The 60948-nt window shown below is 34.1% G+C and overlaps 3 protein-coding genes and 1 pseudogene across 7 annotated transcripts in view; 3 read left to right on the forward strand and 1 right to left on the reverse strand.

The window, feature by feature from the left end:
- LOC114166832 (uncharacterized) overlaps nt 1-6959 on the forward strand; it is a 10404-nt gene extending 3445 nt beyond the window's left edge. Inside the window, exons 4-10 of the mRNA XM_085667567.1 lie at nt 140-958; nt 1192-1878; nt 1991-2845; nt 3010-3720; nt 3830-4675; nt 4775-5479; nt 5574-6959. Of these exons, the coding sequence (XP_085523693.1) occupies nt 140-958; nt 1192-1878; nt 1991-2845; nt 3010-3720; nt 3830-4675; nt 4775-5479; nt 5574-6434 (5484 nt within the window). The 3' untranslated portion in view covers nt 6435-6959. The remainder of the gene's footprint in view (nt 1-139; nt 959-1191; nt 1879-1990; nt 2846-3009; nt 3721-3829; nt 4676-4774; nt 5480-5573) is intronic.
- Nucleotides 6960-17810: 10851 nt separating this feature from the next.
- On the forward strand, nt 17811-38783 carry LOC114166830 (uncharacterized). 5 transcript variants are annotated; one of them, XM_028051689.2, is made up of 14 exons: nt 17811-17971; nt 18747-18837; nt 20569-20712; nt 26873-29922; nt 30047-30301; nt 30472-31152; nt 31312-32130; nt 32293-32979; nt 33094-33993; nt 34158-34862; nt 34975-35823; nt 35935-36639; nt 36746-37650; nt 38312-38783. In XM_028051689.2, exons 4-14 carry the CDS (start codon nt 26896-26898, stop codon nt 38343-38345), a joined length of 9567 nt encoding a protein of 3188 aa, XP_027907490.2. In that variant the 5' UTR covers nt 17811-17971; nt 18747-18837; nt 20569-20712; nt 26873-26895; the 3' UTR covers nt 38346-38783. The 5 variants fall into 5 exon arrangements, with proteins under 5 accessions (XP_027907490.2, XP_027907491.2, XP_027907492.2 ...); XM_028051690.2 differs by having other exon boundaries at nt 18747-18830; XM_085668082.1 differs by lacking the exon at nt 17811-17971 and adding an exon at nt 18006-18127.
- Nucleotides 38784-40930: 2147 nt separating this feature from the next.
- LOC114166382 (uncharacterized) lies at nt 40931-45739 on the forward strand (annotated as a pseudogene).
- Nucleotides 45740-47195: 1456 nt separating this feature from the next.
- LOC146883357 (uncharacterized) lies at nt 47196-48077 on the reverse strand. Its single transcript, XM_085667522.1, has 3 exons — nt 47742-48077; nt 47509-47640; nt 47196-47318 (listed from the first exon to the last, which is right to left on the reverse strand). The coding sequence occupies exons 1-3, from the start codon at nt 48075-48077 to the stop codon at nt 47196-47198; spliced, it is 591 nt and encodes a 196-aa protein (XP_085523648.1).
- Between the last annotated feature and the right edge of the window lie 12871 nt (nt 48078-60948).

Here is a 60948-nt window from a genome sequence, read left to right on the forward strand (position 1 = left end):
CCTCAACTCTTCAACAACACTGTCTAATTCATGCAAAATTAAATAGAAAATAATCAAAATGGAAACATATTCTTCCACTTTTACTTAAATATATATTTATATAAATATATTCATCCTTTTCTTTGTTTGTCAATTATAGGTAATCAATAACTTGAAGTCCATGCAAATTGAGTCTTGGCATGCAAAGTCACCACACAGTTATATGGGTAAAAGGAACCATCGAAGGGATAACTTAGAAGAGCTTTCCTTATTTAGATTAATGGATACTGAGATTTTATATTCTTTCCTACATAGAAATCCTAATTTAAAAAGCCTATCACTGAATAATTGTTTCTTTGAAAAGATAGTGCCTCCAAAGGAAGATACTGAAATTGAAAACTTGGGAGTAGTTCCAAATTTGAAAAGCTTGATGTTGATAGACTTTCCGAATCTCAAAGAGATAGGCTTTGAACCAGACATCATTCTTGAAAGGTTAGAGTTCTTGATTTTGAAGAACTGTCCTCGTATGATTACTTTGGCACCTTCCTCTGTATCTTTTACTCGATTGACAAATCTTGAAGTGATCAATTGTGATGGATTGAAAAGTCTAATGTCAGCATCTACTGCAAAAAGTTTGGTTCAACTCAGGACCATGAAGGTAGTGAAATGTGAATCCCTGGTGGAAATAGTAAGAAAAGATGGAGAAAGTTCTGAGAGGGTTGTTTTTCAACAATTGAAAGCCCTGGAGCTTGTTTCACTGAAGAAACTCAAGAGTTTCTGTGTCTCTGGTTGTGCCTTTGAATTCCCATCATTGGAGAAATTGGTAGTGAGTGCATGTTATAATATGGCTAAATTTTCTGAAACAGTCACCAGATCACCACTTTTACAAAATATACATGTTGTCCACGGAAAAGAGAGCAAACGATTATGCTGGGAAGGAGATATAAATGCTACAATACAAAAGATATTCGAGGAAATGGTATGTAATTATGTATGATTTTCTTCACTAAATTTTTATTTTCTATTTTGTTATTTTAAAAGTTAACTTAAAATAATGAAATTACTTAAAAAATTTGTGGGTAATAGAAAACGAGAGAAATTATTATATTTTTTGCTTCAGTTATCTTTTTAAACAATCAAAATTCTTTTAAACGCTGCCCAATTCTCATATAACCAAAAAATACAATGAACTTACACAATTTATGTTCACAGAAATTTTTGGAAGGCATGGAGGAGATGAGCCTCTCCCAACATCAAGAGCTACAGAAAAGATGGAAACGTGGAGTTAGTCTGCAAAAGAAAAATAGTTGGTTTTATAGTTTGAAGATTTTGAAGCTTGAGAACTGTGTAATTCAACCATGTGCAATTCCATCAAATATTCTTCCTTATTTGAGGAGCTTAACAGAACTGCAAGTACAGGCCTGCAACAATGTAGAGGTAATTTTTGAGATGAATGCTGAAGAGGGAACTGGATCAACATTCCACCTGGAGAAATTGAGTTTAGAAAAGCTACCAAAGCTTAAGGATGTGTGGGAAAGAAAGGGTAAAGGAACCGAGAGCTTTCAAAATCTGAGGCTGGTCCATGTTAATGAATGTAAAAACCTGCAAAATGTGTTTCCTTTGACCTTGGCAAAAAATCTTAAGAAACTTGAAAAACTTGAAATAACAAGTTGTCATCTATTGCATGAAATTGTTAGAAAGGAAGACGACACAGAAGCGGTGTTCTTGTTTCCTTGCATAACTACACTTTGTCTTCATGATCTGCCAGAGCTCATTTACTTTTACCCACAATCATTTACTTTGGATTGCTCTGCGTTAAATTTATTAATCGTGATGAGTTGCCCAGAGTTAGAGCTATTTGGAAGTGCTAACAGACAATCCATTTTCTTTGATCTAAAGGTAATTAAGTAACATTAAATGCACATTTTCTGTCTAGCTCTCTATGTATATATTTTACATTTCACCTTTTAATACCCAGTCCATGTTTTTCTATTTGATTTTCTTTCACTAGGATATTTGCAACCTTGAGATACTGGTACTTGACTGGGAACAAACATTGGTGTTAAGGACAAAGTTGGGGGAACCTATGGACAACCTCAAATATTTAAATGATATTAAGTTGTTACTTAATGATGATAAGAGTGAAAGAACAGATTTGCCCATTCAAATACTCCAGAAGATGCCCAATTTAACAAAAATGACTATATGCTATTGCAAATGCCTCGAGGTATTCCAAACTCAAATCCCAGAAATTGTCGAGAAAAGGGTGCTTACACAGTTGAAAACATTGAAACTGTATGGTGTCCCAAAACTACAGTCCATTGGGTCGGAGGACTCACCATGGTTAAACGTGATTTGTGACAGTGAGAACCTCCAACAATTACATGTTGTCGATTGTCCTGATTTGAAAGCATTGGTGCATTCTACTCCTTCTGTGTCTTTCAAGTATGTGAGAGAAATGTACATAAACGGGTGTAAAAAATTGAAGTATTTATTCACATTATCATCAGTGAACAAGTTAGAGAGCCTTGAGTATATAGAAGTCTGTAACTGTGATTCAATGCAAGCAATAGTCTGGAAAGAAGAGGATGACATTTCAGAAGTGATCAAACTACAACAGCTAAAGCGCACAGATCTATATCAATTATTAAGCTTGAAATGCTTTTATTCAGGCAATGACACTTTGCGGTTACCCTCCTTGATGATAATGGACATATGGAGATGCCCCAAGATGGAGTTTTTCTCTAGAGGAGAGATACACCTGAATTCTTCTTTCAGAGGAATTCGAGTTTCAAACGTCTTAAGTGATGACTTGGTCTTCTACCGTGATCTTAACTCTTCTGTAGAGAAGGTGTTCCTGCAACAGGTAACCACTTTCAATTCTGAATCAATCAATTTTGACTCTTGTTCGAGTGAATTTAAAGAATTTAAAACAAGAACCATTGTAGATTTATAGCGTTCTTTTATAGGTAAACTAAGTCGAGCAGGGAATGGATATATCTGATGATAAACCTATTGTAATATTCACAGGAGTTTTTTGAAGCCGTGGACAACGAGTGCTTTTCTGATAATCTTGAACTACAAGAAGACCCAAATTGTAAAACTGGTTTGCAAAACAAATGGTTGGCCAATTTGGAAACATTGAAGTTGCATAACTGCAAGCTATCATATGCAATTCCATCTTTTATTCTTTCTCTTTTAAAGAATTTAAAAGAATTAGAAGTACGAGATAGCAACCGGGTAGAGGCAATTTTTTATATGAATGACGACACTGAGATTAAGGAAACAGAATCACAATTGAAGATATTGACTTTAAATGGACTATCAAAGCTGAAACATGTGTGGGAAAAGGACACTCACACAATTCTAATCTTTTGCAATCTGCAAGAGGTTGTTGTTAGTGATTGTGCAAAGCTGCAAACTTTATTTCCTGCTTCCCTGGCCAAAAGTCTTAAGGATCTAAAGAAGCTTAAAATAGATTCCTGTGAAAATTTGCAAGACTTTGTTGAACAGGAAGAAACAACATTTGTAACTGAAAAGTTTGTGTTCCCTTGTGTGGAGGATTTGGAACTCAATGACTTGCCCCAGGTCACTTGTCCTAAAACATTCACTCTAGAATTCCCCTCTGTAAAATTCTTATCTGTGAGGAATTGTGATGAGTTAGGGTTATTTCAAAGTGTATATGATCCCATGGGTGAGGGTACTTCAAGCAGCAAACTTCCTCTTATCTCAGATCCAGAGGTAAATAAAGTATCGTAGAATCTGCATTTCCAAATTTGTTCTCCTTTCAACTTTTATCTAATTCACACACTTTTTTTTTATCTGATTTGTTTTTGTCCCTAATTTTTAGGTCATTTCCAACCTGGAGAAACTGACTCTTGATTGGAAACAAGTTCTGGCATTAAGCTTATGGTTTAAGTCACAGAAACCTACGAAAGGCCTCAAAAATTTAAACAGCATTTCCTTGTCTTTCTTTCGTGCCGAGGAGAATGAAATGCTCGTGTTACCCGTTGAAATACTCAAGGCACCAAATTTAATAGAATTGGGTATAAACAATTGTGATGGTATCAAGAATTTCCTTGCCCAAAATCCCAATATTGGCGAGAAGGAGATGCTAAGACAGTTAACAATATTGAGGCTATGCAATGTGTCCACTACACAGTTCTTTGAGTTAAACTACTGCTCAAGCTTGAACATGATCTGTGAGAGGCTCCACAAATTAATTGTTTCCCAATGTCCTCATTTGACAATAATATTAGGAGTACGTTCTGCGGTGTCTTTCTCTTGTCTGAAAGAAGTGAATATATACAAATGTTCAAACTTGAAGTATTTATTTACAACTTCAGCTGCCAAAAAATTAATGAACCTTGAGGAGATTCGTGTCATTGAATGTGAATCACTGACAAAAATAGTGGCTAAAGAGGGAGATACAACTTCTGAAGCCATTAAATTTGAACGACTCCACACCATTCATCTACAATCTTTAACAAGTTTAGTATGCTTTTATTCTGGGAGTGACACTCTACAATTATCATCTTTGAAAACTATGGTAGTATGGAGTTGTCCCAACATGGAGTTTTTCTCCCATCGAGTTCAATCCCTTATGGAAGTTACATTATCCATGGATCAGGAAGCGGACGATTTACCCCCTTCAAGAGATCTTAACACCATAATAAAAAGGATCTCAGAACGAAAGGTAAAAATTTCAAGGAGTTTTTGAATGCTTGTTTGGCCTTATATTATTGAATGCTTATTAACAAGTAACTTAGAAGATAACCTTTTGCTATATTTACAGGAGTTTTTTGAAGCAGTGGACAAGGAGTGTTTTTTTGATAATCTTGAGTTACAGGGAGATCCGCATTGTAAGTTTGGCCTGCAAAATCAATGGTTGCGCGATTTGGTTAGCTTGAAGCTACAGAATTGTACTCTGCCATGCGCAATTCCATCTATTATTCTTGCTCTTCTGAAGAGCTTAAAAGAGTTGGAAGTACGGGATAGTACAACCATAGAGGTGCTTTTTTATATGAATGACACTGAAATGACGAAAATAGAATCCCAGTTGAGGATTTTGACCTTAAAAGGGCTATCGAAGCTAACACATGTTTGGGAAAAGAAGAAAAATGGAGTTCTCATCTTTCCAAATCTGGAACAGGTCGTTGTTAGCGATTGTAAAAAGTTGGAAACACTATTTCCCGCTTCCTTGGCAAAAAATCTTAAAAGTCTCAAAGGAATTGAAATAGAAGATTGTTCTAAGTTCCAAGAAATTGTTGAAAAAGAAGAATCCACAGAAGCAAAGTTTGTGCTCCCTTGTTTAGAGAGGTTGATTCTTTCTTCCTTGCCACAACTCAGTTGCTTTTACCCTCAAACATTCACTTTGGAATGCCCAACCTTAAATATATTATCTGTGTTGAGGTGTGAAGGATTAGAGTTGTTTCAAAGTAAACATTCCATGGGTGGGGGTATTTCAGTTAAGAGACAACCTCTTATTTCACGTTTAGAGGTAAGTGCACATCAAAGAGTCTACACTCTCAAATTTTTTTCCTCTTTTGGTTTTGCTTAATTTCTATTGAATTTGATTTTGCTTTAATTGTTAGGACATTTCAAACGTGAGAGAATTGGAACTTGATTGGAAACATATTCTGGCATTAAGATCAAGGCTTAGGTCTGAAAAATTTACGGGAGTCTTCAAATGTATAAATAAAATGCACCTGCTCTCGAACGGTGATAAGAGTGAAATGCCTATAGTGCTCAATGAAATACTCCATAAAGCACCCAACTTAACCGAAATGGTTATACAAGTACTAAATTGTAAAAATCCGGAGATTTTCCATGCTCAAAACCCCAAAATTGGTGAGGATGGGATGCTTTTACAGTTACGAATATTGACACTATTCCAAGTAGCTGCTATCAGGTCCATCCAGTCAGAGAACTCATCATGGTTAAACACAATCTGCGAGAACCTTCACGAATTAAATATCTTCAATTGTCGTCATGTTGAAACAATTGGAGTGCATTCTACTTCTAAAATGTGCTTCTCTTTTCTGAAAAAAGTGAATGTATCTCACTGTTCCCAATTGCAGTATTTATTTACATCTTCAGTGGCAAAAAAGTTAGTGAACCTCCAAGAGATCATAGCATTAGGATGTGAATCACTAAAAGAAATAGTGGCCAAAGAGGAAGATGAAGATGAACCCAAAGGTGAAGGTGAATATAAATATGAAAATGAAATAATATTCACCAAGCTTGAGATGTTGACTCTTGTCTCATTAGACAAATTTGAAAGCTTTTACACGGGGAGTTCCACTTTGAATTTCCCATCCTTGAGAAAAGTGGGGGTAAACAAATGCCTCAACGCCAAAATTTTCCGTCATCATGATAAAGTGCCTCTAAAATTAAGGGTGACAATAGATGGAATCCGATGTAAAGGTGATACAAAAGCTCTGATCATGCAATAGTTTGAGGAGGAGGCTTCTTGAGTTAGTTTGGTGACAAATTCCCTTCACTTGTAAGTATCATATTATCTATCAATAAATAGTGTTTTTTCTGTGTTGAAGTGCAGCGTTCATGAATACAGTTTCCCTATATACCTACAGGAAACATGAATGGTTCTCAAGTTATATAAGGTTTGTTTGTGAATAAGTGTTGTTCTTGTATTCATACTGATGCAGATGCGTGTTGCTTTTAAGTTATAGGAAAGATAGTGTGTTGCTTAAGGAGATTTGAATTGTTTTAAATTACAAGTTCTTGAATGTTTTTCTGTTAATAAATTTGACATGAGTTTAGTTGTTGAGAAAAAGATGCTCTGTGGATAAGTTGGAAACTGAGCATTGCATCTCTAGACATGTCGTCTGTTGTTTCTCTGCTATACGGTGTTTCATGAACGATACAAAAATGTATTTGTGTATATGTACTATGGTACTTATGTTGTAAAATGAGTGTTTCTTTTTTAATGAAGTTGTACCTGAGAGAATTGGAGTTTATATGCACATATGTTCCTCCATAAATATTTGAAAAAGTTGTAAGATTATATGTAATTGTTGTGTGAAAATGGTAAGAATTATTTTGAAACTAATTGTAAATAAAGATGACATTTAGTCCAGTTGTTGGAGCACGATCACCTCCCTGCCAGTCCTCGGCTATGATATAAATGCCTTGTGAGTTTACCTTTTTATGCATATCTTAGAATTTCTTACATGTTTTTTACTTTGAACTTTCATCACTTTCATGTTAATCGTCTTACTAGTAGTTAGATTTAGGATTAGTGTTTTTATCGCTAGGAATATTGTTGACCTTTTATGTCGGGCTTGAAGATTTAGAAATAAAATATTTTGGAGAAGTAGAAACTTTATTTCATCTTTTCCATTAAGTTTAGAGATTTAAATGAATCCTATGGTTAGAGTTAATAATAAAGCTATTCGGACTTTAAGTATCAATCGAAAGATCCACAAATATTTAGCATTAAGATTTAAGGTCGAAAGTGATTTCATGGTTTCTTATATGATTGAATTATGTCTTGTTGGTATCAAATATATGGTTTCTCCCTTATGACGAATTCTTAGAAAGAGGTTCTTTATGGGACTTTCTTTGCAGTAGCAACATAGGTCAAATCTATTTAGTAATAATAATTAAATTCATCTCGGTAGATATTGTCCAACCCCATCTACATTTTCACATGAAATTTCTGTCTTAATTGGACATGAGTATCCAAATTTTTGAATTGAATATCAAGATTTCGATGACTATGTACATATTTTCCTTGTCTCCATACTTGTCTTTAATACATATCCTCGTTTCCGTTTAAATTTATAAAAATTAATAGTTTATTATATAATCTTATATATATATATATATATATATATATATATATATATATATATTAGTCTTTGTCTGTAGGTTTCGAGTATAGGGATCTAGCACCTATTTAAAAATACTCAATCTGCCTTTACTCTTTCTTCGTTACAGTTTCTCCCATTCGATCCCCTTTCTTTCTCTCCTGTTCGATCTCCTTTCGTTCTTTCCCGCTTGGTTGTCCAGACAATAATCGGGGTACCTGTCTATAAAGCTATGATGCTTAAGTCAGTTCAAGTCCGTTCGAATGAATGCAATTTGTTAGAAGTGGGCTTTAAGTCTCTAGTCGATGTAGGACTTCCAACACAATTAATGTTGTAATAAATGCGAAGTAAAAGTCCTTACCAACTTACCTTGGGTTCCTATTTATAGTGTTTGACATGGGCCTCTAATTAGGATTTTCTTAATCACGGCCCAATTGCTTTTTAAACTTGCTTACTGACTTGCATTACTTTAATTTATAGATTTAGTTTTGATGCAGCCGCCCGACCGAAAGGTCATGCGTGCTATCGAAGCCCCCATAATTATGTTATGGCGACAAAGTTCCACTAGAATGAACGGCTAGGGCCGCTCGGGTCGTGAGCTCCATAAAATCACTCCAGAAAAATTGCCACATCAACAACCCACGGGATTATCCGCCTATAGCGGGCGGTTGTCGACCGCTTTTCCTTGGGCTGCCTGATCGAGGGTCTGGCTAAGGATATCGATAGGTCATATGGTACACAAGCCCCCCAAGCCTTGATCAATGTCGCAAGCAAAGCGAAAAGGGTTAATATAGAAACGCTCGAGAGATAGTATGGATATGACGTTTGACAGGGTTATGACGCTCCGTGGTTCGTGCCTGTTAGGAGGGAGGCAAAGCGTCACGTTTCCTGGGTCGTTGATCAACATAGTGATCGTGTGGATATAGTTCTGTCACGTGGCCATAGATTTTTCTATAAATAGTAACATGTGGTCCACGTTATTTTCACACTTTCCTTACTTCTCTCTACTCTGTGCGTCGTTCGGTTTGATTCATTACAGGTAATAATGGTTGTTGTTAGTCTGTCGAGCTCGGATGAGTCCTCTGGTCGGGATGGTGGGAGTCCTAAGGACGGCGGGTCGGCTTCTAGCTTCTCGTTGACGCTATCGAAGACGGAGGGGTCGCTCGGTCGGGAAACGCCTTTAGGTGAAAGCTTAACCAATGTAAATAACAATAAAGGGGAAGATGTTGGGGTTTGGATAGACAAAGTGGGGGCAATGTAGAAGAGCTAATCAGGAATATCGATTTTGATTCTAAGAGTGACGATGGGGGCACGTCAAGATTGACTTCTCTGATGAAGGAGATTGGCTAGAGCTTCCTCTGGTTCTAGGCTACGAATGGTTGCCTCACAAACACCAAGACGTATATTACTAGGTTCCGATGGGGGAACGATCTAGTTGTCTTGGTCAGCAAGGCGGACTTCTTCAAGGAGGATGTGGAGGACGAGTCTCTTCGGTTGAAGATCTGCGTTGGCAACGAAAGAGTATGCCACGGTCAGGAAAGGGCAAAGTTTGACTTCTTCTACGTTTATGCCTACTTCTTCCAAGATTTGTTCTTAACTCTGTCGTTTGTCGATTGGCAAATGGCAATTTTGAGGAAGATAAATTGTCCCTACTCGAACGCTTGGGCCTCTATGCAAACGTTCGATGTACTTTGTCAGGCGACCGGGTTGACACCCATTATGCCTCTATTCCTCCACATCTACAAGATTCGACCCACTTTGACCAAGGGGTGGGTGTCCTTCATCGGGGCCTCCAAGAGCTTGATCGGTCTCTACCTTGCTTCCTACAAGGGGTTTAAGACTAGTTTTTTCAAAGTCTTGATCACCCGTCGTAGGAGGAAGTGGTTTTTTGATGAGGAAGACCATCCCAAGTTCCCCTTGTATTGGACTCACATGCCACCGCCCGTGGACCCCTGGCCTGAAGACCGAATGACCCTGGCCGAGCGGGCTAACTTAGCTGTCCTTAAGGGTCTGCCCTACAAAATCCCACTGAGGCCTTGGATCCAATGCCTCCACTCGAAGTACTTATCTGGGACGTTTATAGTTAGTGGTTCTGATCCGAATGGTTTTCTTTAAGATAAATTCACTTATCTAAATCTTTTGTTTGCTTGCAAATACGATGTCTCGTCTTGCCACCGTCGATTCTGAGTTTGTGGCGCGGGCCAAGTCACGTCGGAAGCCCGCTGGTTATTTAGGTGTCGTTCCACCCCTAAGCGTAATGCCTTGACCGATGCGTCGAGAGTAGGTGATAGGATCGCTCCCCAAGTCCTTGACGTCCCTCCTATCACTACTATTCTTGCCACTTGGTGAAATAGTCTATTGCAACTTGGATAAACTTCTTCTATGCTCGACCGATATGGAAGGGTCCGACGATGTGCATTCCCCAATGTGCAAATGACCATGGAGTTATCATGCTATGGAGTTCAGCCGATGCTCTTTTTACATCGTTCCTGTGGGCTTGGCAATTGTCGCACTTGCGGATTGTTTCTTCGCAATCTTGCTCGATCGCCGGTCAGTAGTACCCTGCTCTCAAAATTTGAGCCTTCATTGTCTGTCGACCGGTATGCATACCACAAACTCCGTTGTGGATCTCATTCATCACATAGGAGGCCTCTTCTTCAGATAGGAACTTTAAAAGAGGTGTGTTGAATCCCCTCTTGTTCAAATCCTCTCTTATCAACACAAACCTAGATCCACGTCTGACTTCATTCGGCTTGATGTCCTCCCCACCATTGTGCTTTGCCAAGAGTTCCCTAATCTCACTCATCCAGTCGATAGGCCGATCGATCGCCAAACATTCCCCAAATGACGGTTATACAAGAGTCTATTGGATGATCGTCTTGAGTTGACCTTTCTCTTTTCTGTCTGCTAGTTTTGACAATCGGTCGACTTTGGTGTTCTCTGCTTGAGGTATATGGTGGAGCGTCACTTCTTTGAACCCCTTCATCGCGTTGGTCACCTGATGGTAATATTGAAGCAACAAATCATCGTTCACTTGGAACTCTCCTCAGACTTATCCCACCACCAACTGCGAGTTTGTGTTGCATTTCAGCTTCCTTACTCCCAGATCTTTGGCTAACCTCAATCCAGTGATCAAAGCTTCATACTCCGCTTGGTTTTTTTAGGCTTTGAACTTTAAGACCAACAAGTGTTCTACCGAGAAGTCGTTCAGTACTTCTATGACTATTTTGGCTCCAACACCCCTCTTGTCTGACGATCCATCTACAAACAAGGTCCTTCCTGATTCTGACGGTTCAATTTTATCTTGCAGTTCCACCGTAAAATCGGCCAAGTGTTGGCCCTTTATAGATCCTCGAGGCTCGTATTTCAAACCGAATTCTAACAGTTCTACCGATCAGACGATCATTCTTCCTGCCAAATCGGGTTTCCTAAGAGTTTTTGCAATTGGATGATTTGTTTGAACGATAATTTGATGGTGTCAACACCCAATTTCGTCCGGATAAATGTATGTGTTTGGTTAATAATAATAATAATAAAAATAATATATAATATAATAATAACAATAAATAATAAAATAAAATAAAAATGTTTTGATTGATGGTAGGTTTTTAAACTTTAATTCTACCATGGGAAAAAAGAAAAAAAAAAGAGAAGAAAAAAAAGCAAGAGAAGGAGAATGTAATTTATTGTTAATTATCGCACTCTTTTCATGAGCCCAAATGTTTTACATATTTTTACCCCCACTATTTGCTATATACACTCTTCGCATGACATGTCAGAAAAGGACGTTTCATAATTTCTATTTTTAGATAATCGTATAATATTAGGAACAATATTTTTTATAATAATTTGAATAAATATATTGCATTTACACTTATGTGTCTCTTTGCGTTGTCAGACTGGGAAGGTATTATTTTAATTAAAAGCAAATATTCCCGATATAATACTTTTAGAGAAGGGTACGATTTTAATATTTAGAAGGAAATATTCCTGGTAATAATTAGAATCAATTATACAAATAATATGTTATGATTTGATCACGATCTTTATGTGATAGTGAATATGATTTTAGTAATTACAAACAATATTTCGTTAATAATTATAATCAATACCGTGGACACTATGCAGTGATTTGATAAGACCAATTCCTTTCCCATATATTTTATTATAATTAAAGACTAGGATCTCAATGGTACCCAAAGGGGCCTATATAAGCACAAAATTTCTCTAATGCGAGACACAAAGACAAAAAATCGAAAAAACCATCTCCTTTTTATCACAGAGCACACACAAAATGGGTCATCTCAAGAGGTAAATTTTCTTTGTTCTTAATGCTTTTCATGATTCTCTTATAACATCAAATATATGACTGTTTGAATATTGTTGTATGATTAAATGTGTTCGGGGTTCTCATGTTAAATGATTTTGGGTTTGTCTTTGATGTGCTCAACCTTTCTCTTTTCTTTTATTTTTATCTTGATAAATAAAAAGTGTTTCTTTCGTAGGCTTTAATTCTCTCTAAATAAAAAAATAATAAAAAAATTATATTATTTCTTTGATATAAGTATTACATACCATGTCAAGTCTCGGACTTGCTTGGTAATCAAAACACTTCTTCGTAGGCTTTTTTTTGTTCTTAAAAGGAAATTAATAACAATAAAAATATAAAAATATAAAATTATTTTTAATATCATGTCAAATCTCGGATTTGCTTGGTAACTAAATCTTTTATCATGTAGAATCTCGGGTTCTCTTGATATTAATAAAATATACATACACATACAAATCTAGAAAATAAAAAAAATAAAATAATAATATCAAACAACAAATATTTGTACAAAGAACTACGTTATCCCTGATTTTCTAAATGGAAATACGTAGGAGCGAGGTACAATCCTCGTCAGGCCAAAAAAATAAAAATAAAATGTTTTAATCTTTAATATTTTTGTATGAGTTTTTTATTTTGTTTGATTTTTTTGGGAAATAAAAAATATTCTAAACATCAAATTCTACTTTTTCACACTTAATTAAAGAGGGAACCGTCTTAAGACGGGCGTTGTGGGGTGCTAATACCTTCCCCACACATAATCGACTCCCGAACCCAAATTTAGTTTCGAAGACCATTCTTTTAAGGTTTTTTTCTATAGTTTTCCATAATAAACTATGGTGGCGACTCCTCTATACTTTTTTTAAATTATTTTCGGCGTCCTATCGTGATATTGATTGTGACAGATGGCTTTGGAAGTACTGACAGAGCCGTCGAGTAGTAGTGAGCAAGGATAATGCAATTTTCTCGACGAGCTGTACCTTGTCTCTGAATCTGGTAGTACCCTAATGATGAAGTACACTGGTCGCTGGTTCGGATTCTCTTGTACTAAGGTTGTGCTGGTTCAGATTCTCTTGTATTAAGGTTGTGCTGATGGTGTCGTCTGACACGACAAATATAGTTTGAGCGGGACAAAAAGCAAATGAAAATAACACAAAATCCATATATATCAGCTTCAATTACATTATAAATCATAAATAATATAAAAATGCTTAAATTCACGGACAAACCTAGATAATCATCGAGACAAATATGAAAAAAAAAATAAAAGAAAATAAGATGATGGCAGACACGGTGACTTCTAAGACTTGAAGTGCAGAACAATATAACTTGTCGTGTCTTGTTATGAAGATAGTGTATTGTCCATACAGTTGTGTTGTTTTTCTGTTAAAATCACAAACCATAGAGTTGTGTTGTTTTTATGTTAAAATCACAAACCACTTCCTAATCAAGTGAGTTTCGAGGATTTTGTTTCTAAGGATAATGAAAAATAAATTTTACTTTTTTTTTTCATTATTCAATTACTTGTTTTTATCAGATAATGAAAAATAAATTTTACTTTTTTTTCCATTATTCAATTACTTGTTTTTATCAAATTTTATAAGTAGTTTGAAGAATAAATAATTTAATCTATAATTATATATAAAGAGATATCATCTTTTGTATCCACATTTTGTTATTTCAATTTTATCTTTAGTTATTATTTTAAAAATTAATTATTTTATAAATAATTTATCTTTAATATTATCCTAAAAATGTCTTTTGTATTTAACAATTATTTTAAAAACTTCTTTTTGTGTATATATTTTATTTTTTTTAATATTATATTTAACAACTAATTTAAAAATTAATTATATATTTCTTATTAATTTTAACTCAAAATTTTATAAAAATTAAAAGGTGTGAAACATATGTGTTTTTGCTAATAATATTATAAAAAAGATAATAATATGTTTTTTAGAAAAATATTAATCTTTAATGTTTAGTAACATTTTATTAAAATATAATATAATAAATTATTTTTATTAATAATGACATTTGTTTGAAAAATATTACCATATAATTATTAATATAATTTACAATAACATTTATTTAAGAAACGTTAATATAAAATCATTAAAAATGTTAAAGATAGAAAATGATGCAGTGTAGTGTAGAGATGACAAATAAACCCGTCCCCATAGGTATTGTACGAACCTGTCCCCGTTTTGACGGGGAATCCCCGCATTGATTGGGTATGGATACGGGGAATCCCCGATTTTTTCAATTGGGTATGGGGATGGGGATGAATATATTCCCGCCATAATACCCGTCCTCGCCATATCTCCATCCTCATTTAAATCATTAAAATATTCATAATTGATTAAGTAACCCTATATATATATATATATATATATATATATATATATATATATATTCTTTCTATTTTTTATTTCTTCTAAATATTTGGTTTGTCATGAAACTCATTCGCATCTCCAATATATTTTTTATCTTATCATAACTTTTATGTAATTATGTTAAAATGATGTATGTCAATTAAAAATTTTTTATGTCTAACATTTGAATATTTCTATTATTTTTTAATATTTTTATTTATTGTATATTTTCCTTTCACATGAGAATGTTTAATACTCTTAATTTAAGTGTTTAATAGCATAAACATTTCATTTATAATATATAAAAAAATCTTTACTTATTATTATTAATTTTTGTTTCATTTGAAGAACTATTTTATTTCGCTAAAATTTTTTTTGTTATTTCTCAACCATTGAGTATATATGTTGATATTTGAAAAGTTTTCTTAGATCTCTAAGATATTTTTCGTCTTATCATACCCTTAATTATACATTTGTTTTTCTTTGTGCAATTCCTTCCAATAGTCTTCAAATTGTTTATAAGACACACATTTGTTAATTTTTTAATATTTTTAATTTTTGTTTATTTTCATCATGTAGAATATATCTAATTATTTTTTATTTTCTATCTCATTACAATCATACTTTAATTTTTTCACTATAATTGTATAAATAATTTTTATTTACTACAATATAAAAATTTAATGTAATTGCCATGAATATTTTTTTACCACCATCCAACATATATTGTGGTCCAAAAGATACAAGATCTATGTTAAAATTTTATTATTATGTTTATTATTTGTTCTTTGCGTCATTTTGATCAAGTGATGTATTATAACTTTTATTAGTGTATAAAAAATAGATTCATTATAATTTAAAAAATTGAAGTAAACAAACATTTAAAATATATTTTAGGTTTAATTACTCGGATGGTACCCACTTTGGTAGGAGGGTGTCAATTTGGTACCCGCCGAAAAAAAAAAGTGTCAATTGCGTCCCCACTTTTGAAGAAGTGCGTCAAGGTCCTTTCAGAAAAAAAAAATAATTAACGTCGTTAACGGCAGGCCACATGTCACTCTCACATTTTTTTAATTTTTTTTAATTTTTTTTTAATTTTTTAATTTTTTTTGCAAATTTTTTGTGTTGCCACGTGTCAAGTCCCTGTTTTGACATGTGGCAATATCAGTGTCACGTGACAGTGACATGATAATGCCATGTGTGACAACTGTCATTGTACTGATTTCAATTTAGTACCTATATATACCTGATTGTTTCAATTTAGTCCTCATTTTTTGTGCCTTTGGTTCAATTTTATCCCAATTTTTTTTAATAATTGAAGAAGATTTTTTAAGTCATTTTTTTATAAGATTAAAAGTAATTAAGTATAAATATTTTTACAACATTAAGTACTCTGATATTTATATTAAAATTTAGTTGTACAAAAAATGTTATACTAATAGAACAATACAATCATCTACTTTTTTTTTTCAAAGTAAAACAATATTGTTTATGTCAAATTCAAGACCAAATATATTATTTGTATAAATGTTATTTTAATTAAACCTATATTTTAATTTAAATATTTTTTCCTTTGATATTTTTTTTAAAAATAGTTTTTTCCTTTTATATTTTTTTAAAAATATTTTTAAAATTTATCAACTAGATTTCATTAATGTTTGCAAATTTAATAAATGTTTTGGTTCTCATTAAATTTTATTTGGTATTCTAATATAAAAATGTAAACAATTATAATTTATTTCAAAGTATTTGATATCGAAGAAACAACCATACTCCTAGTATTGAATATTTGATAATATTATGTTTCTTTTACCGTAATTTTTTATTATTTTATAAAAATTAATTAAAATTAATATTAAAGTAGTAAAAAATGGGTATGGGTACGAGATTATACCCGTTACCCGGTGGGGATGGGGATGAGACAAAAGTTTGATACTCGTTGGGTTTGGGTATAGGGATGGGGATGGGTATGGGATAGTAAAACCCGTCCCCGCCCCGCCCCGTTGCCATCCCTAGTGTAGTGTTTGTGGAGATCAAAATTCAGAGAATCCAAGGAGAAATATTAATACTTGAAATTCTAAAGTATTGTAAGATCTCAATTCTGATTAGAGTTGTCAAGATGGGTTGGAACCTGTGAGTCAACTTGATTTACCATAGGTTCAGATTTGATTGGATTGAAATTCTTTTAAAAATTTCAATACGAATTGATTTTTGACCCGATTCAACTGGATTGAACCCGTGGTGAGCCGAGTTGGCTCACCAACCCGCGGATAAAAGGATCACACAAGTATTTTTTATTAAGTCGTACTTTACGTTTGGATCATGTTAGGTTATTTTTTTAGCCAACGCATAAATAATTTGTATTTTTTATATTTTGGTTTGTATTTGGATTGTATTAAAGTTTATTTAGATTTTAATTAGAATTATAATTTAGTTTTGACTGAAAAAAAATTATATATATATATTTTTAATTAAGTGAACTCATGAACCAACCCGTTTAACTCCTATTAACCTGTGATGGACCAGGTTCGAATTTTTCTATCTCGCTAAAAAATGAGTCAGGTTGGGTTGACTTACTAAATCATCAACTATGATGGGTCGAGTCGGGTCAAGCTGGATTACCTGATTTGACAACTCCGTGATTTTTTTTCTTACTCTGATTTGTTAGAATGAAATTAGTGATATTTCTTATTTTATAGTAAAATATTGGTTATGTGGTTAATAGTAGGGTAAAAAAGAGGATCGGGTCCTTTGTTTTGTAAAAGTGTATATCTCTCACTTATGTATTAAATAAAGGAAGATTATCGGATGATTCCCCTTCTTTATTTTTTAAATTGTTCGGTGGTTGAGTGTGAATTATTAATTAAAGTATTTTTTACTTATACACTACCTACTTGCGTCGAGTAACTATTCACAAAAAAAAACTCTATTATTCGTTTCGTTGATTTTATAATTCATTTTACTGATTTATGGTTTTATAATTATGATGACAGTTGTGACTGTCGTCTAAAGCTATTTTTAATGATCATTTTGTCCGAATGCGTATAAAGTCATCGTTAAAGCCATATTTTTCAGTAGTATGCAATACTCAAAGACGACCAAAGTCATATTTTGAAGTAGACAAAAAATAAATAATCGAAAAGATAATGTTTAGTAAGTCCAACATGTTTTATTATACGACAAACATCCATTTTACAGCTACATCACGGTCAGTATTTTAGTATTCCAATACATAAGCAAATGTATAAAAACAAAACAATGAGTTTAAAAGTAAAATTCTACGCATTTGGTGGGTGGTGCCAGCCTGTATTTTGTATACGTTGAAAGCATATTTCCTTTCAGAATCTCACAACTTCATTTTCAACGTGATCTCAATGCTTTTGAAGAAAACTAGGGTTCTTTGTCTGTGTTTTTCATAAAGAGTTTCTGGTTGTTGTAGTTGTCTTCATTGTTTTCAGGTAATCACTATAATCACTACTTGCTCCTTCTTATTCAAAGTTTACTTCTTCCATCGATGCAACAATGCATGTTTCATTTACACATAATCTAAATCCTTAGTATTTTAAACTCCGTTCCTCTCTGGTAGAACTTTGCTGCTACCAAAAATTTCACAGGTAACTATTCATCAAATCTTGAAAGTTCAAGAAAAAAAATCAGTTATTCTAATTTCATTACTGATGCTATTATATATGAACGAAACCAATTATATTATATATACTCGACTGTATTTCTAAATCGATCACTTTTATTTTAATAATGAGTGAAAATATGTGACTGGATTTTTGAAGAAGGATAAGTCAGTGTTTATTAAATTTTGCCACAGGTTCAGTGAAACATCTCCCATCTTTTAAAAACTGGGAATTTTAGTTTTTCATTTTTTTTTTCATAATATTTTGATTATTTTAGAAAGTACCGTTACATCTATAGTTGAGAGAAAAAAACATATTTCAATGAAATAACTTAGATCTTTATAAAGTACTCATAACAGAATTAATATTAATTATATAGTGAAAGTAGTTTAGAAAATTGTTTCTAGAGGTATAAATGAATGATTTGTTGGAAATAGTATAAGAAATTATAAATTAATAAATGAGTGTAATTTAATCTAATTTGTATAGATTAAGTACTTTTAAATGAGTAAGAAAAAAAAATCTTAAATCTCTAAAATTTTGTAATGAAAAGAATTAATGATTAAATGAAATAATTTTGATTGAATCATATTTTATATTGCAGGTTGGTCTTGTCTAGTGAAGTAATATCACCTTAATTGCAGTTATTTTTAAGAATGTGACGGTTGTGGATCCTTCTCCAATTAATGTAAATGGTAACACATTTTTCTTCGTCTATATCATGACATTCATTTAAGTACTTGTTGATCATTCGTAGGTAGTAAAATGACGTTATATTAAATTATTAATTTTGGTTCTTCATGATTTGAAACTTTAATCCTTGAATTATTTTTCTTTTGTGCAATCTTAGAGCATGAATATCGCATATTTGCTTATGCATTATTTTTTATTTTAATTTTGACAGATGTTTGCATGAATCCTACCATTAATCTAATATTAATTTAAAATATTTTCTCCATGAGCTTACGTAGTACCTACGTGAATTATTTCAAGAAATATTTCTTTTTATACAAAACAGTGATATTGAATAAAGAATTTCACGCCATGTGCTCTTGCGCTAAATTTTATTAATTAATAAACTTTGTTTTTCTTTAGTCAACTTTCATAAGCAACACAACGTGACCTAAATAAGTTGTTTATATTCAATATTTTATCTTTTAAATTCTGTCAATCATAACTATTTTAAGTAATATGGTTAAATGTCACTTTATGTTTAGTGACGAGATCTATTGAACAGTGTTTAGATCTATAGCTCATAAGAGGATCTACATAAATAGTTCAACCATTCAAATAAATTTTAATGTAAACGTAACGTGTTCATAAGAATGTGTTAGGTCTAAAGAGGGAGTTTCACTGACATAAGACATTGACACCACTCTTAATTCAAAATCTTAAGACAATGGATTTATGAGTCTTTATCCTTATATAGTGCTTCACTTTCTCATTTCTAACTAATGTGGGACTTAGACTCACTTGAAATCCTATTAGGATACTTATTGGAAAAAAAATATAAAATAGATCTTTAAATGTACTTTTTGGATTTTTACATCATACTAAGGTAGCATACACATAACTGGTGTTTTTTTTTTCTTTCGAGGAGGTTCGTTTGGGAGAGTATATATATCTGTGTGTGTGTGTGTGTGTGTGTGTGTGTGTGTGTGTGTGTGTGTGTGTGGGTGGGTGGGTGTGTGTGTGTGGGTGTGTGTGTGTGGGTGTGTGTGTGGGTGTGCGTGTGTGTGCGTGTGTGTGTGCGTGTGTGTGCGTGTGTGTGTGTGTGTGTGTGCGTGTGTGTGTGCGTGTGCGTGTGTGTGTGTGACTTGAATTTAACTTACATAAAGGATTGACACCACGTTTAACCAAAAACTTTGAGACATAGAGTTTATGAACCTTTTTTCTTAGCTGATGTTTAACTTTGTCATTTCTACTTAACTTTGACATTGAGACACTTTGATTATTCACAATAATCTCTCTCTTAAGTTTGAGTCCCTTTTATATGGTATATTTCCCCTCAAGTGTACCATGAACTTTATATAAACTAGAATTGTTGTGCTTGTGGTGTTGTTATGATGTGTTGTTATTGTTGTCACAACGGTTTAAGCAGTCACAAAGATGAACCATCAACTTTGATATCATTGATGATTTTTTTCTAAGGCGATTCATTAGGGACAAACTACATAAATTTGACTTGAGCCAAAGAGATACAAAACATTTATTATTTCATTAGAAAACGCAAAAGACCAGTCAACAATTACTTTGATAGAGGTGATACATATCTTATAATTACAAGAGCAACGAAGATTAATGAGAGAAGATCATGCGATTGACGCTACTTTACTTTATACTAGTGAGAATGCTCTCATGAGCAAGAGCAACAATAGTAACAAATATAACAACAATAGGTTTTTTCATCTTGTCCCTATTGCCAGGAAAATAATCATCAACGTAACAAGTGTTAGTGGAGGCCAAGTGCAAAATGTCACAAATGTGATCAATCAGGACATGGGGAAAATGTATGGAAATCCCAAGATTCTCAAGAAGATGTCAAGATCGTAGAGCATGAATAAGACAAGGTACTACTTCTTACAACATCATGTGTTACAACAAATAATTCTACAAAAGATTGGATTATACATATATAGTGGTTGTACAAACCACATGATTCATAATCGAACACTTTTCAAAGAGCTCAACAAATCAAAAATTTCAACTTGTTGGAAAGGTATAAGAACAATTTCAAGTAAAACTCACTCAAGTATCAAATTAATTTTTTATGTCTTATATGTTTCCTAGATTACTCAAAATTTTTTAAGTGTTTCTCAAATGTTAGAGAAAGGTTATAAGGTCTCCTTTGAAAACAAATTTTGTGTGATAAAAGATGTTAACAACCCTATAAGCATTCAAAGTTCACATGAAAGAAAAAATATTTGCTTTGGATTTGATGAAAGAGGAATTGGCTACAAATGAAGAAAATAAAATAATGTTCAAAATCAAAAGGAGATAAATATCTCTTGAAGAAGTTTGATGTCCTAGTGAAGAAAGTAGATTCAGGCTCACATTCTAACATTCATCAAAGGTCCAATGTCATTACTGTGGAATCGGTAATTGACAAAGGAGATGATGCAGATAGAAGAAGAAATACAATGAAGAATGTCAAATTGAATGAAGATGTGATCCCACATTTTAAATATGGAATACAATGAAAAATCGTACATGCACCATAGTTGTATGATTGAAATATTTAACATCCTGTGTCCCGAAATGATCTCTAGTGCATCATTTATATTAATGTAAAATGAGACATGAGAGGTTGGAGGCCAAATACTCTTACCTTTAACTCTAGCGTTATCAATCCTTTCTTTAATCTGTTTAATTTTCTCAGCAACTTTCCTAGAGGATCATCTTCTGCTTTTGCCATGTCATCATATTCACAGATAACAGGTTGACATATAACCTACTTTTTAGGATGAGAGTACTGCAATATAGATTTTGAAAGGTATGAATCATTTATTTATAAACTGTAAGATTACAATACTAAGAATTTGATGCCATAATACCTTTGGTGGGCCAAAGTATGGCATGATCAATGCTTTAGGCCAAACTATAAATGTGCCTAAGGCTCCCCCACGAATTGGATTTCTGAAGTTGGCACAAGCACTTGACCATGGGGATCTTGAACTTCATCAATCGTCACATGTGCGTATTGGGGCAGTAGAGGAACACCATGGATAGTCTCCCCACCTTCAAGTTGTCGTCCTATGGCCACTACGTGCAGGGGATATCTATCAACCATTAACTCATACCGACTTGTGTTGTTAGTATGATCTGCAACAGAGCATGGTCCTTTTGTGCTCACACGACGTTTTGTTGGAGCTTTAGTGGGTAACTCCATATTTTACTGCTGCTTGGACTGAAGCTTTTCTTCAAGTGCTCTTTGTATTTGTTATTGTTGTTGAAGTTATTCCATGAAGTGTTGGTCCATAACTACCATGCGTTGGTTGATTATTTCCTCCATTTGAAGTTTCATCTTCCTAAGGACCTCTTGACTCAATGAAAGTGGCACCAGTGCAGAAAGGGCCTTTGGCAGCGGTTGTTTTCAATATTCTGCACCGGTTCGGGAACCGAAGCATATTGGGGCGAGGCCAAAAGGTCATAGCTTTTTGCCTCGGTTAAGAACCGAAGCCATAGAGTCCCCTTCTGCCTCAGTTTTACGTTCCACCCGAGGCCATATGGGCTTTTTTCGATACCCTTTTGGCCTCGGTTTTGGATGCACCCGAGGCCATATGGGTTTCTTTTTTTTTAAAAAAAAAAACTCAGAGCCTCTTCCGCCTGTAGCCCCAGCGGCGCAGCCCCGGACATAACCAACCGTATCGAACTCAAATCGTACTTCTCCACCGCCGTGTTCGTCGTAAGCGCCACCACCAGCGGCGACACCAATATCGCCACCGTCACCCTGTGTTTCTGAATCGCCTCCAGCAGCGCCCTCATCTCAAACTTCTGGATCAGCAACGTCCTCTTCTTCCAGGTACATGTGCGGGTTCTCTCCCTCTATCTGTTGCGCCACGCTGGTTACCAAACTCTTGTGCGTCAGAATCACCCCCTTCGCCAGCCCCGTCGTCCCCGACGAAAACGGCAGCGCCACCGTGTCCTCCACTGATATCTCAACCTCCGGAACCTCGCTCTCGTCGCCCTCCGGGAAAGCCCAGCAATTCTCCGGTGGGTCGTCGACGGTTGCCACCTTGAAGAAGTGGTGTTGCGCTTGCTGGTTGTTAAGCTTGTGGACGTGGGTGGAGAGCGTGACGACGAGCTTGGCGTTGGAGACGTCCAGTTGCTTGGCGAGTTCGGCGACGGTGTAGGAGGGGTTGGCGGTGGTGGCGACGGCGCCGAGCATGGAGACCGCCATGAAGGTGAAGACGAACTCCGGGGAGTTGGGGAGGAGAGAGAGAGAGAGAGTTGCAGAGGCTGGCGCGGGGAGGAAGAAGAGGGTTCGCGATTTTCGAACCCTAAATAAACCCTATGGCTTCGGTTGTTAGAAGAACTGAAGCCATTGACCCCTTTTGGCACCGGTTCTCCTTGGACCGAGGCCTATACCCTGACTTCCAGCCACTTTTTGGCTTCGGGTCCTGATGGACCGAGGCCTAAACACCTCTTTGGCACCGGTTTTGAGCGAACCGCGGCCTATACCCCTCTTTGGCTTCGGGTATTTGGAGAACCGAGGCCTAAAACTTGGTTGTAATTGCAAAAATGCCACCGCGCCATTATATGCTTCGGTTCTTGGCCAACCAAGGCATATAAGGCGAGGTAAAATGGGAATTCTGCACTAGTGTGGTCACTCATTATCACAATCAAGTATGCATGCAAAGAACAACACAAAATTGTCTCAATCAAAATTTTAATAAATTTATGTATAAACATCAATGTACATGTTATAGTCAATTTTGAAAAATAATTTTTTCAAACTATCCGATCGGACAATTCGAGATTTAATACAAACGATTAAAAGTTTAATTATTTGTACTAAATCTCAAACGGGAACTAAGGTTCGCTTAGTGTTAAATTAAAATTATAATAAATCTTAATAAAATAAAATTATTTAAATATACACATCTAATAAATCTAAAATTAATCAAATATCTAATATAAACTAAAAATACAATTCAATAAATCACCTAATAAATCTTAAAATAAAATAACAATTAATCTAATAATTACTCAAACATAATCAATAATTAATCAATATTTCTTATCTAAATATTTATTTTAAGACTCACAAAAAAACAAATTTGATACTAAAAATATTCTACAAATTTAAATGAAACAAACATGTCAATAAAACCAAGAACAAAAAGTGGTAAGAAATACTTACCACAAAGTTCTTAAAATCCCTACAAAAATTTAGCCAAGATAAATAAATTTAGCCATACCAAACTTCAACAAAGATAAACCAAAAACTATTTAAAATTTGGTGCATATCCAAACCTTGAACGAAGTTGGAAGGTGAACTAAGCACTTTAAGCCTTGTCACCGCCACTGGAGGAGTCGTTGTTGTTGCGGAGGACTCGTCGCTCACAATGGAGAATAGAGGACTCACACACTGTTTGAAGGGGGTTCACAACACACTCCTTGCACGAAAAAAATAATGCCCAAGGCAACCAAGCAACATGCATTTATGTTAAATGAACCTAAACACCTGGAAGAGAAAGTGTGAAGAAACAATGTAGTGAAACTACCTTCGTGCTATAAGTGGGTAATTGATGTCCTTCGACAATGGCTGTTGGGAGCTCGACGTCCTTCGATAGCGGATGATGGGGGTGCTGACATCAAACCACAATTAGACGTCTATCTCGTGAAGGGCATACATCAAACTTGTTATTTTATTTACAAAAATGTCACCGATCATTTTTTACGTTAGCTTTTTCTTGTACCGACGTTGATTTGGAGACATTATAACCCTTTTTTGTGTTAGTGCCATGAAAGAAAGAGAAAAGTAAAAAGTACAACCAAAAGAATGAGAACTAAATTTGAAGATTTGAAATTCAAATAAATAGATTTTAAGGAAGGAAGAATAATGAAAATATTTACTTAATATCTTAATATCAGTTTTAGTTAAACTAGTTTTTAGGAAATCATTCAATTTTAGAAATATATTTCATATAAAAATAAAAATATATTTAGTTATTATTTAGAAAACTTTATAATTACCAAATTCACAAACCAAATAATACAAATGTCCTATCAATACACACATATCAAGAATAAAAACCATAAATGAGTCTGTATACAAAATGGTATTCAACAAATATAATATCCACTACTATAATGTTTACTGGTATAATGTTTTCTGAAAGACTCGTATTAAGCATGTCTCACTAGGGACTTCCATTTGATCCAAAAAAGTATTTAGATTTACAAGTAAATCTAAGAATAATAGATCAAGATAAGTTCGTTACAACTCAAACCACACATCTACATATATCATGTTTTGTAAGACTCTCTTTCAACTTCTTACACTACAAGAAAATCCCTCATTAAAAACCAATTTTAGTGCCAAAAATTTGTTAGTCACTATAGTGATCAATTTAGATACCAATTTACAAAATAAAAAATTATTGATAGCCAAAATTTTGATAGCTAAATTCTAGAAACCAATTATAATTTTTTATTCATAATGGTGACTATTTTAGTAATCAATAACTTTTTATTTTGTAAATTGATATATAAATTGATCACCAGTGACTAACAATCTTTTGTCATTAAAATTGATTATTATTTAATAGGTTTTTTAGTATTACCACTTGATATCTTATATGAGTTATCCGTAAAGTCAAGACATATTTGTTATAACATACCTGGCTTTACTTAAAACATAAACTTGAACTATAGTTCACATATCATCATCTTTTTGTAACTTCATGTTCAAATAATTCTTATAATTTTTTTCATATATTATAAATCATTTAAGTAAAACACAATTCAATCAAATATCAAAATTCAATATTTTGTTTACATTTACATTTAACATACACGTTCAATAAATTTTCGCTTATATCCATAAATAAATTGTATAATCTTATCGGTTAAAAACTTATTAAAATTTGCTACTATACTTTAATAATTAGAAATATATAAAATTTTTAAATAAAGAAGCATGTGTGACTTCTTTTTATAATTATTATAATCTATGACAATATATAAAAATGATTTAATTTTTTGTGTCCACATTTCGTAATTTCAATTTTTCTCTTATACATGTATTTTATAAAGTTGTCTATCTTCTCTCCTTTTCTTTTTTTCTATTCATCAACGGTCTCTATAAAACTGTCTATCTTCTTTCCTTTTTTCTCTATTTATCAACCGTTATTTTCTCATTTTTTTCTCCATTAATTTGAGTTTCTTTTTAATAAATATAAATTTATTTTGTCTATTAACTTAATAACATTACAATTCATATTAATATAATATTATACATATTTAAAAAAATGCTTACACACAAACACGATATGTTTATCACGTATGTATTTACGTTAGTTTTTATAATTTCAATTACCTCTTACGTTTGCGAATAAATCATATAATTTTATGGTTAAAAAATATTATACAAATTAGTTCAATTTTATTCTGTTCTTAATTTTCAATTCCCTTTTGTATTAATTCAGTTTTGAATACCACTACACAATATATTTTGGTTTAATTTATTAGATACACAATCTAAAACACAATTATTGAGTACTTAAACATAAAAGCATATATAAGCTTAAACTTATTTAAGCCTTACCTAATCATAAATCATGGAATATTTAGTGGTTTTGTTAAAAATAAGTGTTTTAAAATGTCTGATTAGGACAAAAATAAGTTATTGAGAAATAATGAGAGAACTTTCTTTATGTGTAAATAGGTAAGAACTTCATTTAACTTGTTAATTATTCATTAGTACTATCATTTTTATTTATCATTGGTTACTCAGATGGTTAAATCAATATTCTAAGATAAACATAATAGAAGAGTTGTAGAATTTATCCAGAGAAATACAAAGAGAATTCAATCTTTGTAGAGATGAGAATTTTAGAAAAGTTATTTCAATCTTTTTTCTTACACGATATTAGTTTTTGTATTATAAAACATGAAATTCCAGGCTCAAAGAACAACATAGCTCGTCACTCTTATCTACTTCAACTATATTAATTCTCTCTTAATTAATATTACTATATATGTGATCTACACGTATGCATGCAGAAAAGATGTAGTTTAGATGCAGCATGGCTTCTCCAGTCGGGTGTTGTCAATTCCTGACATCGTCAACTCGTGCAAAGGTGTGGCTGAAGAAGCAATTCATTCAACTGTACTTGTACGAGACAAGAGTTGCTGAACTAAAAGATGTTGTGGAGAAGCTCGAGAAGAAGAAAGATTCTATTCAACATACAGTTGACGAGGAAGAACGTCGACATGGAAGAAGAATTCACGTTGAAGTTAAAGAATGGATGGACAGAGTGAATAAACTCATTCTCGCATATAAGGATTTCGATAATGACGAAATATACCATAAATGTGCAGTGTTTGACTTTTTCGACAGTGGTTACCTTCCGAAGCCAGGAATAAGGTATCGTCGAAGTAGAAAAGCATATGATATCACAGAGCAGGCAAATGAGTTATTGCAAAATGCAAAGTTTGACATTTTCTTTAATTGGTCTGGCCCACCCTCTACGGCTGCCTTTTTTTCCAACCTTGGTTATGAAAGCTATTCATCAAGAAATGACACTGTGAAAAACGTTATTGAGGAATTCCAAAAGCCGGGTGTTAGAATGATTGGTCTTTATGGTTTAAGTGGCGTTGGCAAGACCTCTTTAGTCAAAGAAGTTGTAAAGAAAGCCTTAAAAGATAAGATGTTCGAAGTGGTGACCATGGCAAGTGTGACAAAAAACCCTGACATAAGAAAAATCCAAGGACAAATTGCTGATATGCTGGGGGTTGTATTGGAGGAGGAAAGTGACATTGCAAGAGCTGCTAGGATACACCAGATATTGAATGATGAGAATAAGAGCACGCTCATAATCCTAGATGATCTTTGGGAAGAAGTTAACTTTAACTTGCTGGGGATTCCACATGAATTAGAGAAAGATGATGATGTAACCATTGACAGAAGAAAATCACTAGATGTTGATATCTTGAAGAATGTCAATGATAGAAAATCCTCTGACCTTGATGGTTCGGCAAGTTTCCGTAAAGGAATGCTACACGGTGTTGGTGGTTTGAAGAATATCAATGAAGGAAAATCACATGTTGATGCTTTTGATGTGGTGAAAACAAAAAAAAATGTTACTCAGTACAAGGGGTGCAAAATTTTGATGATTTCTGAAATCAAACCAGTGTTATTAAGTCAAATGGAAGGGAAAGAAGAGAGTATTTTCCCCGTGGAAGCCCTAAAAGAGAACGAAGCAGAGATGTTGTTCAAGAAAAAGGCTGGAATATGTGGCAATAATTATGAATATGACAAATTAGCAGCTCAAATTGCCAGCAAGTGTAAAGGGTTGCCAATGACAATAGTTACCACTGCAAGGGCATTGAAAAATAAAAGCCTTTCCGTATGGGAAGAAACTAATCGAAAACTTGAATCACAAAATTTAGCTAGAGCACCTGAATTTTCTACCAAGTTGAGTTATGAGCTTTTAGAAGATGAGGAACTCAAGTACACTTTTTTGCTTTGTGCTCGCATGGGTCATGATGGATTGGTTATGGACTTGGTGAAATATTGTATTGGTTTTGGTTTTCTTCAAGGAATCAACACTGCAAGGCAAACCAGAGACAAAGTATACATGTTGGTTGCAAAGCTAAAAGAGTCAGGTTTGTTGTCTGACAGTTATTCAAGTGATCATTTCACCATGCCAGATACTATTCGCACTGCAGCTTTGTCAATAGCATATAAAGAAAATCATTTATTTACAATGACAAAGAGAAAATTAGATGAATGGCCCAATAATCTTGAAATGTATGTTGCTATTTCCTTACATCATTGTGACTTCATTGAAGAGTTTCCTGGGAGAATAAACTATCCAAGACTTAGAGTCCTTCAAATTGTCAATAATATTCCACGCCCGAAAATACCTGAAAAATTCTTCGAAACAATGAAAGAACTCAGAGTCTTGATATTGACTGGTATTCATCTCCCCCTCGTTGGTTCTTCAATTTCATCCTTGCATAAACTTAGAATGCTTTGTTTGGAGCAATGTTGCATGCTAGATAAGGAATTATACATCATAGGAGAGCTGAAAAGGTTAAGAATTCTAAGTTTTTCAGGATCTGATATTGAAAGTTTGCCAGCTGAGTTGAATGAGTTAAAAATGCTACAAATTTTTGACATAAGTAATTGCTCTAAACTTAAAAAAATTCCAAATGGTGTCATATCAAGCTTGGTAAGTCTGGAGGAGTTGTATATGAGAAATACCTTGATTCAATGGGAGGATGAAGAGCAAACACGCCAAAGTAAAATAACTCTACTTTCTGATTTGAAACATTTGAATCAATTAACAACTCTAGACATACAAATCCCAAATGTTTCCTATTTGCCAAAGAATTTGTTTTTTGACAAGTTATTTAGTTACAAGATTGTTATTGGAAATTTGAGTTCAGTTTTAGAGACTGATTTCAAGATGCCAGAGAAATATGAAACATTGAAATTTTTGGCAATACAATTGAAAAATGGATCTGACATTCATTCTCTAAAAGGGATCAAAATGTTGTTTGAAGAAGTTGAAAATCTGTTCCTAGAACTTAATAGTGTCCATGAAGCCCAAAATATTGTCCACGACCTTTTTTATAGATTGAATTTAAATGGATTTCCATATCTTAAGCATTTATGGATGGTAAATAATTCTACCATTCAATCTCTTATCTATCCAAAGGACAGGCAGCTCTCTGAGATAGCTTTCCCAAAATTGAAGTCATTATATCTCTATAATCTCAAGATAGATAAAATATGCTCTTGTGAACTTTCAAAACCCTCATTTGGTAAATTGAAAGTCATCAAGATCAATCTTTGTGGAGAATTGAAGAATGTATTCTCAATTTCCGTGGTTGGACTTCTAAAAGTTCTTGAAACAATTGAAGTTTCTGAATGTAACTCTTTGAAGGAAATCATCGATGTGGAACCACAAAGCGACCCTGAAAAAACCGAGCTTCATATGCTTCCTGAATTACGCTATTTGAAGCTACAATCTTTGTCTGAGTTTATTGGGTTTGATGCCATTCCTCACATAGAAGGAAACGAAAGAAAACTCTTCCACGAAAAGGTTCGCTTAAAGTTATCCTCTAAATTTCTTTATATTTTAGAACTAAAACTTATTTTTTCACGTGTTTAGAAAATCATGATCAACTCAGTCTCTTTAGACACTAATCACGTGTGTCTCTTTGCAGGTTGCAGTTTCAAAATTAGAGAGACTGGAGTTGTCCTCAATCCAGATTGACACAATATGGAGTGTCGACCCATCTTCAAAAAGATTATCTTTTGAAAGTTTAACACATTTGGATGTGAATGGTTGTTGGAAATTAAAATATTTGATGTCATTTACAATGGCCAAGAGTCTGGTGAATCTTCAAAGCCTTTATGTAAGTGACTGTGTGAAGATGGGAAGCATCTTCCTTGAACAAGTGATAGAGAAGGATATTACGGTAAGAAGCTTGGTCTAATTAGAATTCGTGTTAAGATTTAAAAGTACAAATAGTACGATAACTAATGTTATTTGTTTGTAGACACATAAATGTTATATTTTTATCTGTTTATTGATTTGGTTTCTCTATTTTAACATATAACTCGATTTGGCGATTGTGTACCAAAACAGGGTAGCATCTTTCCAAAATTGAAGAATATGAAACTTCGCAACATGAAGAGTTTGAGTAAGATATGGTATCCGAAACTCCCTTCAGGCTCCTTTAACAAACTAGACACTCTAATCATTGAGGAATGTCACAGACTTGAAAATGCATTGGATGGAATATTTGGGAGTCTATGCAACTTGAGAATTACAAATTGCAGGTCCATGCAAGCAATATTTAATATACTTGACCAAGTTGGGGATGTAGTTAATAACTTGCAAGATGTTCATTTAGAAACACTCCCTAAATTGAAGTTTGTATGGAAAATGAATTATAAAGATGGAGTTGGGATTCCTAAGTTTAACAATCTGAAAAAGATATGGGCTCAAGATTGTGACAACTTGAAATATATATTTCCATTTTTTGTAGCCAAAAGTCTTCATAATCTTGAATTTCTTGTGGTTTGTGATTGTTATGGGTTGAGTGAAATTGTTGCCGAAAGGGAAGTTACCAACACGGATGAAGTCAACTTTAACTTTCCCAAACTAAGCATCGTCAAATTTTCAGAACTGCCAAAACTTACGAGTTTTTGTCCAACGGCTTATACATTATCATGTCCATTGAAAGAGCTGTCTATTGAACTTTGTTACAATCTAGAACCATTCAACAACAAAACCGATCATGTACATGAATGCTTTCCTCAAAAGGTACTAGTACTAAGCCCCTCAACTCTTCAACAACACTTTCTAATTCATGCAAAATTAAATAGAAATCAAAATGAAAACATTTTCTTCCACTTTTATTTAAATCTATGTACATTTATATAAATATACTCATCCTTTTCTTTACATGTTTGTCAATTATAGGTAATCAATAACTTGAAGTCCATGCAAATTGAGTTTTGGCATGCAAAGTCACCAAGCAGTTATATAGGTAAAGTGAACCATCGAAGGGATAACTTAGAAGAGCTTTCCTTATCAAGAATAATGGATACTGAGATTTTATATTCTTTCCTACATAGAATTCCTAATTTGAAAAGCCTTTCACTGAATAATTGTTTCTTTGAAAAGATAGTGCCTCCAAAGGAAGATACTGAATTTGAGAACTTGGGAGTAGTTCCAAATCTGAAAAGATTGATGTTGATAGACTTGCCGAATCTCATAGAGATAGGCTTTGAACCAGACATCATTCTTGAAAGATTAGAGTTCTTAATTTTGAATAATTGTCCTCGTATGATTACTGTAGCACCTTCCTATGTATCTTTTACTCGTTTGACCAATCTTGAAGTGGTCAGTTGTGATGGATTGCAAAGTCTAATGTCAGCATCTACTGCAAAAGGTTTGGTTCAGCTCAACACCATGAAGATAGAGAAATGTGAATCCCTGGTGGAAATAGTAAGAAAAGATGGAGAAAAATCTGACAGAGTTGTTTTTCAACAATTGAAAGCCCTAGAGCTTGTTTCACTGAAGAAACTCAAGAGTTTTTGTGTCTCTGATTGTGGCTTTGAATTCCCATCATTGGAAAAATTGGTAGTGAGTGCATGTTATAATATGGACAAATTTTCTGAAACAGTCCCCAGCTCACCGATTTTACAGAATGTAGATGTTGTACATGGAAAAGAGAACAAACGATTATGCTGGGAAGGAGATATAAATGCTACAATAAAAGAAATATTTCGGGAAATGGTATGTAATTATGTATGATTTTCTTGGTTAAATTTTTCTTTTCTGATTTGTTATTTGTAAAAGTTAACTTAAAACAATGAAATTGCTTTACGTAAATAGAAAAGTAATTGTCTGAGTGGATTATGTCATTATACGATGAACTTACACAATATATATTCACAGAAATTTTTTGAGGGCTTAGAGGAGATGAGCCTCTCCCAACACCAAGAGCTACAAGGAAGCTGGCAACATGGAGTTGGTCTGCAAGAGCAAAATAGCTGGTTTTATAGTTTGAAAATTTTGAAGATTGAGAACTGTGAAATTCAACCATGTGCAATTCCATCCAATATTCTTCCCTGTTTGAGGAGCTTAAAAGAACTACATGTACAGGCCTGTAACAATGTAGAGGTAATTTTTGAGATGAATGTTGAAGAGGGAACTGGAACAACATTCAACTTAGAGATATTGACTTTACAAAAGCTACCAAAGCTTAAGGATGTGTGGGAAAGAAATGGTAAAGGAACCGAGAGTTTTCAAAATCTAAAGCTAGTCAATGTCAGTGAATGTAAAAACCTGCAAAGTGTGTTTCCTTTGACCTTGGCAAAAAATCTTAAAAAACTTGCCGAACTTCAAATAACACGTTGTCATGTATTGCAAGACATTGTTAGAAAGGAAGAGGACACAACAACGGTGTTTGCGTTCCCCTGCTTAACTACATTGCATCTAGGTGATCTGCCAGAGCTCATTTACTTTTACCCACAATCTTTTACTTTGGAATGCTCCACGTTAAATAGCTTATTCGTGTGGAATTGCCAAGAGTTGGAGCTATTTGGAAGTGCTTATAGACAATTAATTTTCCTTGATCTAAAGGTAATTAAGTAACATGAAATGTGCATTTTTCGTTTGTCTCTTTCTATGTATATATTTTATGTTTCACCTTTTAATACCAAGTCCTTGCTTTTCTGTTTGATATTCTTTCACTAGAATATTTTCAACCTTGAGGAACTATTACTTGACTGGGAACACACAATGGTGTTAACTAAGTTGGGAAAATCTATGGACAACCTCAACTATTTAAATCATATTCAGTTGTTCTTTGATGCTGATGAGAATGAAAGACCTTATTTTCCCATTCAAATACTCCAGAAGATGCCCAATTTAACAGATATGGGTATATACTATTGCAGTTGCCTCGAGGTATTCCAAACTAAAATCTCGGAAATTGCTGAAAAAAAGGTGCTTACAAACTTAGAAACATTGACACTGGATAATGTGTCAAAACTCCAATCTATTGGGTCGAAGGACTCACCATGGTTAAACGTGATTTGTGACAGTAAAAAGCTCCAGCACTTATATATTATCAATTGTCCTGATTTGAAAACTTTGGTGCATTCTACTCCTTCAGTGTCTTTCACGTATGTGAAAGAAATGTACATACACAGATGTCAGGAATTGAAATATTTGTTCACATTATCATCGTTGAAAAAGTTAGAGAACCTTGAGCATATAGAAGTCAGTGACTGTGAATCAATGGAAGTAATAGTCTTTAAAGAACGGGATGACATTTCAGAAGAGATCAAATTACAGCAGCTAAAGAGAAAGAGGGATGACAAATCAGAAGAGATCAAATTACAGCAGCTAAAGAGCATAAATCTCATTCGTTTATCAAGCTTGAAATGCTTTTATTCAGACAATGACACTTTGCGGTTACCCTCCTTGATGCTAGTGGACATATGGATATGCCCCAAGATGAAGTTTTTCTCTGGAGGAGTGATACACCTGAATTCTTCTTTCAAAGGAACCCTAGCTTCAAACGTCTCAAGTGATGACTTGGTCTTCTGTCGTGATCTTAACTCTTCGGTAGAGAAGGATTTCCTACAACTGGTAACCACTTTCAATTCTGAATCAATTAATTATGACTCTAAATTTGAGTGAATTTGAAGAATCTAAATCAAGAACCATTATAGATTTATACCGTTTTTTATAGGCAAACTAAGCCGAACAGGCAATGGATATATCTAATGATAAGTGTATTATAATATTTACAGGAGTTTTTTGAAGCCGTGGACAAGGAGTGCTTTTCTGATAATTTTGAGCTACAAGCAGACCCGCTTTGTAAAAATGGTTTGCGAAACAAATGGTTGGTCAATTTGGAAACTTTGAAGTTGCAGAACTGTATGCTATCATATGCAATTCCATCTTCTATTCTTTCTGCTTTAAAGAATTTGAAAGAGTTAGAAGTACGAGATAGCAAGCAAGTAAAGGCAATTTTTTATATAAATGACGACACTGACATTAAAGAAACAGAACTCCAATTGAAGATATTGACTTTAGATGGGCTATCAGAGTTGACGCATGTGTGGAAAAATGACACAAACAAAATTCTCATCTTTCGAAATCTACAAGAGGTTGTTGTTAGTGATTGTGCAAAGCTGCAAACTTTATTTCCTGCTTCCTTGTCAAAAAGTCTCAAAGATCTTAAGAAGCTTAAAATAGATTCCTGTAAAAATTTGCAAGACTTGGTTGAACAGGAAGAAACAACATTAGTAACTGAAAAGTTTGTGTTCCCTTGTCTAGAGGATTTGGAACTCAAAGACTTGCCCCAGGTTACTTGTCCTAAAACATTCACTCTAGAATTCCCATCCGTAAAATTCTTATCTGTGAGGAATTGTGATGAGCTAAGGTTATTTCAAAGTGTATATGATCCCATGGGTGAGGGTACTTCAAGCTCTCCTCTTATCTCAGATCCAAAGGTATGTGAAGCATTATGGAGTCTGCACTGCACTTCCAACTTTTTTCTCCTTTCACCTTTTATCTAATTTCACACACCTTTTTATCTGATTTGTTTTTGTCTCTAATTGTTAGGTCATGTCCAACCTGAAGAAACTGACTCTTGATTGGAAACAAATTTTGGCATTAAGCTTATGGTTTAAGTCACAACAAACTACAGAAGGCCTCACAAATTTAGACAGAATTTCCTTGTGTTTCTTTCGAACCAAGGAGAATGAAATGCCCATGTTGCCCGTTGAAATACTCAAGGCTCCAAATTTAACAGAAATGGATATAATCAATTGTGAAAGTCTCGAGAATTTTCTTGCTCAAAAGCCTATGATTGGAGACGAGGAGATGCTGGGACAATTAAGAATATTAAGGCTATACAATGTGGCTACTACACAATTATTCGAGTTAGAGTACTCCTCAACCTTAAACATAATGTGTGGGAGGCTGCACGAATTAACTGTTGTCCAATGTCTTCATTTGACAACATTAGGAGTACTTTCTACTTCTATGGTGTCTTTCTCTTGTTTGAAAGAAGTGAGTATACACAAATGTCCAAACTTGAAGTATTTATTTACAACTTCAGCTGCCAAAAAGTTAGCAAACCTTGAGCAGATTTGGGTGATCAAATGTGAATCACTAACAGAAATAGTGGCTAAAGAGGGAGATGCAACTTCTGAAGCCATTAAATTTGAGAGACTCCACACCATTCATCTACAGTCTTTAACAAGTTTAGAATGCTTTTATTCTGGGAGTGACACTCTACAATTACCATCTTTGAAAATTGTGGCAATATGGAACTGCCCCAACATGGAGATTTTCTCCCACGGAATTGAATCTCTTATGGAAATTACGTTATCAATGGACCAGGAAGCGGGCTATTTACCCCCTCCACAAGATCTTAACACCAGAATAAAAGGGATCTCACAACGAAAGGTAAAAATTTCAAGGATGTGTTTAGAAATATATTTATAATTAATTTGGCCTTATCATACTGAATGTTTATTTACAAGTAATTTAGAAGATAACCTATTGGTATATTTATAGGAGTTTTTTGAAGCAGTTGACAAGGAGTGTTTTTCTGATAATCTTGAGCTACAAGAAAATCCGCATTGTAATTTTGGCCTGCAAAACCAATGGTTGGGAGATTTGGTTACTTTGAAGCTAAAGAACTGTACTCTGTCATGTGCAATTCCATCTGCTATTCTTGCTCTTCTAAAGAACTTAAAAGAGTTGGAAGTACGCGATAGCCCGACAGTAGAGGTACTTTTTTGTATGAATGACACTGAGATTTTGGAAACAGCATCCCAGTTGAGGTTTTTGACCTTAAAAAGGCTATCGAAGCTTACACATGTTTGGGAAAAGAAGAAAAATGGAGTTCTCATCTTTCCAAATCTGCAACAGGTCGTTGTTAGAAAATGTGAAAAATTGGAAACACTATTTCCTGCTTCCTTGGCAAAAAATCTTAATAGGCTCAAAGCAATTAAAATAGAAGATTGTGCTAAGTTACAAGAAATTGTTGAAAAAGAAGAAGCCACAGAAGCAAAGTTCGTGCTCCCTTGTTTACAGAAGTTGGATCTTTTCTGCTTACCACAACTCACTTGCTTTTACCCTCAAACATTCACTTTGGAATGCTCAGCCTTAAATGAATTATCTATATTGAAGTGTGACAAATTGGAGTTATTTCAAAGTGCACCTTCCATGGGTGAGGTTACTTCAGTCAACAGACAACCTCTTATCTCAAGTCTAGAGGTAAGTGTGCATAAAAGAATATGCACTCTTAACTTTTCCCCCCTTGTTTTTTATCTATTATTATAGTTCTTAATTTCTGTTGGATTTGTTTTTGTTTAATGGTTAGGTAATTTCCAACCTGAAAATTTTGAAACTTGATTGGAAACAAATTATGGCATTAAGATCAAGGCTCAAGTCTGAAAAGTTTACTGGCATCTTCAAATGTGTAAATAAAATGAAGCTAGTCTTGGACGGTGGTGAGAGTGAGATGCATGTAGTGCTCAATGAAATACTCCATACAACACCTAACCTAATAGAAATGATTATGGGTATATACAATTGCAATAGCCCGGAGATTTTCCTTGCTCAAAACCCTAAAATTGCTGAGGATGGGATGCTCTTACATTTAAGAATATTGGCACTATCCTATGTATCTACCATCAGGTCCATCCAGTCACAGAACTCATCATGGTTAAACACAATCTGCGAGAAGGTTCACGATCTAAATGTCTTCCAATGTCGTCATCTTGAAACAATTGGAGTGCATTCTACTTCTACATTGTCTTTCTCTCTTTTGAAAAAGGTTGATGTACTCCGATGTCGCCGATTGCAGTATTTATTTACATCTTCAGTCGCCAAAAAGTTGGTGAACCTCAAAGAGATCATTGTCCAAGAATGCAAATCACTTAAAGAAATAATAGCCAAAGAAGGAGATGAAGAAGGAAAAGGTGAAGATAATTCTGAAAATGAGATCATATTCGTGAAGCTTGAGAAGTTGAGTCTCGGATCATTAGGCAAATTAGAAAGCTTTTACACGGGGAGTTGCACTTTGAATTTCCCATCCTTGAGAAAAGTGGAGGTCAACAAATGCTTCAACTCCAAAATTTTTCGTCATCGTGATAAAGTGCCTCCAAAATTTACGGTGATAATAGATAGAATCGGTTGTAGAAGTGATAAAAAACCTCTGATCATGCAACAAGTTGAGGAGGAGGTATCCCGAGTTAGCTTGGTGACAACAAATTCCCTTGACTTGTAAGTACATTGAATCACTATTTATTCCTCTTTGAAATGGAATTGGCATATGCTGCTCAACTGCTATTGACTTAGTATGAAGACATTCATCATATCTAATTAACTTTTCTTTGTTTCTGCATTTTACATAAATGGAGAAATATGAAATGTTAAATCAAAATATATTTTTCTCCCATCTGTGTTGGTCATCTCTAATCAACTCATTTGTGAATAATTTGCTTCAAGAAATTGTGTCAACCGAAAGAAATTTATTATCATTGCGTTTGCTTCTGGTACCCTTCAAAACTCGTTTTCTTCTTTTTATTAAGCAGACCATCAGAGAATACATGAAATTTCAGTGAGTATATTTTGCTTTTTGTATTTGTAATTTTCCATATTTATAATACAAATTTATTCTAAAAGATTGAAAGGAAAGGAAAGTTCAGACATAAAAAGTTGATAAAGCATGGACACTGGTCAGAACTAGAATTTAAACACTATTTTAAACTGTGAAAATTTTGATAGTCAATTTTTCTCATGCCTTGCAAAATCCAGTTTAAAAGGTTGTAAATCTATTCTCAAATCTGGGATTTTAGTTGTTCACTCATGAACAAATTCGACTTATTTTCCTACGAGTTTTAAACTGTTCCACTCTTTAATCGTAGTTCTTTCAAAAAAAAAGTTGCAGGGAATCAGGGACTCAAAGAAGGAAATGACAGCGACATGACTACAACTATCAACAAATAGAGGGCTTTTTCTTTGTGTTGATGTGCAGTGTTCATGAATAAAGTTTCCCCATATACCTACAGGAAACATGAATGGTTCTCAAGATATTGTCAATAAGTGTTCCTATATTCATAAGGAGCAAATGTGTGTTGCTTTTAAATTATAGGAAAGATAGTGTGTTGCTTAAGGAGATTTGAATTGTTTTAAATTATAAGTTGTTGAATGTTTTTCTGTTGATAAATTTGACATGAGTTTAGTTTTTGAGAAAGATGCTCCGTGGATAAGTTGAAAACTGAGCATTGCATCTCTGGACATGTCGTGTGTTGTTTCTCTGCTATAAGGTGTTTCATGAACAATACTGAAATGTACTTGTTTGCATGTCCTATGGTTCTTAAGTTGTAAAATCAGTGTTTTTTTTTTTCAATAAAGTTGTCCCGTTGTACAGGAAGGTGTATGGTTTTAAATTATAGAAATATTTCTTCATGTATAAAGTTTATTACCCATAGACATAATAGAAATATTGCTTGATGAGAATGTGTGGCAAGGGCAGGGAGGTTTTAGTAATTAGCAAGGGTGGCATAGAGAAAGTGGTGGTGATGATGAAGTTGAAGATTGTTCATATAAGAAAATGAAGATGAAGGTGAAGGTGAAAATGGAGATGAGTTTAAATAGAATGTTTTATATAGGAAGGAATGTCATTTAGCCAAAGCCACAATTATAATTTTCCATCTTCATGACAAAGTATGAAAATAATTGGAGTTTCAAAGAAGAGGAAAAAAACAGCAAAAGAGAACTCAGGATGTGCATTTGTTTCAACTACATATTTGAGATGAACAGGTGATTGACCCATTAATCAAATGCTTATGACGTCACAGTTCTCAAAGTAACTTATTTTGTCAGAACCGAAGTGGGTACAATTCTACCATTAGGTCGCTGGTACACTTTGTTCTCACTACCAATATTAGTTAATTTACTACTTATTAATCGTTGCGTACGAGATATTAATTTGTCTCACAATCTATTTTTTGTTAAAAAAGATAATTAATAAAACCTTTTTATTTGTATTAAATTTATTTTATTTCAATCCTATTGATAAGATTTTATTTGACCAAAAGGATACTCAATCAAGTTCTATTTTTCTATGATGATGGAGACATTTTACATTTGAGTTTAAGTACATACGTTACAGGAAAAGAAAAAATCTTTTTATTTTTGTCTTTTAGATAAAGAATGAACTTTTACATTTATCACAAACAAGTTCTTCAACTAAAATGTCTATGTTAAATTCGATTATCACAATTTAGATACTGTACAATTTAATTCTTTTCATAATTAATAAAATGATTAATTCAAGAAAAAAAACTAACAAAATGAAGTTATATCCTCTCCACTTTTGTAATATAAAAATAAAAAAAAAAATTATATATATATTTCAATACATAATAAGTAAATGTATGACAACCAAAACAGTGATTATAAAAGTCAAATTCAACGCATCTGGAGGATGCTACCAGGCTTTAACGTAAAATCAACACAGGTTGTATTTGGTATACAATAATTAAAAGCAGATATTTCCTTTGAGTGAGTTCTCACAACTTAATTTTCATTGTCATCTCAATGCTTTGAAGTGATTGGAGGAAGCTACCATTCTTTCTCTGTGTTCTTCATCACACTTTCTGATTGTTGTCAGGTACACACTATATTTCTCCTTCTTATTTCAAGTTTAGGTTTGTTCCTGTCACGTGACTTTACATGCACACCTTCTGTACCCTATATATAGCTCTTTATTTACCGTAATAATATACGCTTTTCTCTCTAATCCAGAGCCAGCAATTTTTCTCAACCATGACATCTTCTTCCTCAGTTACTCCCCACCTCACTACAGAAAAATCTTCTCTTCTCCCCCAAACCTTCAATACACCCATCACTCTAAAATTGATGAAAAGAACTATCTCCTTTGGCAACAACAACTTCTGACCACCGTGGAAGGTCTAGATCTATTACATTTCTTGAATGAGTCTTTAGTTTCTTCTGATAATACAGCAACCCACAATCCTCCTCTAAATACCGACCTTCATTGTCAACAAAACTGGCTTCTTCTTGCCTGACTCTTGGCAACCGGCTTCTTCTTGCGTGACTCTTGGCCTCTATGACACAATTTCTCTTGACCAAGATGGTGGGCTTTCGTATTTCAGCACAAGTCTGGGATCCGTTGTGCACGTACTATGCCTCGCACACAAAAACCAAGATTCGAAAGCTAAAGGTACAATACGTCAACCAAAAAAAATAGAACTATTGCTAACTATCTTCTTGATATATCAAGAAGATAGTAGACACTCTTAACTGTTGGGTCACCTGTTACTACCAAAGACCACATCAAAGCCATTCTTGATGGTTTATCTGAGGAATTTGACGGTTTCATTACGTCTCTAACTTCTCGCTTGAATCCATATACCGTAGAAGCGTTACTACTGGCTCAAGAAGAACGGATTGAGAAACATAGCCTCCAAGAACAACATCTGGTGCAAGCTCATGTGACTTCTACAATGATCATTCAAGAATCTCTTCTAGACCCATGTCCAATTCTTCCAGAGGTGGCAGATTCCGCTCTAACACGTACACCACTACTCGCAAGGCAAAATCTGTGGAAAGAATGGACATAGTGCCTTGGACTGCTGGCATAGGTATGATCACGATTCATCCTCTCCGATTAATGCTAACTCTGCTCAGTTTTTCTCAACAGAAGATACAACTTTATCCACTCTGGGTGCATCCTCCACCATAAACGATCCACTGTGGTATCCTGATATTGGAGCCACTCACCATATTACAAATGATGTGAATAACTACACCAAGAAACAATCTTTCAATGGCAATGACGTTGTCAAATTGGGTAATGATGTAGGTATGAAAATTCGTCATATAGACACTGCTTGTTATGAACACACAGTCACCTATTTTTCTTTATAATCTTTTACATGTCCCTGAAATCACAAAGAATCTCATGAGTGTTTCAAAATGTGCTCAAGATAATAATGTTTTTTTTGAATTTCATACTAACATATGCTTTGTTAACCAAGGAGATAATTCTTCAAGAAAATGTTAAAGATGGTTTATATGTTTTCCCATCCCTAAAAAACATAAACATGTATTTTGTCAATACTGCTACATGTAACTCTGTACAATCTCCATTTTCTCTTTGGCATTCAAGGCTTGGCCATGCATTTACGGCTGTTATTAAACGTGGGCTCGTTGATTGTAAAATTTGTGGGTAATAGAAAACGAGAGAAATAATTATATTTTTGAGGAGCTTCAAAAAATTGCAAGTACAGGCCTGCGACAATGTGGAGGTAATTTTTTAGATGAATGTTGAAGAGGGAACTGGATCAATATTCCACTTGGAGAAATTGAGTTTAAAAAAGCTACCAAAGCTTACGGATGTGTGGGAAAGAAAGGGTAAAGGAACCGAGAGCTTTCAAAATCTGAGGCTAGTCCATGTCGATAATTGTAAACACATGCGAAGTGTGTTTCCTTCGACCTTGGCAAAAAATCTTAAGAAACTCGAAAAACATGAAATAATAAGTTGTCATCTATTGCATGAAATTGTTAGAAAGGAAGACGACACAGAAGCGGTGTTCTTGTTTACTTGCGTAACTACACTTTATCTTTGTCATCTGCCAGAGCTCATTTACTTTTACCCACAATCATTTACTTTGGATTGCTCTGAGTTAAATTTATTACTCGTGATGGGTTGCCCAGAGTTGGAGCTATTTGGAAGTGCTAACAGACAATCCATTCTCTTTGATCTAAAGGTAATTAAGTAACATTTCACCTTTTAATACCCAGTCCATGCTTTTCTATTTGATTTTCTTTCACTAGGATATTTGCAACCTTGAGGTACCGATACTTGACTGGGAACACACATTGGTGTTAAGGATAAAGTTGGGGAAACCTATGGACAACCTCAAATATTTAAATGATATGAAGTTGTTGTTTAATGATAATAAGAGTGAAAGACCAGATTTGCCCATTCAAATACTCCAGAAGATGCCCAATTTAACAAAAATGAGTATAAACTATTGCAGTTGCCTCGAGGTATTCCAAACTCAAATCCCATAAATTATTGAGAAAATGGTGCTTACACACTTGAAAACATTGGAACTGGATAATGTGTCAAAACTCAAATCCATTGGGTCAGAGGACTCACCATGGTTAAACGTGATATGTGACAGTGAAAAGCTCCAAAAGTTATATGTTTTCACTTGTCCTGATTTGAAAACATTAGTGCATTCTACTCCTTGAGTGTCTTTCACGTATGTGAGAGAAATGTACATAAACGGGTGTAAAGAATTGAAGTATTTATTCACATTATCATCAGTGAACAAGTTAGAAAACCTTGAGCATATAGAAGTCTGTAACTGTGAATCAATGCAAGCAATAGTCTGGAAAGAAGAGAATGAAATTTCAGAAGAGATCAATCTACAGCAGCTAAAGCGCACAGATCTATATCAATTATCAAGCTTGGAATGCTTTTATTCAGGCAATGACACTTTGCAGTTACCCTCCTTGATGATAGTTGACATATGGAGATGCCCCAAGATGGAGTTTTTCTCTGGAGGAGAGATACACCTGAATTCTTCTTTTAGAGGAATTCGAGTTTCAAACGTCTTAAGTGATGACTTGGTCTTCTACCATGATCTTAACTCTTCTGTAGAGAAGGTGTTCCTGCAACAGGTAACCACTTTCAATTCTGAATCAATTAATTTTGACTCTTGTTGGAGTGAATTTAAAGAATTTAAAACAAGAACCATTATAAATTTATAGCGTTCTTTTATAGGTAAACTAAGTCGAGCAGGGAATGGATATATTCACAGGAGTTTTGTCAAGTGGACAGCGAGTGCTTTTTTGATAATCTTGAACTACAAGCAGACCCAAATTGAACTGGTCTGCAAAACAAATGGTTGGCCAATTTGGAAACATTGAAGTTGCATAACTGCAAGCTATCATATGCAATTCCATCTTTTGTTCTTTCTCTTTTAAAGAATTTAAAAGAATTATAAGTACGAGATAGCGACCGGGTAGAGGCAATTTTTTATATGAATGACGACACTGAGATTAAGGAAACAGAATCGCAATTGAAGATATTGACTTTAAATGGGCTATCAGAGCTGAAACATGTGTGGGAAAAGGACACTCACAGAGTTCTAATCTTTTGCAATCTGCTAGAGGTTGTTGTTAGTGATTGTGCAAAGCAGCAAACTTTATTTCCTGTTTCCCTAGCCAAAAGTCTTGAGGATCTAAAGAAGCTTAAAATAGATTCCTGTAAAAATTTGCATGACTTTGTTGAACAGGAAGAAACAACATTTGTAACTGAAAAGTTTGTGTTCCCTTGTGTGGAGGATTTGGAACTCAATGACTTGCCCCAGGTCACTTGTCCTAAAGCATTCACTCTGGAATTCCCCTCCGTAAAATTCTTATCTGTGAGGAATTGTGATGAGTTAGGGTTATTTCAAAGTGTATATGATCTCATGGGTGAGGGTACTTCAAGCAGCAAACTTGAAGTATTTATTTACAACTTCAGCTGCTAAAAAATTAAGGAACCTTGAGTAGATGAGCGTGATGGAATGTGAATCACTGACAAAAATAATGGCTAAAGAGGGAGATGCATTTTCTGAAGTCATTAAATTTGAGCGACTCCACACCATTCATCTACAATCTTTAACAAGTTTAGTATGTTTTTATTTTGGGAGTGACACTCTACAATTATTATCTTTGAAAACTGTGGCAGTACATGGAGTTTTTCTCCCATCGAATTCAATCCCTTATTGGAGTTACGTTATCCTTGGAGCTACAGATTTGGTTAGTTTGAAGCTACAGAATTGTACTCTGCCATAAGCAATTCCATCTATTATTCTTGCTCTTCTGAAGAGCTTAAAAGAGTTGGAAGTACGGGATAGTACAATAGAGGTGCTTTTTTATATGAATGACACTGAAATTACGAAAATAGCATCCCAGTTGAGGATTTTGACCTTAAAAGGGCTATCGAAGCTAACACATGTTTGGGAAAAGAAGAAAAATGGAGTTCTCATGTTTCCAAATCTGCAACAGGTCATTGTTAGCAATTATAAAAAGTTGGAAACGCTATTTCCTGCTTCCTTGGCAAAAAAATTTAAAAGTCTGAAAGGAATTGAAATAGAAGATTGTGCTAAGTTCCAAGAAATTGTTGAAAAAGAAGAATCCACAGAAGCAAAGTTTGTGCTCCCTTGTTTAGAGAGGTTGATTCTTTCTTCCCTGCCATAACTCAGCTGCTTTTACCCTCAAACATTCACTTTGGAATGCCCAGCCTTAAATATATTATCTGTGTTGAGGTGTGAAGGATTAGAATTGTTTCAAAGTGAACATTCCATGGGTGAGGGTATTTCAGTTAAGAGACAACCTCTTATTTCACGTCTAGAGGTAAGTGCACATCAAAGAGTCTACACTCTTAATTTTTTTTTCCTTTTTTGGTTTTGCTTAATTTCTATTGAATTTTATTTTGCTTTAATTGTTAGGACATTTCAAACCTGAGAGAATTGAAACTTGATTGGAAACATATTCTGTCATTAAGATCAAGGCTTAGTCTGAAAAATTTACTGGCGTCTGAAAAATTTGTGAATAAAATGAGTCTGCTTTTAGACGGTGATATGAGTGAAATGCTTATAGTGGTCAATGAAATACTCCATAGAGCACCCAACTTAATAGAAATGGTTATACATATACTAAATTGCAAAAATTCAGAGATTTTCTTTGCTCAAAACCCCAAAATTGGTGAGGATGGGATGCTCTTACAGTTACGAATATTGACACTATTCCAAGTAGCTGCTATCAGGTCCATCCAGTCAGAGAACTCATCATGGTTAAACACAATCTGCGAGAACCTTCACGAATTAAATATCTTCAATTGTCGTCATGTTGAAACAATTGGAGTGCATTCTACTTCTAAAATGTGCTTTTCTTTTCTGAAAAAAGTTAATGTATCTCATTGTGCCCCCAATTGTAGTATTTATTTAGATCTTCAGTCGCAAAAAAGTTAGTGAACCTCCAAGAGATCCTAGCATTAGGATGTGAATCACTAAAAGAAATAGTGGCCAAAGAGGAAGATGAAGATGAAAATGAGATGATATTCATGAAGCTTGAGTATTTGACTCTTTTCTCATTAGACAAATTTGAAAGCTTTTACACGGGGAGTTCCACTTTGAATTTCCCATTCTTGAGAAAAGTGGGGTTAAACAAATGCCTCAACGCCAAAATTTTCCGTCATCATGATAAAGTGCCTCTAAAATTAAGGGTGACAATAGATGGAATCCGTTATAAAGGTGATACAAAAGCTCTGATCATGCAATAGTTTGAGGAGGAGGCATCTTGAGTTAGTTTGGTGACAAATTCCCTTCACTTGTAAGTATCATATTATCTATCAACAAATAGAGTGCTTTTTCTTTTGTTCAAGTGCAGTGTTCATGAATACAGTTTCCCTATATACCTACAGGAAACATGAATGGTTCTCAAGTTATATAAGGTTTGTTTGTGAATAAGTGTTGTTCCTGTATTTATACTGATGCAGATGCGTGTTGCTTTTAAGTTATAGGAAAGATAGCGTGTTGCTTAAGGAGATTTGAATTGTTTTAGATTATAAGTTCTTGAATGTTTTTCTGTTAATAAATTTGACATGAGTTTAGTTGTCGAGAAAGATGCTCCGTGGATAAGTTGGAAACTGAGCATTGCGTCTCTGGTGTTTCATGAACAATACAGAAATGTATTGGTGTATTTGTACTATGGTTCTTAAGTTGTAAAATCAGTGTTTTTCTAATAAAGTTGTACATGAGAGAATTGGAGTTTATATGCACATGTGTTGCCCAGCGGCACATGAACTGCCTCAGTCCAGAAGGACGCAATTTAAATAAAAACACATAAGATAGTTCCCCTAACCTGAATTTTTTTCTTGCTCAAGACAAATGCTAAAAATTCCCTTCTTGATGTTGGCAACATGAACCTCTTAAGCTAGCTCCAATTTACTGCAATGAGTCTCCCATTGTGTCTCTCCCTCTAATTCCCACTTAATATGAGACTTGATGGAGGTGAAAACGAAAACTGGCTTTAAGGTGGATTTAATTGACATTCAAGGCTCATTAGGAGTTGTTTTTCCACAATTGGCATATTTAGGACTCAAACCCAAGTCCTTTCAATACAACTAAGTATTCTCAACCACTTAAGCTAATACTATTTCATATCATGAAAATTAGCATTTAATGGCATAAAAGTTTTCACTACCCGCATTTATTAAATAATTATTTATTTAATTATTTAAATTCCTCGGGTCTTACATTCCTCCTACCTTATAGAATTCTCCTCCTCGAAAAAGTAAAGCTTACCAGGAAATAGATGCGGATAGGACTGCTTCATCAGGTCCTCCATCTCCCAAGTCATCTCTTGAGTCGCTTTATCCTAAAGGACCTTCACTGTCTTGATTTCCTTTTCCCTCTATTGTTTAACCTGGGAGTCCAAAATCCTCATTGGTCCAGCGTCTATCGCCAGATCTTCTCTAACCTAGATATCGTCCGCTTCCAACACATGTGAAGGGTCTGCCACGTACTTCCTTAACTGTGACACGTGAAAGACATTATGCAAGTTCGCCAAGTAAGGCGGTAATACAATCTCTTACGCCACTATTCCAATCCTCCGAGTAATCTGATACGGCCCGATGAATCTTGGAGTCAACTTCCTCGACTTAAGAACCCTCCCAACGCCAATGGTTGGAGTCACTCTGAGAAACACATGGTCTTAGCCTCAAACTTTAATGGTCGTCACCTCTTATCAGCATAAGACTTCTGTCGACTCTGGGTAGCTCGCATCCGATCCTGAATCATCTTCACTTTATCAGTGGTCATCTGTAAAAACTCAGGGTCAAGCACCACGGATTCACCGTCCTGATTCCATCACAACGGAGTCCTACATCTCCTCCCATACAATGCTTCATAAGGTGCCATTCCAATGTTGGAGCGATAACTATTATTGTAAGTAAACTCTACCAAAGGAAGTATCTCACTCCACCTGCCTAGGTGATCTAGTACGCAAGCTCACAAGTCCTCCAAGGACTAGATAGTCCTTTTTTACTACCCATCTGTCTGAGGATGATATGTTGAACTCATCCTCAACTGTGTTCCTAATGCCGCTTGCAATGACTGCTAGAATCTTGACATAAACCTCAGATCCCTGTCTGACACTATGCTCGCTGGTATCCCATGTAATCTGACCACTTCTTTAACATATAGCTCTGCCAACCAATCCATTGTCATCTTTTGATTGATCGGTAGAAAGTGAGCACACTTCGTCAATCGATCTACAATCACCCAGATCGAATCATAACCCCTGGTAGACCTCGACACACTAGGTTCCAGTGTACCTCCCGATCTCTGGTGTTCTATCTTTGCCTTTTGACACACTAGGTAAGATGCTACAAAGTCTGCCACATCTATCTTCATATCGATCCACCAGAAAGAGTCTTTCAGGTCCTTATACATCTTAGTCATACCAGGATGTATGCTAAGACGACTTTTGTGGCCTTCTTCTAGAACTCTCTTCCTCAACCTTGGTCCCCATGGAACACACACCCTGTTCTTGAAACAAAGCAGACCATCCGCCCCCATCTTGTAGTCTTTACCTTTTTCTGTGCCTAACCATCCCATGATCTGTTGTAATTCTTGATCCTTCCTTGCTCGACTTTGATCTCATCAAGAAACTCATTAGTGACCTTTACCATACCACACCGGATATGGTCAAAACCTATCTGTAGTTCTAGGTTCATATCTCAAAGCTTTTCTATCAACTCTAGTTCCTTCATTATCATGGAGGACATGTGTACCCGTTTCTTGCTCAAGGCATCTGCTACAACGTTAGCTTTACCAGGATGGTATACTAGTACTCCATCCATCGCCTTTGTCGCATATTTAGCTCCTTCTGATCAAATAAGTACTTCAGACTCTTGTAATCGTTAAAGACTTGAAATTGAAAGCCATAGAGATAATGCCGCAATGTTTTGAGAGCAAACACTACTGCGGCCAGTTCCAGGTCGTGGGTGGGATAATTCTTCTCGTGCACCTTCAACTGTTGAGATGCATATACCACCAGTATTTTCTCTTGCATCAAAACGCAACCCAGACCTTGATACGACGCATCACAGTATACCTCAAATGTCTTGGTTGTATCCGAAATTGCCAAGACTGAAGCTGTGGTTAGCCTTCTCTTTATCTCTGTAAAGCATGCTTCACAACTATCTGTCTAGGAGAAAGGCTGGTCTTTGCGAGTAAGTTGGGTCATGGGACTCACCAATTTAAAGAACCCTTCTACGAACCTTCTGTAATAACTTGTCAATCCTAAGAAACTCCTTATTCTGACACCGTTTGGGGTCGCTCCCACTTCATTACTGTATCAATCTTTGCTGGGTCCACTGAAAATCCTTGCAGTGAGATCACATGACCAAGAAACTGAATTTCTTCCAGCCAAAACTCGCACTTAGACAGTTTCCCGTACAATTGGTGCTCTCTGAGTACATTCAGTACAACCCTCAAATGGTCAGCATGTTCCTCCCGATTCTTGGAGTAAATAAGAATGTCGTCAATGAATACAATGACAAACTTACATAACCACGGTTGGAAAAATCTATTCATGTTGTCCTTGAATATCGTCGGGGCATTGGTCACTCCAAACGGCATCACCACGTATTCATAGTGACCATATCGAGAAGATAGTCTTCTAAACATCCTCCGGTTTGACCAAGATCTGATGATACCCAGACCGCAGATCAATTTTAGAGAATACCCTACTCCTCCCAGCTGGTCCAACAAGTCGTCGATTCTGGGTAGTGGATATTTATTCTTGATCGTCAGCTTATTTAGTTGACGGTAATCCACACAGAGTCTTGAGCTCTCATCCTTCTTCTTAACTAATAATACTGGAGCTCCCCAAGGTGACGCACTAGGCCGAATAAATTTCTTCTCGAGTATATCTTCGATCTGCTTCTTTAACTCAGCCAACTCCACGGGTGCCATTCTGTATGGTGCCATTGATACTGGCCCAACTCCAGGAATAAGTTCAATAGCAAAGTCTACATCCCTGCTTGGCGGTAATCCAAGAACTTCGTTTAGAAATACGTCTACGTACTCATCCACTACTGGTATGCTTCTGATTAGAGCAGTTGTACTTTTCTTCTCTGTCTGAACCACTATCATGAAGTAGGAGGCTCCTTCTGTCTCTTCTTTTTGTGCCTCACGAGTAGAGATTAAGGCTAACCCTTCAGATTTTGGGAATATTACACTGCGCTATCTGCAATCAATTACAATGTGATTGTTTGACAGCCAGTCCATTCCTAGTATCACATTCAGTCCCTCCAATGGCAAGCAAATGAGGTTCACTTTGAACCTGCGCCCTGCCACTTCTATAGAGCATCCAACACAAACTGATGTTAGTGAAAAACCAACACGGCAATTGCACCGGTCGCACATAGCAAGTAATAAGTATTTTATCGTTCTCTCCCAAGGGACTTGTGCAACACATGACAACTCTCGCAATTCACGACTCAATTAGACACAAAGTTCACGCAAACACAATGAAAACTCTTTTTGTATTTTATGATACAGTTGGTGTGCAACAAGAAATTAACATGGTGTATTTACAATTTGTCAAGATTAGATTTCAACCATTTCATTCTCATGCATTCTAAATTATCCCAATTCCATATTCATGTCAAAATCAATTCACAAGAATACTCAAATCCTATTCCTAGAGCCTATGATCACTCATTAAGTTTCAATTCCTTGAATCCTCAACAAGTGAAATCATGCATTAGTTTCAAGAATCTAATATTACTAATGAACCAAGTTCTATTCCTAGATACAAGCATCCGTTAGGTATTTAATTTCAAATCTAGATTCTAAAGATGTTTCCGAACACCTCAAGAATCACAAATCAAGCATGGGAACAATCCACATCAAGCATTAAGCATGAAAATCAAATACTAACATGAATTGGAAAAGCATATAAATTAACAACACAATTTTACACAAGAATTCAATGTTTTACATCTAATCTCAACAAATAGAAATTGCTCTCCATGGTGGAGAACCTAGGGTTTTACAAAATTGAAGAATAGGGAAGAAATCATAACCATAAAGTAGAAACAATCCCTCTCCCAAGGTTCTTGAATACTACTCCATGGTTCAATTGCGCCTCCCATTCGCATCTCCGCCTTCAATTTCGTAGCCCATCATCCTCTCCAACCCAAAAGGGGTGAAACCTCCATGGATGAAGAAGGAAACCCAGGAAGGAGAAGGTAGAGTTTCCCAACACCCCTAATAGTCTCCAAGAGCCTCTCCCAAGCACCCAAGGTGTTTCTCTTCGTGAAAAAATGAGGAATCCCTAATACTCTCGTAGAAACATGATTAAATAACCATATTCGCGTATTGAGGTCGATAATCTCGCCCAGCGGCTTCATTCTCGCCCAGCGAGGCCTAAAATCGACGTTCCCAGACATGTGCCTCGCTGGGCAAGCCACTTTTTCGCCCAGCGACTCGAATACTGCAATTTTGGTCTGTCATTTTCGCCCAGCGAGTGACCCTAGCGCCTAATGATCATTTTTTGGCCTTCCAAGGGTTGTCCAAGGCAGTATATACATATAGGTGAGTCCTTTCTCCATGTTTGCAGTGTTGTACTTGATCTTGGTGCCCCTCGACATGATTATTTGTGTAAAAGTCAATCTTTCATGTCCAATCATGCTTCTTTGAGCTTTAGCTTGTTTTCTTCCACCAGAATTGCTTCCTATTGTTTTATTTCATACACTCATAATAGAGATTAGAAGTAAAAAAGCATAAAACAACTAAAATACGAAACAATGTAAAAACAACATAAACTAGAGGACTAAACAAGATAAAAGTTATGTAGGAGTTGATTTTATTCACAAAACTTAACATCAATAAAAGGTAGAAAACAACGTTATCAACTGAGTTGGTTGAGACTTGCCCAGATGCAGGTGTCGAGATCGTCAAGTCACACCCCAAGTCGCAGACTACCAGTCCAAGTTTACTCACGCATTCCTTGGAGACGAATGAGTGAGTAGCTCCTGAGTCAAACAACAGCAAGACACTATGGTTAAACAACAAACATTTGTCAAGGATGAGGTTATCTGACTGAATGGCGTCAGTGCTGGTCAGGGCAAAAACTCTCCCAGCAGCTCTCAATCTCTCTGTTAACACCTTCTGTTGTTTCTGCTGTTGTGGTGTTCCTCCGGCTGGCTTCTTATTGGGACATTGCCTCGCATAATGTCCCATCTGCTCGTAGTTGTAGCACTTCACATTGTCAACAGTACCTCCTAAACTTCCTGTAGCCTTGGTACAGTTTCTGTGAAGATGCGCACCTTCGCATTTATAGCATCGTAGCCCTGGAGAGGACGATTGTGGCCTGTTGTATGGCGTCTTCTGCTGTCTGGTATCCGAGGTATTCTTCTGCGTCCTCGTGACCCGACTAGGTCCAATCTCCAACTCCTCCCCAATTCTAGCCTGCTCTGTAACATCCTTACTGGAAATTTACTTATTTAAAATAAATAATTAAGAAAATAAATTCAACATCAAACTGTTATTATTCCCCAAACACGGGAAAATATTCATAAATTACTCCAACAGTCAACGGTCAACTAAAGCTACAAAAATGGTCTTATTAAAAATTTTAAAATCCAATGAAATAACATAATTTATAAGTAGTTCCTAGCTCGAATCCCAAGCTAGCCCCTTTCTCCGTCTCAGGTGTTAGCAGCATCACCTGTATCATCAACTGCTCTCGTGTAAAGAATTACACGATCATTGCCAAGCACAAACAGAAAGGGTGAGCTCAAAAGAATATAAGAAACATATCAATTAAATAATATAAATACACCCAATTATATTATCATAGCTAGACCATGGTCAAAACCTTAATACCCCCAAGGCTTTTCAACCTCTAATTCAACAACAAAGTTAACCATGGACTCAGGATTTATGATGCTCACACGAACCTGCTCGCTCGTGATCCTGCCTCTACGAATCTCCCCGCTCGTAGTCCTACTCTACAGACCTGCCCGCCTGTAGTCCAACACATGTGATCCACCAGCTACGTACCTCTCTGCACGCAACATCTCTCAACTGTGAGCACAGAACATACGAACCTACCTCGCTCGTATCCCCACAGGAGAGTAATTGAGTATGAACCTCCCAGCTCATACCATCACATGTTAACCACCATCCATGAACCTACCCGCTCATGGCACAACATCTCCTGATCCACGTTCGCACCAATGCGTACTACACACACAAACTGCACTAAATTCGCTTGGGCTAGAAGATTTGGCTTGAGCAATCAGGCATGTCTCACTTAAGCTAATCTTTCTCGCCTGAGCGAGCGTGCTACCCTAGTTTACCTGCGAAGTCTCACTTAGGCGAGCTCATCTCGCTTGGGCGAGATCTCCTTTCGCTCAACACAAACATCTCTCGCCTAGACGATGAGACAGCAAAACACACTCATTAGGTCCCGATTTCTCGTTTAGGCAAGTACCTCTCGCCTGAGCAAGGTGCTTTGTCGCTCAAACCATGGGCTACTCGCCTGAGTGAGACCCTCGAGCACAACCTCCAAACCTCTCGATTTCTTACTGAGGCGAGATACTCTAGCTTGAGCGAGATGCTCGAACAAAACCATATTTTGAGTCTCTGCTATTTTTGCCTAGGCGAGCTTCACTCGCCTGAGCAAAAATATCAGACATCTCCTCTGTTTATGCACAAAACACCAGAAAACCATACCCCATGCCACAATCAATTCAAAAATAATGCATAAGTCATATGGACATTATTTAGACCCGATTTGATCACCAATTTCGAGATTGAACATAACATATCATAAAACACAAATAATACCTCTATCATATTCATATCAGGCTATAAGGTATTGTTCAACAAATATCTAAATAACAATCTTTCCAATTCATAACACATAGGCACGAGAATTCATGGCAAGCAAGCATAAAATTATGCGAATAGAACTCTTAATCATGCACATAACCTAATACACGAAAATATTTTGTGGCTCAGTTGCAAAATCTGCCCAATTTCCTCTTCATGTATGGCTACCCGATGCTATGGAGGGACCTACTCCAATTTCTGCCCTTATACATGCTGCTACTATGGTAGCCGCTGGAATTTTTCTTGTGGCTCGTCTTTTTCCTCTTTTCATAGTGCTACCCAAAATAATGAACGCAATAGCTTTTATAGGTATAATAACAGTCAAGGTTTTTTAGGTTTCAAAGAATGAATTTCAATTTCGATTGAATCTAAAACACAAAGAAAATTAGTTTACAGCATAGAAGAAACCTATGTATATGTGATATGATATTATAGATGAACTAGTTTTATATGAACTAACCATATATCTGAAATAACTAATCTTTTCTATATAAAAAAGGCCTCGCTATTACTGTCAATTTCTATAGGGATAGAAAAGCAAAGTCCTTGCGTTTCAGCTCTAATTGTGAATTGAAAATTAAAAAACTAAAGAAATTGTATAAAAAAACGAAGAATTCAAAGAATGATTTCAAAATTAAGGTAAGAGAAGAACAAAGATTATACAGATTCACCCCCAAATTCTTGATTCTTTCTGACTCCCTTTTCACCCCAAACTCGTGCTCCCTTTTCACTCTAGGTTTTAGACTTCACAAAACCCTCCTAATTACCCAAATTTCCCCTTTTATATGGTTCCTAATTGTGGTATCCAGTAAAAAACGAAAAATAACCTTTTTAATGCCTATAATTACCTTTTATATACCATTATGGGTTGTTTTCCTAGCTCCATTAGCTGCCCATTGCCTCTAGGGTTTTCCCACTCTTTCACATTCAAGTCACCATACATTAGCAAAAATAAAGAAATCAATTTCGTTCTCAGCAAGGTTTGAACACACAACCATGAATCACAAAGTCAATGCACAACCAATTCAACCAATTATGTTTCATGATAATTCCTATAATTCTATAATTATGTTATCACCAAATGTAACGTCCTAGTCGGAAATTACTTGGTTAAAATAAAAAGAAATGAAAATAATAATAAACCGCATTTATTATTGAGTACTTTTCCAAAACGCGGGAAAATTTAAAACATTTCAACGTGCAAAATTATGAAGAAAACCCTACACTGTTAAACTATTACAAATTATAAAGTGTTTATAAAGCCATTACAAAATAGTTCATAAACTCCCATAAAAAGAAACTAGTAAAACTCTCATAGTTGTTCCCCACTCTGTCTCTAGGCATCCACACGTTCACCTGCATCAACATCTGCTCTCATGTAACAAGTTACATGATCATCGTCAAACACATACCGATAGGGTGAGCTTAATTATAAACAGACAAGTACAACATGGCATAATTAAAGCATCTCATAACCATGATCCATGTTAGCATCCCCACACCACAACCCTCCATTTTATAAAACCTTATGTTGGACGCCTCATGATTGTACACCTTTTGATGAGTACACTGATCGATCTTTGCTATAGGAGTATCTACTCTCCCTTTCGACTACAGGCAACCACCTAATAGTTCACACGCGGGAATGATTTGTCACGGCCACAATCCATGACACCAAGTGGAGTTCCCCAAAACGAACTGCAGTATGTAGTTGTCCCCAGACTACCAAACTCAATCAGTTACACTAAGAGGGCAATCTTCCGGAACCTCGTCGTACGAGCCACGATCTCGCACATTCCACTGGACTTCATAAACCACCAGGCTACAACCTCGAGTGACCACGTGTTACCCCAATATAAGTTACACTCGTAACTGGACCCTCAGCCAAAGCATCGCATCATGACCTTCATCCAAAGCTGTGTAGAAATCCTCCTCGCGATCCAACTCTACACTCAAAACCGCTTGGCGCACCTCTCGTGTAACATCCCAATCGGATATTACTTAATTAAATTAATTAAAGAATATAATGAATAAAAACTTCCACTTTGATTAAGTATTTTCCCAAAACGCAGGAAATTAGAAAACTTTACTTGCAGCATAATTCAAATATTCGCAATTACTTTATTACAAAACCAACCAACGTTCAACATAATTATAAATAACATCAAAATCCTTTAAATGAAAATTCTTTCAAAAGCCCCCAAGTAGACCCTACACTCCGCCTCTAAGCATCACCTGGCTCACCTACATCATCATCTGCTCTCGGATAACAAGTTATTCGTTCATCGCCACACACAAATAGATAGGGTGAACTATGCACAACAAACAATTAAATATGAATAAACCCTCGCCCATCATGCGATCCCACAATGTCATGAAATCTCTCGCTCATGACTCATTACCAAGCACATCCCGGACCTCCTATGGACTTAGTCCTTCAAGCCCAAAAGGTCAGCACAACCAGACTCCGCAGCAGAAACTGCCTGGCACTGCATAAGCATCGCCAAGTGAAACAACACACAAAATTTATAAATACCCCATTATAATCCCCTTAAGATGGGTTATATTACCTTACCTTTTATATTATATATATTTAGATATATATAATAAGTATACTTTAATTATTTATAATACCAAAATATATATATATATATATATATATATATATATATATATATATATAATAAACCATTATATTATTACTACCTGTTAACGAATATAAATTCTTATATATATAATTCCACGTACAATTATTAAAATAATGTAGGTATCTTTTAAACTCTAATATATGTTGGATGGTAATAAAAAAAATATTCATTGCAATTACATTAAATTTTTATATTGTAGTAAATGAAATTTATTTATACAATTATAGTGAAAAAAATTACAATATGATTGATAATGAGTTAAAAAATAAAAAATAATTAAATAAAATATATCGAAATAATATTCTACATGATGAAAATAAACAACAAATAAAAATATTAAAAAATTAACAAATGTTTAGAAATAATTTGAGAGACTATTGAAAGAAATCGCACAAAGGAAAACATATATATATATATATATATATATATATATATATATATAATTAAGGGTATGATAAGATGAAAAATGTCTTAGAGATCTAAGAAAACTTTTCAAATATGAACATATATACTCAATGGTTGAGAAATAAAAAAAAATTGTTTTAGCAAAACAAAAGTAAAAAAAAAAAGGAATTTTTATATTACCTAGTAAATGAAAGGTTTGTGCTAACACTTAAATTGAGAGTATTAAACATTTTCATGTGAAAGGGAAATATACAATAAATAAAAATATTAAAAAATAATAGAAATATTCAAATGTGAGACATAAAAATTTTTAAAATGACATACATCATTTTAACATAATTACATAAAGGTTATGGTAAGATGAAAAATATAGTGGAGATACAAATGAGTTTCATGACAAACCAAATAATTAGAAGAAATAAAAAAATAGAAAGCATATATATATATATATATATATATATATATATATATATATATATATATATATATATATATATATATATATATATATATATATATATATATATATATATATATATATGTGTGTGTGTGTGTGTGTGTGTGTGTGTATAGTTACTTAATTAATTGTGAATATTTTAATAGTTTAAACGGGGACGGATATTATAGCGGAGATATGTACATCCTCATACCCAATCGAAAAAGTTGGGGATTTCCCATATCTATACTCATCCCAGTCAATGCGAGGATTCTCCGTCAAAATGGGGACAGGTTCGGTTGATCTCATACCCAGTCAATGCGGAGATTCTTCGTCAAAACGAGGACAGGTTCGGACAATACCCACAGGAACATGTTTATTTGTCATCTCTAGTTGACAACGAAAAGATATAAATAATGACCATGTCATCCTATTGATAAAAAGAAATAAACCACGGTGTGCTAAGAAAAAATAAAAGAAATACTATAAACATTAATAAATATTGTTTTAGTAAACATTTAATTAAAAATATTTACATATACGAGTTACTAAAAACCATAAAATCAGTGGCGGTTCTTGACCAATATTTGTGGGAGAGCCAAAATAATATACTTAAAATTTATATATTTAATTATTCACACTAGTACACTAAAAATGAATTTATAATTTATTATAATGATAATTATAAAAGAAACCACACATATTTAAATGATTGTCTTTCGTTCTGTGAGATTTTTAAACTCGTCACTAATCAGAACTAAAATTTTCTGCTATTTCTTTCTTAATGTGAATAACTATATTGTCGATGACAATAACTTTTAAAGGACTCCCCTAATTGAACAATTTAATCATTAGTATCATGATTCAAAATATATGAATAAGTTGAATCTATCTCGTTTTCATCTTCACAACTTATCTTTTATCACTTTTAAAAAAAATTGATTTTATTTTTTTATTCTTCATCAATACAAAATAATTTATTATTATCTAATAAAAAATTGAGAGACGTAAATACTAAAAGAAAAATCTATGATAATCAACACACAATTAAAAATTAGTTATAAAAAAATACATGGTACAATACATTTTCTTCTATATTCAAACAAAATGAATATACAAAGATTCATGAGATAAAAATAATATTAATTATTAAATTAATATTTCACGATCAAGTGAAGCCAGAGAGATTTAACTTCTTTTTTTTCTTCAAAAGTGGGAAAGAACAAATAATAAATGAGAGCATAAATAATAAATAGTTTTCTCTATAGAAACAAAAGAAAACAACCTAGAGTAAGAGACGATACATAAAAAACTCAAAAGACAATGAGAGACAAAATAAAAAAAGTTTTATTTTTTATTTTTTATTATATTTTATTTTTTATTTATTAACATTAAATGTTGTGTTTTATAAAAGAGATAAAAAGATATTTAATTTAATTTCCAATATATTACATATAATTTAAAAAATTTAAATTTATTTTACTACATCTAATTTTAAAAAATCAATTTTTTTGACAAATACATAATTTAAAAAAATTAAAACTTTTAGCTAAAAAAAATTTAAAAAAATCAAAATGTTGGGGGCCCATGGCCCATCCCAGCTCCTTTTAACATCATCATAATTGTTTTTCTCCCTTCTTCCATTCAGTACGTACACTAAAAAATCCTTCTTCTCTGTTTTTGTAATTTTATAACTATTTTTACTGTTTTTGTGATTATCGGTTTTTCTAATTTTATAATTCCTTTTACTGGTTTTTGGTTTATAACACCTTTCCTCTTCGTATATTATTTATGTTCACGAGGAATGAGTCTCATCTCATGCAAACAATATTCTAAGACGACTTCGACAAGTAGTCACACGGAATAAATAATCTAAGTGCAACATGTTTTATTATACTCCAAAAATATATTTCACACCCACACGCTTAGAATTTTAGTATTCCATTCCAATAGATAACAAAATGTCTAACAACCATAACAATAATGAGTGTTTAGACAAGTAGGAGACACAATTAATAATGGTTTATGATTTTTAAAGATGAAAGGTGGAGGTCTTTTATATATATATATATATATATATATATATATATATATATATATATATATATATATATATATATATATATATATATATATATATATATATATATATATATATATATATATATATATATAATATGTATATATATACATAATATGTATATATATATATGTATATATATATATATATACATATATATATATACATATATATATATATATATGTATATGTATATATATATATATATATATATATATATATATATATATATATATACATATATATATATATACATATACATATATGTATATATACATATATGTATATATACATATATGTATATATACATATATGTGTATATATACATATATATACATATATGTATATATATAGATATATGTATATATACATATATGTATATATATATATATATACATATATATATATATATATATTGGCGGAAGTATGAAGGGACAGGAGAGTCACGGCTCCTTCAACCATTTTTTTTATTTATTTTTAATATATTTAAAAAATAATTTTTATAAATTATTATTTTATTTATATTAATTGATTTTTATTTTATTTTATTTTCTATATATTTTTTAAAAAATATTTATATATTATTACTTTATTTATATATTATTACCTTATTTATATTAATTTAGTTTGAAAAATCTTTTTTAAAATTTAAAAATTACGTTTTTTTTCTAATATAATTTTTTAAAATTTTTTATTTGGTTTCTCTCTTCCGTGCCTTCATCTCTTTCTTCCGTTTTATTTTCATCTCAATTTTCACCATCAATTTCTTATTATTTTCAAAATTAAATTGCACTACGACAAAATTGAAGAGTTAAGGAACATTTTGGACCGAACAATTTCTTCTTTTGAGTAAGTTTATCTTTTCCTTTTTATTTTTGAAGCAATATGTTTCTCTCTTATATGTGGCTTTTCTACGCTATAGACATATCTCTATCTGTTAGAAATCATAAAATCATTCTTTAATTGTTGATCAAACTCTTCTTTGTGTAGATAGAGCTATTTTAGGCTTTGAAGTTATGTAAGGGAAGAACAAGATTATGAATCTACTCCAAGGTAAGGGAAGCTAATCATTTAGAAGTTATTAATTTTCTTAAAATATTGAGTCTTGCTTTTAAGATTTAATTATTCATAATTTTATCTTTTTGTAAATAGGTGAGAGGTGAAAATTTTATATTAGAAAAATTATGATAAAGAGTAAAAGAATTGATTCTTTTTTCAAGAGGAAGGCTTGTGATGAAGATGAAAAAAATGCATCTACGTCATCTAAAATTGAGAAACTTCATGAGAATCCAAATATTGAAGAAAACGAAAAACAACTCTCTAAGGTTTCTAAAGTTACATATAATGAATTTGAAAATACTTTAGAACGTGATTCGGGAAAGCGTCTTCAAATTTGGCAATACCCACCAAATTAAATTGATGAGGTACGAAGGGCTTATCTAAAATGGGGTCCATATCAAATGTGTCTAGAAAATTATCCATTGTTATATTGTTTAGATTCTATTGTCATGAGTGCTTATTTTGAATAAAAAAAATAATGTAAAGAAATTGATTTTTTTTAATTAAAAGAAATTAATTTTTTTTAATTAAAAAACTAATTTATATATAACAAATATAATTTGGCCCCCCTAGAATTTTTGGTCAAGTTCCGCCACTATATATATATATATATATATATATATATATATATATATATATATATATATATATATATATAATATGATTGGAAAACAAATTTTGATAATGTTAAGAGCATCATGTTAAGAGCATCGCAGGTTATATTTTTTCATTTAGTAGTAATGTTTTTTTTTTTAATTCAAATAAACAAGAGTCGTTTATTCCACTATTCAAAATGAGTATAATTCAACAACAAATAAACTCATTTGACTTAGAAAAAATTTATATAATATGGGAAAATCATATAGTGTATTTACTATTATTAGTGCAAAAAAAGATTTTCGTCGACGACAAACTAACAAATGTTGCCAAATGAACAAATGTTGTCAAATG

This window comes from Vigna unguiculata, chromosome 10, assembly GCF_037176805.1.
Source record: "Vigna unguiculata cultivar grain cowpea cultivar isolate G323 ecotype 2 chromosome 10, ASM3717680v1, whole genome shotgun sequence".
NCBI classification, from domain to species: domain Eukaryota; kingdom Viridiplantae; phylum Streptophyta; class Magnoliopsida; order Fabales; family Fabaceae; genus Vigna; species Vigna unguiculata.

Bases quoted from the DNA above. Each gene is read 5' to 3' on its own strand.
- LOC114166830 (XM_028051689.2), top strand. From the start codon at position 26,896: ATGGCTTCTCCAGTCGGGTGTTGTCAATTCCTGACATCGTCAACTCGT. The intron at 35,824-35,934 runs GTAAAAATTTCA...GTATATTTATAG, and splicing joins AAGGGATCTCACAACGAAAG to GAGTTTTTTGAAGCAGTTGA. The intron at 37,651-38,311 runs GTAAGTACATTG...TCAAAAAAAAAG, and splicing joins ACAACAAATTCCCTTGACTT to TTGCAGGGAATCAGGGACTC.
- LOC146883357 (XM_085667522.1), bottom strand. From the start codon at position 48,077: ATGGGATGGTTAGGCACAGAAAAAGGTAAAGACTACAAGATGGGGGCG. The intron at 47,641-47,741 runs GTGATTGTAGAT...AGAAGTGGTCAG, and splicing joins GGGGTTATGATTCGATCTGG to ATTACATGGGATACCAGCGA. The intron at 47,319-47,508 runs GTAGTAAAAAAG...TGATGGAATCAG, and splicing joins TATCATCCTCAGACAGATGG to GACGGTGAATCCGTGGTGCT.